We start from the raw sequence: 62,887 nt of genomic DNA, 5'->3' as shown, positions 1-62,887 counted from the left end.
ATGTCTGAATGTGTTGTCTTCATATATAATACATATCTAAGGAAAAATCTCAAGGTATCATGTAAACCTTGAGTGATGGCTGGGGCATTTATTTTTAGCCAAAAACATATGTCTTGTTACACATAAAGTATAAAGGTAAGACACATGATGGTTCATTTGAACCATAATGATATTTTCTAGTAGCACATCAGGTTTCGTGACGCATAAAGCAAGAGAATGGTGACTGACAATGAGGATAATATAAGGTTTCTCTATCATTTGAGATGTTATCCGTTTGCCACACTACCATATTAAGTCCATATCAGTAAAGTTAAGAGCATTTACGACCATGAATGGCTATGTGTCTTTTGATGCGATTCTTGGAATGATTCGGTGCTTAAGACTTTATGGGATCGGATTGACTATTAGGAATTATTTCTAGACCAATATAAAGATGCACATATACAATACAATTTCAATTAATATAACTCAAGTGGGAGAATGTTAGAATATATTTTAATATTTTGTGTGGGCTTTATTAATTGTTATTGTAATATTAATTGGTCTAATAAAGCAACGATACATACAATTTCCTGTTTAGTCTAATATTGGGCTGGATAGTGTGGGCCGAGATAAACATTACGCAGACCATCAAATCTCGATCGTCTCCCGCCAGCATCCACCATTGGTCACCAAAGAATAAACCCAAAAACAGAGAAAGAGAGAGAGGAACACATTCTTCTATTATGAGAACACATGGGCTTATGCTTACTGACGCGAGAATCAATTAATATTACTTTGGATTGAACAATTATGAGATGAATTCATGATGAAATTTTCCAGCTATTTCGTCGGACAGGTGGTGGAGGGTTCATTTTGACTGTAAACTATTTCATTAGTACAAATCCGGGTTCGTGTGAACTTAAACTGACTCTAATCACAATCTCTTTTAAGGAAAACATCAACCCAAACCGTAAACTCGGCATCCCTCACCGGAACAGAGCACAACAAAACATTTAGAACTCTCTCGCAGATTGCAAGTCAGTCTATGCCCAGGAGGTTCCAAATACGTGGCCCGTGCTGATGGGTGTCGGAGAGGGCGCTTCAAGTGGGATTGGCCCACTTAAGAGTCTCGTCGGCTAGAAACAGAGAAGAACAAGAGAGAGAAGGTGCAGCTTTTTGTTTTACCATCCCTCGTCTTTCTCCAAAAATGAAGAATAAAAAAAAAAGACTAAATTTTTACTCTTTGTTTAGGTTTTGCATGATTGCGTCAAGTGGCCCAAAGGTGTGAACTAACTAACTAACTCTAATTCTAAAAACAATGATGCCGCGTATCATTAGTGATGATCTACCTTTTACTGTGACATGATAAATTGGATCACCTTGGCCCTCCACTCAACCACTCTCACTAGTAGAATTGTTTATGCTTCTGCTCTGCTTTGAGAATCTTACATTTGATTCAAAGGCTTTAGTTAAGATTCAAGTTGGTACCTATGATATGGCCAAATTTTTTCCGTTTGCTAATAGCTAACTCCTTTTGGAATGCTATAAGAGTTAACAATTGAGAGTCCCTTGGTGTTAAATTTGTTTGTTTCCACAAAAATTACCAAAAAAATTCCAAACCTATTCCAATTATATAAATTCAGTCCTAGATCTTTTCTTTTGTCAATCTAGTCCTAAATCTTTTGCATTTTTTCCAATTCAGTCCTTCCAGCCACTATAGCTGGAATTTGTTGTCGTTGATGTCGGCTAGCGCTCACATGATCAATTTTTAATGATATATATATATATATATTTTAGTTTTTTTCTTTATCTTTTCTCCTTCCTTTCTCCTTCCTCTAATTGGTCGCCAATCCGACGATTGGCCAGAGGGAAAAATTGGCGAGGGCTAGGTCAGCCTCGCCCAGGCTATTGCTCGCCCAGCCCTGGCAAAGTCACCTCGCGACATTAAGGGGCGAGATCGCCTTGCCGTGTTAAAGGTGAGGTTTGGCCTCACCGTTGTAAGGCGAGGTCAAGCTCGCCCAGTGACAGTGGCAAAGCGTGGCCTAGGCGAGGTTGACCTCTCCCTCGCCGGCTTTGTCCACTTCAAAATATATTATTAAAAATTGATCACGTCAAGATCGGCCAAAATGACCGGAAGAGCTAAATTGGCACAAATGCAAGAGATTTAACTCTGAATTGAAACAAAAAGATATTTAGGATTGAATTTACACAATTATAATAGGTTTAGAACTTCATTATTATCATTATTTTTCCTTTTGTTTCCACCAATGTATAACAACGCAATGGTATATTCCACGGTTTGAAATGGAGAATAGGTTGGCGACCAAGGATTAGATTGATTGAGCGGAACTTGCCTATTTCTACTGTTTGCTGTCTGTGCAACTGAGCCTTGGAGTATGTCCTGTCTCTGCTAAAGTCTGGGCTCGTTTTATCAAACAACCGGGATTATATTCAGTGCCTCCTTCCGTCTGCAACCATTTTTCATCGTTTTCTGCAATCATTTTTCATTGTTTTCATGCGACTACCGTAACTGAATACTAGAAAGATAAAATAGGCATGCAACCCTCATGTACAGGCTGATCTTACTCGTGGAATACTCCCATCCCAAGTAGAGAGCTGGTAGTGCTGAGTTTCAATCATTATAACAAGCACAAGAAAGATACTGATAGATGAACGTTTCTGGTTTCACAAAATTCAAAGACTTGCAAGATATCCAAACGAGGTTAAGAAATTTCGAAGTCTTTAGATTGGGAAGCTGTCTAGTCTACCCTTGATTCACATGTATTCCTTGCTATAGTGGCCGATGCACATTAAAGGAGAGAAGGCAAAAAAAATTGTCTCTCTCCACTTATTTGAAAATTCATTTCCAAAGTTGAATTGTTGTGGTTGGCATAAAACCATAGGTGAACTAAATACTTCAAAATTGTCCATGACCCCAACCTTCCTTTTGGGCCATAATAATGGAAGTAGCCGTTGGAACAGCATTATGCTGCAACCGGCAAAAGGCCGTTATGCTTGAGTAATGCGTCGGGTGAAGGCTCACGTCCTCGAAATTCAATGAAAACCTGGGCAAAGGAAATTTGGTACAGTGAGGACATCAAGTAAAACTATCTAGATTGTGACAATAATGAGTAGATAATGCAAAATCACGACTTCCGAACCTGTAGTGGAGCTTTTCCACCTCCAAGAGCAAGAATCGTCTCTCGGAACCTTTGCCCTGTTTCTTTGACAGCCTGTCGACCGCGCTCAACAGATCATGATAAAAATCAACAATTAATCCAGAAATAAATCCAATATTGAAGAAGGGCCTTCATAACTGAATAGTATTAGACAAGACAAGAAGACCGCCCAGGTGCAACGATTTCAGAAAAATTGTTGATGACATGAAATGACATTGGATGTAAGGTTGTCTAAGAAGAGAGAATAATGCACAAAAGATTATTGAAACGCCAGCCTAGAAGATTTTTTTTGTATGTTATGCCAAGGCCTTACTATGTCCAATGGACCTTCGTAAAAGACCTGGGTTTTACAATGGGAAAAAAAACCTGCCTGAATTTTCAGGTTAGTAATCTTCTATCTAAGAACTGGAAAAAGAACCAAAATGAAGAAAACCTACTGAAACAGTTTAGTTCTTGGCGCTCTTCATCTCGCACTAGATAAAGAAATGAATCAACCAGAACACACACAAATATGAAGCTGCACTTATTCCCCTGGGGCTTTCGCATAACACGAGCAAAAATCACCCTCATAACAGAGAAACTATATTTGAGATATTGCTGATGCAACAGCCATCTCAAACTCAAGACATGTACAAATAAAGCAAGGAATGAGCTTCTTGGCATTCAATCTCATGGAAAACAATCAATTTTGCTAAACTTCAACAGTGACAAGGACATGGTAATGCATATGCCTTGCCATTAGAGCTGAAGAATGGAAATAAGCCACGCATTGACGCTGATAGGACATGAAATGATTTGGGCTTATCCATTCATGGAAAGAACTGTAAGGCATTGTTGTGCTGAAGTACTCCAAAGAGGTCAAGTATGCAGTCTCACAGGTCTGAGGTCTGCCTGACGTGTATAGTCATTAGAGAGCGACAGACATAAGTAATTAAGCATATAGGTATGCAAACCAATCAGGTTCGGCCAGACTTCCATTCTTTGCCAAGACATTCCTGGATTACTCACCACTAGTCCATACGGGGAAAAAACAGCAATGTAGCATGTTTATTACTACCAAGCTATCAAGGTACTCTTTAGCAGCATTGTTTTTATTCAAATATGTCCACAACTTCTCTGACATACCTTGCTGTCATTTAAACCTGCATCCTCAAATGCGGAGAAAGCATCTGCAGATAGCACCTCTGCCCACTGAAACAAATACATTCACGATTAGAACCACACACGTTATGGAATAAATTATTCTCAAGCAAGAATATGGATAAACCAGTACTCAGAGCTGAACATAGAAAAGCAGTGTATTATGTTCGGGTAAAGTGTTTCATCATCTATTAGAAACTAACTATAAAGGAACTGAACAAAATTTGGCATAACCAACAGAAAAGGATATCCTATACCTTGTAACTGTAATAACCAGCTGCATGTCCACCTGAATACAAGTGAAAAGCAATAGATTCCCCACCGTGTAAGATAAAGGTGTATCCCACAAGGTATATATACTCTCAAAGAACCATTTTGACAGGTAGGAAGACGAACCTGCAAATACATGGATGAAACTACAAAGGAATCGATCCTCAGGAAGTGGAGGGATCACCTGGGTTTTTTCACAAACCCTTTGATCCACATCCCATACAGATTCTGGCCCCCCAGGAACATATTTTGTATGAAGCTGCAGATCTACACTTGCGAGTCTTATCTGAGAAGCTCCACAGACAATAAAAGTAAGTAATAACCAAGTCCTACATTGGTATGCTTCCATAAGAGAGCAATTTTTTTAGCATATGCAATTTCCGATTTCCCAAATATCTGATTTTACTTTGGTAATGTTAATTCTATCAATAAGCAATGATCTCCTCTACCAAAATAATTTGATTTGCATCATTTCGAAGTATGTACATCTAAACAGCAAGATTTAAACCATGCTTGCACTAAGGTTAAATGAACTAGTAAACTTTACGCTCCCTCACTGTCATACGAACATGAACTGGTGAAATATGGAGTGCTCTCCTTTTTGTTTTATCATTTCAAACTTGTGTACTTTTGACCACAAGCAGCATAGACAAAGGTGGAACCCCAATAAACAAGAGGTGTAGCATTCAGCTCAAATAAGTGCAGCACAACCAGGACATAGTACACGTGAGACAATCCCTCATGGACAGGGAAATGCCTGCGAGAATACTTCTTCTCTTTGGAAGCTTTTTGAAACTGACCTAGCCTCAAAAGGTGTCACAAAAGTAAGAAGCTGATGAAATGGGGAATCATCTCCGGTTGCTTCTTAACCAAACAAAAGCTGAAGAACTTGGCTTGACTTATTCTACAATTGCTTTGGTCTGGTGTTTGTCATGCCTAAGAAACCGTGGATACCAAACCAAGTAAAATATGTAGAAAGGGAAAAGACAAAGTCAGTTAGATTGGAAAGGGAAGAACCAGATGACATAAACATTTTACAGGTGGTATAATAGGATAGGCAGCAGTTTCTCTATAGGCTCTCATGGACTTATTATTATCTACTTGTCAGCTCATATAGACGTCCTTCTGCACCACCAAGAGGAAATTCAGTTATTATATTAAATGAATAAAGAACTGTCCCAGATAATTACCAGTCAGCCCGAGTAAACAACAGCAAAAACTAGAAATTTTTGGGAGAAATTGCTTCTACAACAAATAATACAACTTTCTTGTGGACAATATAGTCATAGGCGAACTAAAAGAAAACGTTAACAGGGCATGTACATCAAGAACAAAAAAACAAAGCAAAACAAATTTTCTTTAATAAGAAGTAACCTGGCGGAGGCTTAAGGAGCCTGCACGAAAGGTCCTGGCTGCGAGGAGCTTTCTATATACATCTTCAGGGAGACTCTCACCAGTTTCATAGTGCTTTGCGATTCCCATCAAGGTATCCCTGCAAATCAAGGGTAATAAATGTCTCCCTGGGTTACTGACATATATAAACTCAAACAAAGCGTTAGCAAAACAGAGAGAGAGAGAGCACTTTTATTGTGTCAAATACAAATGCGGATGGTAATTAGTTTTCTTTTCAATGTTTTTAATATGCAAAACATCAAGTCAAACATGTTCATTTGGTTAATTTCTTTGTTAAACTCAATGTGTATGGTGTTCACAAAAATAGAAAAATAATAAGAAAGTAAAAGTTTATTTCCTAACATTATGGATAAGAAGATTCCGACACTTATAAAAGGAGGATATACAGCACTAACGCCACTTGTTGATATACGTTGGGACACATGACAGTGAGCATTGAAGAACCTAACTGAGGTAACTTTTAAAGCGCAGCAAAAAAAAGGATAACATCAATGATAAGAGAAAAGAGTTTTAACTTCAACGAAAAAAAAGTGACGATATCTAGTCTTTAAGACCCGTGCAACATTAAATACTGAATAAATGGATGTACTGTTTCTATATTTTAATTATTACATTTTTATGCTTGAAACCTACATAATATGTATAAGATGGTTAGATGAGGCAAAACGAATAGTTTTCAAGGAAAGAATGCTTCACGAAGGACCGTGGCGACTAGAGGGTGATATAAATATGATGTGGAACGAGATGTCTAACTGCATTAAAAGAGTGGCAAGAGGGGTGTTAGGGGAAAATAAAGGGAACGGACATCAAACAAAGGAAACTTGGTGGTGGAATGAAGAAGTGCAGGAGGCAATTAAACAGAAGGAGTGTTTCGGATGTTTGCATAAATGTCCTAATGAAGAAAATTTGCAAAAGTTTAGGTTGGCAAGAAAAAATGCCAAGAAAGCTGTGCGAGAGGCTAGAGGCAAGGTTTTCTACGAGATGTACAAAAAACATGGGACCAAAGAGGGAGAAAAAGGTATCTATAGGCTTGCAAAGATAAGGGATAAGAAAAGCGAGGACTTGACACAGATTAGATGCATCAAGGATGAAAATCAAAAACTTTTGGTAAGAGATGCAAAAGTCAAGGAAAGGTGGATGAGCTATTTTAGCAAGCTTTTTAATGGCAAGAGCAATAGAAGGGAGGTGGTCTTGGAGGACGCTATTGATGAGTTAAACAGAAGGTTTGTGTGTAGAATTAGAGCGCATAAAGTTAAGGAGGCATTAAAGAAAATGAAGACTAGTAAAGCCTTGGGACCCCAATGGTGTCCCTATTGAAGTGTGGAGGTGCTTAGGGGAAGTAGCAATAAGTTGGTTGACTAACCTTTTTAACAAGGTTCTCCATACTAAAAAGATGCCTTATGAATGGAGGAAGAGTATGCTTGTGCCTATCCACAAGAACAAGGGGGATATCCAGAATTGTTCCAACTATAGAGACATTAAGTTTACGAGCCATACAATGAAGTTGTGGGAGAGAGTCCTTGAGCATCGCTTGAGAGTAGAGACCAAGGTCTCTGTAAATCAATTTGGATTTATGCCAGGAAGATCTACCATGAAGGCTATCTTCTTGGTACGAAAGTTGATGGAGAGATATCGAGAAAAGAAGAAGGACCTACATATGGTGTTTATTGATCTTGAGAAGGCATATTATAGGATTCCAAGAAAGGTTTTGTGATGGGTTCTTGAGAAGAAAAAAGTACCTTCAAAGTATGTAGAAGCAATCAAGGATATGTATGATGGTATTACTACATGTGTGAAGGCTTGTAATGGCACATCAAGTTATTTCCCAATCACGGTAGGCTTACACCAAGGCTCTGCTTTGAATCCTTATCTTTTTGCCCTAGTCATGGATAAGTTAACAAAAGATATCCAAGATGAGGTGATGTGGTGTATACTATTTGCAGATGATATTGTGCTTATTGATGAGACCAGGGCTGGGGTTGCTGCTAAATTAGAACTATGGAGAAGCACATTGGAGTCCAAAGGATTTACATTAAGTCGAAGTAAGACCGAATACATGAAGTGTGAGTTTGACACGGCATGAGGAGAAGATCACGAATCCGTGAGTATGCTCGGACAGGAGGTATCCAAGAAAGATGCTTTTAGATATCTAGGATCAATATTGCAAAAGGGGGTAGAGATTGATGATGATGTAAGCCATAGAATCGGAGCAGGTTAGATGAAATGGCGCAGTGCTTCAGGGTTCTTGTGAGATCGCAAAATCCCTCTTAGATTAAAAGGAAAATTTTATAGAACAGCAGTAAGACCTTCAATGCTATATGGAGCTAAATGTTGGCGAGAACATAGGCAACACGAGCATAAAATGGGAGTAGCGGAAATGAGGATGTTAAGGTGGATGTGTGGTCATACAAGAATGGATAAAATAAGAAATTAAGAAATGAATATATTTGAAGAAAAGTTGAAGTAATACCGGTGGCAGATAAGATGAGAGAACATAGATTGAGATGGTTTAGGCATATTCTTCAAAGACCCCTAGATGCTCTGTAAGAACAGAAGTTTGTTACCGAGGGCATGGCATGAAGAAAGGAAGAGGTCGGCCGAAACTTATCTAAGGGAAAGTAGTAAAACAAGATTTAATGGAGTGGGAAATAGATTAGCGTACGGTTTGCCTTAGGACAGAGTGGAGGAAAGCAATTAGAATTGTGGAGGGCAGAATTCCTATATTTCAGACTATCATTTCTAGTCTTTTTTCCCTATATATATATTTATTTATTTTTAGATAATTATTTCTTTCCCTCAATGGATCTTGCTTTCATTTTATTTATTTTTGGGTTCATCGACCGCCGACCTCAACTAGTTTGGGATAAAGGTGGTGTTGATATTGATATTGATGTTGATGTTGAAACCTGCATAATCTGTCCTGATGTGGACTTAATAATATGTACACGTTCGTAATGAGTGTTTCCTTACTACCTATTCTTATAAACTCACGATTAGCTAAGCTTTAAAAAATAGGAACATGAAAAAGGAACAGCAAAAAATCCAGTTGAAAATAACATTGTCAAGGTATATATCAACCCAATATATCTCCCAATAAATTATGTTTCATATTTAAAGATACTTGGCGTAACTATCCATGCCCAAGTTGTGAACATGAATACATAAAACTCAATTTCTCATAGTATTTCTTTTTTGTTATCTGTACTATATAACGTCTAAAACAGGGACCTATCATTTGCCAAATACCAAGAAGCCAATATTCTCACTTCCTCACTATTAGATCCAGAGACAGTACAAAGGCAATACAACACAAACGTCACATAATGCTCCATGATGAAATCATCTATTGTTATCGGCAGTATATGCATTACCATTTTCATTTGTGAAGAGCAACTTTATGCAACTATGTCGGCAGATCAATGTGATCTAAATCTCTATAAGTAGATACTTCATACAAAATTACCTGTGGTAACACCAGTTCTCCATAAATTGAGAGGGCAGTTCCACAGCATCCCTCTCTATTCCTCTATTACCAGCAACAAGGCCTTCGTCCTGTTTGGTTAGCATGTGTTGAAGTACATGACCAAATTCATGAAAAACGATTTCAACCTGCCAATTTCAACAGTAAATATTTTACCACAAATGTTTGACTAGCAGATAACACTAAGAGGATTAAGATATTTCATGAACGCCAAACTGCTATAGCAAGCACAATGTCACAAATCTCATCATTCATCTAAGAGATTCTGATAATATTTTCCAAAGAGTCAAATTCTTGTGGCACAAGAATGGCTCACTCATTCAAAACCTTCATGGTCAATACTGACGATTCTATAAGTATTAGGTGTTAATCAGAATATTTTAGAATGGGAACAGGGAATACTGAAAATTGGATGATAGACCCATCTTGAGATGCAGATATTAGAGGAGAGAAGCGTGCATCTTTAGGCATTACACATAGAAAAATATTAGCATTACCAGGATTCACGAAATCACATCAAAGAATAGGTTGGCATCAGAAATTCTCAAGCACAAAATTGCTTGGCAGTTACTTCATTAATCTTCTCGCAGAGACCAATCTTCTCATACTGACAAGTGTTATTTGACCTACATATTGATTCTTCCATCACTCCCGCTCCTGACAGTGTAATAGATATCTTCACAGAGATGTCTTTATAATAGCATAACTTTAAGCCCTATTTAAACTATGCGCAGGTCACCAAAATCCAATCATTAAATTAAGATTCGTGAAGACCAAACTAAACAACCCTTTCTACAACCCTTGTTTCTGATGGCAATATTTCATTATGACCAGCTTGCATTAGCTTGTGGCTACACTAGCTACCCTCCATCTTTAAAGTACTTCAGACTCAAAAAAAAAAAAAAAGGGGTCATTAAACTGAGGAAAGGAGTTGGAAATTTACCTCTCGGAATGTCATAAGGCTTGGCTTGGTCCCCACAGGTGGTGTTTGATTGCACACCATGTGAGCAATCGGTAATCTTGCACTTACACCATCTCGAGACAGCACACGGCTCCGAGCAACAACCTCATCCACCCATGCACCTCCCCTTTTCTCAGATGGTCGAGAATAGGGATCAAAATAGAAGTATGCAGTTGGATTTCCTGAAGAATCCTTTACACAGTAGAATCTGACATCACTGTTCCAGACCTGGAGGACAATAAGCATTTTATCAGAATACATGTGCTAACAGCACATGAAAGGCAGAAACAAAGCATTTGACTTATTTACCGGTGCTAGTCCATCAGCAGCCTCAATCTCGATTCCAAAAAGTGTCCTTGCAAGGTTGAAAAGGCCCTCCATTACTTTTGGCAATGAGAAATATGGGCGCAGTTCTTCCTAGAAATTGCAAAAAGTTATGAGGCTACATGTTCACATTCACATGCATAAATCAGGGTCAGGAAATGTCAGCAAAGTTGTTTCTTTTTTTCTTTTCAAAAAATCCAAAGAGAGAGCTTTAACCTCATTGATGTCATATTTTGATTCACGCAGTCTCTCACTCCAGAAGTTAATGTCCCAATGGCTCAAATTGTCAGATTCTTTTGCCCCTTGAGTCTTGGCAAAATGTTTTAGGTCCTCCATGTCTGAATAATGAAGGCAATCTGTATCAAGATATGGATGCAAGACATGGATGTTGAGTTGAAAGTAAAAAGAACATCGGTAAAATCATCCTAATATTTTCCGTTGATATCATCAAATTGAATTGAAGTCTTAAACCGCCCCCCAAAACAAACCCACCCCCACCCCCACCCCACCCCAAATTTCTTCCCTCTTTTTCCTTGGCCCCATCCTCTTCCTAGTTCCAATGCCTTTCTCACCAGCCATACATCCCTATGCGGCATGTCCAATGATGACCACATGATCCAGTATCACCTCCAACTTATTAATCCACTCCACAACCCTCATCACCTCATCAACATCATTTGAGCATTCAGATTTGTATGAAATGAGATTGTTACATTTTTTTTTTTGTTCTTGCATATTCTAGATGTGCTCCTAGTTTTCCCCATCACTTTACTAAGGCTAGGTTTCCTTCAGTTGGCTCGATCACTTTGTGCCGGTGAAAAGTGGACCTAGTGAGCAGAAGGCTAGCTAAACCAAACATTGAGTGGCAATTGGATATGTACAACTTGAAAGACAGAAATTGAGGGTGACATCATGAAGAGAGAGAGAGAGAGAGAGACTTAGTAATACACTCTTCTTATGGATATATGCAAGAGAACACATATGATGCAAAGTGTAGTGCTTTGAAGCTCGAAATACAGGTATAACATGCACATTTTAAGTAGCAGAAAGAACTACCGTGAATATTTATCACAAGAGAACACAAAAGTGCAGCATCAGTTATTAAAAGTTTATACCCCGACAAAATTTTTAGAGCATACCTTGAACTGCAGCTTTCCATGAAGCACTCCTAAGTTTCTCTAGGAGCTCTTCCGCTTTATCAACAGTAGCCATTTTCATGGCCATGCTAACCTGATGAGAATCTTGCATCAATAAGGGATGATAAAGCGATATCGAAGAATTGTTGACCCATGCAAATATATTTCCCCCAGGATTATTCAAGCAGAATGGAGAAAAGAATTCAGAAGCATACTTAAGAAATTGTTTCAGAGACATTACATAAACAAGAATACAGTAGTAGTTTGCATTGGATTACGCATCAAAATGGAATTCTGGAAAATTGCACACTTGAACGAACTTTAGAATCAAAGTGAAAATATTTCAATAATTGCTTACAATCTACCAATGACCACTTTTTCTGCTGTAAATTTTCCTCTTTTCTCTTGTAAATAATAAAATAATAACAACAGCCAAAAACAATTGGGGTTGGTTTACAAGTAGTGAATAATTTGAAAGATGTCATCCGAAAGGTGACAAAAAAAAATTGTCTAACTTGTTCAATCATACTTCACACTAGGAATAACTAAACAGATGTAATTTAAACTAGAAAAATCTCATAAATAGCCTTAAAAACGAGTACCTCAGCATAATTATTATAACCTAGAAGCTTAGCTTTTTCCAATCTAAGCTTCAAGGTTTGGTCAATAATTAAAGTGTTGTCTATATCTCCGCTGGAGGCCTGAGTAACATAAGCACGGTAGATTTCCTCGCGTAAAGCTCTATTTCGAGCATGTTTCAAGACAGACATAACACTTGGACCATCAAGAGTGATCACCCACGGCCCATCTTCTGGAGTTGCATTTTCATGCCCCTTGAATATGACAAAGAACGAGAAAAGGATGAAGAATGCTGGAAAAAAAAGAAAGAAAGAGTGACAAAAAAATGGAAGCTATTATGTATTACCTTAGACACCGCTGTTTGTGCAGCCAAACCAACAGCTGTAGCAGGCAATCCTTCAATATCCTTCTTATCAGTAATCAATTTTTCAAATTTCTTTGTGGCATCCAACACATTCTCATCAAACTTTTTGGATAATTTTTCAAGCTCCTGTAATCAACTAATTAATCAAAAGGCAGAGGTTGGGCAATTGAAGTATATAATAAAGAATCTACTTAACTACTTTATTGCACATAAAGAGTAGTCTTAACACAATCAATGCCACTGCTAGACTTATTTGATGAAATCAGCATCAGATGTCAGAAATATAATAAAATAGCCTACATAACTACTTTCTTGCCTACAACATAAAGAGTAATCTTAACACAGTGGTCAATGCCACTACAAGGCTTATGTGATAAAATCAGCATCAGATTTCCAAAATGACAGTTAAAACGCTAGAATGTAGAAAGAGCAAAAATCTGACAAATCATTCCCACAAATATTGTAAAAGCATCTTCATCATCTCACACATTATGTGCTGTTCAATGTCACAAGTCACACCAACTTTTAGTTTCTAAGGAAATAAATTTAAGGCAACTTATCCAAGGACAGCAATGATAGGAAAATATAATGAGAAGTCATTGCACATGTTCATACAGCCAACAAAATCAAGCACGCTGATAGTTGTTCAAGCGTCAATGTTAATACATTGGCAAAGATGGACTTTTCAACTCAAATGAGAGTCCTAGAAGAACTCTTCAAGTTTAATTAGTAAAGCTATTTATTGCTCGACTATGGTTGGTCAAGAATGCTTTGGAATTTGGCTTCGTCCATCAAGGGCATTCAGTGGGTCGGTGTAAAGACTCGGTAAGTTGACCCTAAGAGCTTGGAGGGGTACATGCATTAGAAAAGAAAAGAGAAAGAAGATTCAGTTGATCCTTCTAGCAACTTTTTGGCTGATTTCGAGGGAAAGAAACAGGAGAATGTTTAGAACATAGACAGTCATTTTAGAAAATTAGGGAATCTTTGCTTTTTACTTTGGATTTTTGGTATGCACACAGTTCGAGTCTTGATGTAAATACATTTCCAGACCGACTAGACTCCTCCTGTACTTGATTTTGCAAAGGGTTCTGCATATCTGTGGTGCCTTTTTATGAATTACCTCCCTGTTACAAAAAAATGGTAAAGACTGTTTTGGGATTGCATGATGCTTAAGAAACCCTAGATATAAGACTTAGGAAGCTTTGGGTGTGATGCCTGAAGAATTTACTTGTTTTGAGTAATCATTCATTGGAATTCCTCTTCAAGTACTCAATTAATCGGGCTTGCAACCATGGGACTTTTCGTCCCACCACTTATAGCCTGGAAAATCCCCTACATGAGGCATTTTCGGTGCTCGCATGTTAAATAAAGAACACACAAGTTAGCCACAGGTAGATTATTTCAACCTCACATTGACTGACCATGAACCTCTATCCTGTCTCCTCTCAATAATCTATATGTCCTTGCTTTCTTAACAAAAGCTTCAATGCTATCACTTTTCTCCCTGGTCAGGAAGTTTATACCTCTTCCTCTTCTCTCAGCATCTTTTGACATTAAACTTTTCTCTAAAATAATTTGAATGACTCATCATTCTAAACTCGTCCTTCTAACAGTTGTTTTTGGTACTCGAGTTAATGTTTTCAACCCTTCCCTTGGTACTTCAAGTACTCTCTACTGACTGTAAATATTTTATGCACCACTATAGTATGTCTTCATCAACAAGACGTGGGGTTCACTTTGAAATTTTGTGTATAAATGTGAGATTGGAAGTGCAGGAAACAAGCCAAGTTTTATACACCAACATAGTGTGTCTTCAATGACTAGATGTAGGATAAACTTTGTGAAATCCATCCTCTGTGTGTGTACATCCATGCTCATACGCAAGCAAATAATACATGACATACACTGCACCAAAAGACGCTTTGCCTTATCACTGCCACCAAGTCATAGATTGCAATTTATTTGACGTATTCATAAAACGCATCACACCTGTTCAATTTGGTTAAATTCTTCTCTTTTACCATCTTCCAGGGCAACCCCATTCAGAACTGCTTTCTTTATTTGGTCTGCAACAATATAATTTCAAACCCAAATGTCAGCCAATCTCTAGAAAGTATAAGCGCTACACTATGTACGCATCCTATGTAGTGATTCCCTTGTTTTGCAACTTAAAAAGTGAATACAAATATGAGATAAACGAAAGGACACTAATAAAAATAAAACTTAAGACACTATGTCATCCAACTACCCAAAATAAGCAGAAAAGGTGATCAAAGGGCAAAATGTTTTACTCACTTTCAACTACACGTTTTTGAGCATCGCTCAGCATGTTCCAATCAGCTGACTCTTGAAGAGCTTTAAAAGCATTGTAAACAGGTTTACTTTGCCCAAGTCTAAGCTGAAACTTAACCTTCTCTGCCTGCATTGCAAGACTAAGCCAACGTAAGCATCAACATTCAAGACATGGACAACCACAAAAGCTAAATGGATAAAGACGAATAGACCAACCACAAAAGCTAAATGGATAAAGACGAATAGACCAGGCACATGGCACGCTAGGGTCAAACAGATACTTATCTAAAAGCAACAACAAACATCTCTAACTCCAGAACAGACTTGAGTCTCCTATCTTCACTCCTTTTCATCACTAAATAAATCATTTCAAGAACCATTTCAGAGATCCTCATCCCAAATGAACCAACTCCAACCAAAAGCAATTACCTGGACTTCCTCTATCGCAGCACGCAACTCAGCTGTATCCTTAACGGCCTTGAGATGATTGATCATTCCCCAGGCCACAGTCAATTTATCCACAATCTTCTCCAATGGCTCCACAAGCTTTGGCCATGACGGGTGCACCGTCCTCTCCAATTCCTCCAGATCACTCTCCTATGGCATATCCACAAACACATTACAAACGCCAAGACCTCAAACAACAATATCAACAAACAACGATCAAAAGATGGAGACAAAAAATCCTTCATACCAGCCCGTTCAAGATAGTCAGAATCCCAGAACGGACGTGCTTGGCCTCGATGGCGTTAAAAGGTGGGAACTCGAAGTCCTGCAAGAGGGGATTGCTGTCGTTGGCTACGTTGGCCATAGGTGGAGCTCGGGGGGCGATCGGCCGAGTGGGGATGGAGGAACAGGTGGTGGAGAGGGAGAGAGAGGTGGATCTCCGGGGGCTCTGGAGGCAGAAGGAGAAGGAGGAGGACCAGAGTCGGCAAGGGAACGATTTTTTATATAGAGAATGGTGTCTCGCCTATCGACGAAGATGATGACGATGATGGTGGACAGAGCGAGAGAGAGCGATGCGGGTTGTAGAGGCCATGAGCGTGAGCATGTTGACTATAACAAGGAAAGTGGCGGGCTTTTTTCCAATTTAGTATAAAAATATTTTTTTTACCAAAATAGGTTAAAAATAAAAACATTACCGTTTTTGGACGTTGCTCGGCATTCAAAATGCCGAGCGGCAGTTGATTTTCTTTTTCAATTTTTTTTATTATTTTCCTTTAATCTTTTTTTTTAATTTCTTTCTTTTGTTTTCTTGTAATCATTTTTTTATTATTCAATTTTTTTTCTGGAATGAATAAAACTTTAATGAAATTCATATAGAATACTATGTTTTGTGATATTCACGCGAATTAACAATGAGTGAAACACTTCTATATCGAGAATTTATCTCAGAGATAATGTTCTAAAAACTCAAATAGCAAAAAAATAGAGATCAACACAGGATGAATGCTGTCGACATCGCTCCGCCTCCCACCTCCGAACGAGCGAGGCAAAGGGCTCGTAGAGCGACGAGGCAGCATCGACTATTTAATTCTACGAGACGCCGCCTCGTCTCTCCGCAGCCCAGTTGCCTCGCTCATTCACTTGCTTTCCTCATAGTCGAGGCATGTCATCATATCGTGGTGCACGACTCGAGTTATTTGCTAGTGTCGATGAACGCCGGATGCAGGTGAGACCAAACGAGTCGTTCACCACGATATGATGACGCGCCTCAACTCCGAGGAAAGCGAGTGAATGAGCAAGGCGATGGAGCAGCGGAGCGACGAGGCAACGTCTCGGAGTATTAGATAGTCGACATTGGATGGAGGTGGGAGTGAACGAGTCGTGCAGCACGATACGATGATGTGCCTCGACTCCGAGGAGAGCGAGCGAGCGAGCGAGGTGATGGGGCCGCAGAGTGACAAGATGGCGTCTCGGAGTATTAAATAGTCGATGCCGCCTTATTGCTCTGTGGCCCCGTCGCCTCGCTTGTTCAGAGGTGGGAAGCGGAGCTGAAGTAGTGAGTTGGGAGGCAGAACGATGTCGACAACATTCATCCCGTGCCGATCTCTACTTTTTTGCTATTTGAATTTTTAGAACATCATCTCAGAGATAAATTCTCGATATAGAAGTGTTTCACCCATTGTTAATTTGTGTGAATATTATAGAACATGGTATTATATACGAATTTCATTAAAGTTTTGTCCATTCTAGAAAACTAATTGAATAATAAAAAAATGATTACAAGAAAACAAGAAAAAGAAATTAAAAAATTTATTAAAGGAAAATAATAAAAAATTGAAAAAAAATAAAGTGCCAACCATTGCATTGCTCGGAACACAAAGTGCCAAGCGAGTGTCGCTCGGCATTTACGGTAATAATGTTTTTTCTTAACCTATTTTGGTTTTAAAAAAAATTATACTGAATTGGAAAAAAGCCCGAAAGTGGCTGTCGACACTGGGCCTATGGCTAAGGCCCTCTTTTGGAATCGTCTCATTTTGCCTTTCTTGGTTTACTGAATTCTCCCGGTTGGATATTATCTTGGTTCCTATATTAATTCGGGTTTGATGGATAGCGTTTTATGGGGGCAAAATGTGAGTACAGGCCCGGTCTATGGGCCAAGCCCGAGCCCGACGTGTATTCACATGGGATAGGATGTTTTTATTAATCATCGGATTAATTTAGTTAAATCCATCATATTAGCTAATGATGTATACAGCAAATGCTTCTCGCTTAGTATCCCTATGAAAGATTATGCATGAAAGTAAGATGCTAGTGTCGTGGGCCGATGTTTCAACAACGATCGAGCGGCGACTTGAGCTAAATGGATGGGTGATTCGCTCGAATCAAGCCTTGGCCCCGGATCGATCACTAGCTCACAATCACTCTAACATGGCAAGGTAAAGGAGGAACCGAGAGAGAGGAAATGTACAGAGGGAGTTTTGCTTGAATTTCAAATGTTCAAGGTTTTCAAGTGTGTTCTTACAGGGGGCTCACGCCCATTCATATACAAGAGGGCTCATAGCCTTTTGAGACACCCAGCATAGGTCTAATGATCATTTGGTTGACCCTAGAAGTGATTCCAGAAGGTTTAAGTTCCAAGGAGTGAGCTAGGACAGCGGCTGGCCACATCATCCAAATTTGCTGGGCCAAGAATCATCCACATCACTTGCCTCACTGGCCGCTCGCTCAGCCGATGGCTGAATCGTGCATGATGCTTGCACCGGGGCGGTCGATCACTCGTGTAGCATGGTTCGTGCATCGTGCACGGATCGTTCAAGCATCGTCTAGGGATTGTTCGTGCATTGCCCATGAATCGTTCAGCCCGATTATCTTGTATCATTCTTGCATCGACCGCCCAGCTATCTTGTATCGAGTGTCCGTCAATTCTGCATCGAGCGCCCGTCAACTTTGCATCATCCATAAATCGATCAGCTGGTCGTTCAATATGATTCATGACACGGTATATGAATTGATCATCCGGCTGTTCAGCATTGCTCGTGGTTCGTTCATTCGGATGAGCTAGATTGATCAGGGTTGATCCGTGCGGCTAGCCATGATTTGGTTCATTGTATACATCATCGCATGGTCGGTCGTTCATGGCACAGTCCATCCATAGACGAGGATTTTGCCGGACTGTGATACTAGTATGAAAACTCGGATACTGTCGCAGGACTAGTCATGGTCGAATATCTCTGTGGAGTGTCCTAGTGCGATCTTGATGGTCTGAACAATAAGTGTCAAGCATGGATAAGTAGCGCATCGTTTATGCATTTTAGGCATCAAGGGGTAATGTCCATACAGAAATTGATAGACAGTATCAAGTATGTTGTTGCTTGGATGATTCAGGTACTACTCCACCCAGCATTTATCAGCAAAAAGTCATGTCGTCAGCTTTGGGGTGGTTCTACTCGAAATCATAAGCGGTCGAGAGCCTCTAAACATACACAGGCCGCGCAACGAATGGAGCTTGGCTGAATGGGTATGCTTTATGACCTGCAATCTTAGTTGCTAGAAACTGAAAAACTTCATCTACTTTTTAGCTTGAAATATCTCTTTTACCTCTGCTATCACCCCAAAGCATGCGCAGTAGTTGCACCGAATCTTTTATTTGTGGAACAATGAATCAACTAAAATAGTGGAACTTACCAAAAAAAATAATAATAACTAAAATAGTGGAGCTGACAAAAGTAGAACTAATGCTCAACTTGATTATTCTGTTGGTTAAGGATTAAATGTTGGAAGTTCTAATGGGATCCGACGCGTCTTTTACTATGAATCCAATGGCCACAATATCGTCAAATAATCTTTTTACTTCCAAACACATTTTACATAGTCAGTCTAACTATTAATATCTCCCGACTCTATATCAATGTTGCTTGTACCTCAACAAGAACATGCTAACAAAACCACATCGTCATGCAGGCCAAACCCTACATAAGGGAACAAAAGATTGATGAAATTGTAGATGCAAATATAAAGGTAATGTACCAGACAGAGGCAATGTCGCAAGTGGTGGAAGTGGCATTGGCCTGCATCGAGCCCTTCTCGGCTTATCGGCCGAGCATGGCCGACATCTGCGAGAGCTCGAGGACGCTCTGATCATAGAGAACAATGCCTCTAAATATTTGAAGTCCATTGACGGCTTTGGTGGATCCAACCGGTTCTCAATCATCATTGAGAAAAAGGCTGTTCTGTCCCCCACCCAGAAGCAAGCGGCGGAACTGTCGCCTCTTGGTTCACAACCCTTGGCTCCTCCAGAACCTAGATAGAAATTTCGTAACTGCTTAGAATTTATTCACAACAATTTAGAAGAGAAGCAGATGAAAACCGAAGGGTATGTCTCTCCATGTTCATGTGCAGGGGAAAATATCCAACCAACTCTCTTACAGTCTAAGAAAGTTCACTTCAAGTACTTTGTAATGGATTAACTCCATCCCTTGTCAGTCTAAGTACTTTGTAATGGATCAACTCCATTCCTTGTCAGTTTTTTGGTATAGCAATGAAATTTTTTTCCTGTAATTGTACTTCAGACACAATTACCCATTATCCGCCAATAAGATGACTAAACAAAACTGAAACAACCTATCTTGGATGAATGTATTGTAAGCCTTTGTCTTTAATGATGATAATAGATCCACCATTGCTCAAGCGATTCATGTTCGCTCAAGTTGTCCATCTAGAATTTGCAAATTCTTGCGATTCGATGGGTTCCAACTTAAATTTCAAGTGATTGTTAAGGAAAGAAGACTGATGCTTAGTCTTTTAGACCTATCGGCAAAAATTTTCAGGTGATCAGTTATTACACTCTTCATCGTAACAAGAGAGATAAAGATCTAATGAATCATATTCCTTATATGGATGTCCTACATTAGTCATACTATATCAGGATGTGATTCTGAAACCTTTTCTCCTGCAATCTGCAATAAAATTTGAATGTTTGACAAATTCAACTAGTTGATGCTGCTATTTACAAACCAAAACGACTCATAAATTACCAGCACATTGTCATCAAGTTTCAAGGGTTCTTTCAAATGCCAAATTGAATCTAAGCAGTCAATGAAAATCCAGCCATTTTTAACAGCAAATGGAACTGCATAAGCAACTCTGCAGATTTTGTAAAATTTAGTCTACTAGAGTCGACTATCCTACAATTGAAAACTGTAATTTACGTGGAGAGCAACTTTTCATTCAGTATGTGCTCATCATTGCGTGTCATGTTAACTGTCAAATGAACCTACACCTACCTAGTACATTTTTGTCTCCCCTCACTACAATGAAAAATTGGCCAGGGATTCATGTCACGCCCCACACCCGTCGAGAACGCTAACATCCCTTCTCAATCATTAAGTTGTGACGTCCCAAGACGCGTCACCGACCCATTCGTTTTATCTTTTAATTAAGCGCATGCGGAACGTACTACTTCCCCGGACAATAATAATAATAGTAGGGATAGAACAGTAGGTAACCGACAACAAGCTTAGCAAAAGATCATTTTTATTTATTTATCTCGTTAACTCTGAAAAGTTTATATACATACACAAGCCCTATCTCAAGGCCACTTCCTACAACCATCGAAAACACCGGGTCGGGGCCAGGGTCGGGGTTAACACTACTCCAAAAAGAGACCAACATCCACGTCCATCTCGGAACAAGCTATTCATCGCTAGGGTCCTGAAAACCGGTTAACAACAACGGGTAAGATATAAAATCTCCGTGAGTCAACGCCTAAGTCCAAATAGGGCGCTGATTCACTCGGGGCGGCCTAATTACACAAGGCAACTGTCGATAACGGATCAATAGCGTGCGACTAGCACCATGCTCTAACTATCATAGGATCGGGCACAACCCAACAAATTAACCATCAATCACATGCAAGCTTACCCCGCCTTGGTTCACACATTATACAAGACTTCCTATAGCATTCAATCGTACACAAACCGAGGCATCCAATCGGATCACCGATCACAACTTTCATGCACAATGCAACACAATATACATGAATATGCCAATACATAATCATAGGCAACCTTACTTTTCCTTGGTACACGCCTTGCACAGTACAAATCAGCATACGTAATAAAATGCAATTAAATAAATAATGTAATCAGAACACATGTCAACCTTCTCGTGCACAATGTGCTCAAGCATACTCTCGTTATTACAGCCACTCATGGCACGTCCATCCTCACACGGGGGTCTTCTAGCTCTATCGGATATTTATTCCTTTTGATCAATCACGGCCGATAAAGGGCACGCCCGTCTCTCTACAAGGGTTTTCCGGCTTATCTGGATATTTCTTGAATTATTTCAACTCTTATGCCGAATATGCAGAAAATAAATTGCATGTGATTACAATCACATAATTCAACTACCAAACTCGGCATACTCTCATATCCAACATCCTTGAAGATTGCCTATTAGTTTATTTAGTTATATAAGCCAATTTATATGGCTATTCCCAATATCGGCATCACAATTTAATATTAAATACTACACAAGAATACAATTACAAATATAACACTTACTTGCCAAAAAAATAATTTAATTAATTAAAGAATATTAATTATCAAAATAACTCGATAGCTTATCGCATAAATATCGATAGCTTATCACATAAAAATCGATAGCTTATCATAAAAATATTGATAGCTTATCATAAAATAGCAATAGCTTATCGTCCAAACCTCGATAGCTTATCACCCAAATCTCAATAGCTTATCACCCAAATCTCAATAGCTTATCATCCCAACCTCGATAGCTTATCCCTAAAATCTCGATAGCTCATCGACCAAGGTTAATTATCCTAACCATGGTTAACAAAAAATAACTATAATTAACATAAAGTAACTACAATTAACGAAAAGTAACTACAGTTAACTAAAAGTAACTACGGTTACTTTAACTAACTAAGGTTGACTAACCCAACCGCAGTCAACTAATCTAACAATAGTTAATTAGCTTAACCCAACCATCATTAACTAAATTAATTCACAATTAACATAAACTAATCTATCCCTAAACGTAATTACGTCATAATCAAAGTTTAGGGGTTAACTCACAAATAACGACCGACGACGACGAATGATCGGCGGCGATGACTCGAGCCCGACAACGACGATCCTCGGTAGCTCTCGGCTTCTCGGCTCTATACGGCGGTCGGTAGCTTGAGCTCGAGGGTGGCGCTTTGCTTGGCAACGACAACCTGCGGCGGCGCGGCAACGAATGACAAACAACAGAGCTTGAATCAATGCCGAACAAACCGGGTCTCCACCGACCAGCCTCTATCCAGCTTAGATCCATGAAATTTCATCAACTTTTTGGATAATCAGCCCTCATATCCAAATAACCCTTGATCTTACGATCGCGTAGGAGAAAATGGAGCTCGATTTGCCTTCCGGATGGGCTCAAACGAGCGATTTCTTCTCGGGCGCACGCAAAAATCCGAGAAAACGGACTCTCGGGCATGGGGGAATTTTGGGCGGCAACGACGAACGGCACAGCTTTGGGGCAATCGGCGGAGCACGGAGGGCCGGCACGGTACCGCGGCGGGGCTCAGTGGCCGGCGGCTATGGAGGTTGACCAGCCAAGAAAGTAGAGGTAATGGGGGGAGAGGATGGTGAGGAAAAATGAAGGAGAGGGAGGAAATGGGGGGATGGTTGGTTGTGAGAAATGGGGAGAGAAAGAGAAGAGAGAGTGAAAAAGAGTGAGGGAAATAATAGGGGTGGGGCCCACTGGTCAAATCGTACTATTCACTATTTTGTCTTATATGAATAATATGTAGGGGCAAAACGATAATTTGGCTCACCATGGGTAAAATATTCCACCGGTACTAAAACTAAGAGCATTATTAGAAATCTCACAACTAGGGTTCGATCGGGGCTAGGCTTGAGCGCAAAGGGTCTTAGTACTACGATCCGATGGCTCGACTACCCGGACTTGACTTTCTTTTACCGATGTCTCGGGACAATTCAATCTTAAATCCTCGTAAATCCAATATTATTTACCGGACTAAAATTCATGGCTAAAATCCATCGAATTCATTTATCTTACGTACATCGAATTTTCAGGATCACAATTCACAAACCATAGGCAACAGTACCACAAAATATTGACCATTTCCAAAAAGAAGCCACGACAGCCCATTGACCATGGTTCAAATGATCGGATCTGCATTAGATTGTCCCATTTTCTGGCACTCTACTATAAACTAATGTACCAAATCCAATGGTACATGTTAACCAATCAGTAGAAGATATAGAGAGAACCATTGCAAATCTTGAGTGGAAAACATATCCATTTTGGATAGCACAGATGTACAAGCCAATACAGTTTAAAATGCACTTCGCCATCAAGTCCAACATGGTAATAGCCAGCTTATGGTTGAATCATGAAGGTAGAGCTCCAAATTCTGAAGTAGATACAACAGATAATCTAACATCCAAAAACTGCTTGCAAATTCCTTGATCTGAAGGTTAAGGTAGAAGACAACAGCAAATTCTGGAAAGTAATCAAAAGTTGCAATTACCAGAAAAAAAAAAAAAAGAACTGAAATTCAAGAGTCAATGTAGTCCGTGCGTCTCTTAAGATTTGATCATGGCAATTAATTGACGACCTCGTATGAGTAAGAGACGGTTCAGAGTAATTCCATCACAAAAGGCTATAATTAGCGGCTAGTAAGCACTTTTTGGCAGACAAGTGAGAACTTTACATTAAGTCTGTTTTGTCACCTATTGGTGGAAGCCAAAACTGATCATGCATTATTTGAGAGAAATGATCACTTAGAGAGTAATCAGTTTCGTAGTCTAAATTTCAAGAACCAATCTAATACAGCGACTGATATTCGGATATAATAGAGTTCCTTGACAAAAAAGGGAGAAAAAAAGCAGAGAACACAGTGGATATTGCACGAGACACTATCGGAAACACTCGATTGCCTACAAGTGAATTGCTATGCAGGGAAAAAAATGATGAATACTGTTCAGACAGAGAGAAGCTAGTCTCACAAAGTAACATATCAGGGTTGTTTAATAAACCAGAATATTACAACTGTTTTTCCAGTAGTCCTCCAAGATTGCTTCCTACCAATAAGCTACAATCCCCAGTAAGAACTTTTTACACCCATCAACTCATATATCAACCTAAAAGCACCATGCCGGGTCCACTACTCTTCAGAATGGGACACAAGATCCATGAATTTGCAGATAATAGAGAGCTTACAAGACGCCAACAGATAAGCTTTTCAAGTGTTAAAAAGGGCTGGATTCGCCGATGCAGTACCCACTTGGACTTCGAGCAGCTCAAGACGACGCTCCAAGAGATCGAGCTTCTCATTCAACGACGCCAACTTACTCTTGGTCGTAGCTTCTGTTGGTGGATGTATAACCACATCAGAGGAAAATATACAAATTCCAACGGCTTAATATCTTTAAAAAAAAAAAAAAAACACATCCACATAATCAGCCAACCCCATTCTTTCTTGTTAAATGACAAGGAAAGAAGGCGAACCCAAATCAACGCACCTCTATCATGAGCTCCAATTAACAACAATTTAGACATCACCAAAGCAGAAAAGTTACTGCATTCCTTTGGAGTCAGCTCATAGAATCAATCTCATCAAAGCGCAACCAATCTAAAGCAGTTTAAACATTATCCCGGTCTCTTAATTCACCCCCAGACCATGAAGCCGAGTATCGAGCTAAAATCAATCATCCTCCCAGATCTTTACAAACAGGGCCGAATCAATAACCAACAAGAACCCAGCAAAAAAAAAAACAAAAAACAAAAGGTGCGAAATTTAAGCAAGGAAAGACGTCGCGATTGAGATTGAGAACTCGAATCGCACCGAATTGGACGAGGAAATCAAAGAGGCGACGGACGTTGAGGGAGATGTGGGAGATGAACTCGCGGTTCTCCCAGTCCGCCTGCACTGCGATGCCACGTTCACCGCGTTCGTTATGCCTCCCGCTCTCGCCATTGCTTCAGCAAGCGCAATCGGATGTCGGAGGAGAGACTGGAGATTCGGACGAAAGAGAGATCGACTGAGATTGAGTGAAGTTTCTTCGGTTTCACGACTGAGGATGTTTTTCCCTTCGGTTTTACGACTCGCGAAGGTGATTCGGGCTTTAGCAGCAAAGACAGTTGAAAAAAAGTTTATTTAGTTTTCTATCTTTTTTTCATGATTAGAACAATACCCAAAAAATAGAAAAATTAAAACCAAAAAGTCACATTTGGCAAAATTGTTCATGGAATAAACTCCATTATGGTATTCTAGTGTCACACCCCACTTGTTCACTCATCCGAAATGTTAACGCGCGCTACGGATTTCTATTCTCCAACCCCTTTTCCAATACAGATATTCTCGCTAGATATGTCAAACCGGTATAAGTCGGGTCATAAATTAGGTTTCGGGCGACTTACGATCTCATTTTGCTCTTCCCCTACCTATATTGCTAAAACATTTCTATATTTAGTCTAATCTAGGAAAAATTATTTCTTATAAATTTAAAAAAAATTAGTTTGCTAAAACATTGTGAAATTTAAAAAAAAAATAGAACAAGAAAATAAAAAATCTGATTTTTGTCATTTTCTTTTCCCTTTTTTCTGGGAAATCCAAATAGGGCCGCGAAGCCCTCGCTAGTCGCTGGCGATGGTCGTGGGGGTTGCCTTCGCGGCCCTCGTTGGATTTGGCAGGAAAAAAAAAGGAAAAGAAAGAAAGAAAGAATTCAAATAAGATTAACAAAATGACTTGTTTATGATGACTCACTTAAAATAGTTGAGTAACCAATTTAAGACACATTTAAAACCCATCAAGTTGGTAAGTAGCCCATTTATGGCCAGTTCAAGCTTGTTTTTAAAACCTAATGCAACCAAGTTATGGCCTACATCATCAAATGTAGGTTGATATATGGATTTTAGACTCATTTTGCCACCTATAGTTTTCACGACATGGGGAAAAGTACACTAGAAGTGCCATAACTTGTGTACGTCGTTCACTTGAGTGTTATAACTTTCAAACGTTCACTTAAATGCTATAATTTTCAAAAAGCGTTCACTTGAGTGCTATGTCATAGCAAAATCGTTCACTTGAGTGCTACACTAACTTTTCCGGCGTGCCATGTCATCTTTCCGGCTTGCCACGTCATCTTTCCAACGTCTACACTAACTTTTCCGGCGTGCCATGTCATCTTTCCGGCTTGCCACGTCATCTTTCCAACGTCTACAGTAACTTTTCCGGCGTCTACAGTAACTTTTCCGGCTACCACGTCGGCTTTTCCGGTTGCCACGTCAACATGGCACTCAAGTGAACGATTTTTAAAAGTTATGGCACTTAAGTGAACGTTTTAAAAGTTATGGCACTCAAGTGAACACCGTACACAAGTTATGGCACTTCTAGTGTACTTTTCCCCACGACATGTTTAGGACAAAAAGATAAGCCGAGATAGTGAATAGAAGAAACCCGTGTGGTAAACTTCACATGTTGTAGGCGTCGAGGAACGGAGGGGAAAAGAGTTGGTGATTCCTCTTTTAGGGCTTGAGAAAAAGCTTGGAGTGCGAAGGAATTCAATTGGAATGGCAAGTATCTCCTCCGAAGGAATTAGAAGACAAAACCGGCGATTAATTTGAAATAGTTTTAACGGTGTTTGTAATAATAACGATATGATAATGATAATAACGATAATGATAGTCGTAGTAGTGGTGGTGGCTAGCTTAGAAGTGAATGATGCTAGGCCTTTCTTTTAAGCATGTTATTGGGGGAAAAGTACACTAGAAGTGCCATAACTTTTGTACGGCGTTCACTTAAGTGTCATAACTTTCAAAACGTTCACTTAAGTGCCATAACTTTTAAAAATCGTGCACTTGAGTGCCATGTTGACGTGGCAGCCGGAAAAACCGACGTGGTAATCGGAAAAAGTTACTGTGGACACCAGAAAAGTTACTGTAGCACGCCGGAAAAGTTCTTGTACACGCCGGAAAAATGACGTGGCATGCCGGAAAGCCGACGTGACGCACCGGAAAAGTTCTTGTAGCACTCAAGTGAACGATTTTGCTCCGACGTAGCACTCAAGTGAACGATTTTTAAAGTTATAGCACTTAAGTGAACGTTTTGAAAGTTATGGCACTCAAATGAACGCTGTACACAAGTTATGGCACTTCTAGTGTACTTTTTCCTGTTATTGGAGACGGAAGATGTACAGTCTACCTACCTTGTGGCATGACGCATGGCACCCGCTTTGGCCCTCTGCTCAACCATTTCACAAGTTTAATTGTCTAGGGCAAGCGATTTCATGGTAGGTCCTAGGTTTCGATTGGAACCAGTTCCTCAATTTTTTGAATCTAGAACCTACCTTGTCAATCGATTCCACAGTCTATCCGGTAATTGGCCAATTTCTTTTTCTTTTTTATGTTTTATTTTTTTCTTCCTTTTTTTCTATTCTATTTTTAGTTAAGCAAAATAAAAGTGAATACACAACAACAAAAATCCGCATTTGCCAATAGCAACAATCCATTAAAAAAAAAAGATACTGGCAACTAGACCAGGTCATCATGGAGTCAGAACCCGAACAATTCCTATCGCTGGTTCGGTCTAGTTCGCTGTTATATCCTGGACCCATGCTCACCTGTATAATTGTCCGTGATACTGCTTTGCGTTTATATTATGGGATTTGGTTTTGGCCTCCTGCTAGGTCAGAGGCTTAAGTGCAGATTCAAGTCGGTATTAAACAGCCAAATTCTTATGTTGCTGATAGGGTACTTTGGAAGTAGACTACTTTTGGATGCTTCACGTTTGGGAGTGCATGGTGTGCTTTAAAAGTTACAGGATTGAGAGTGCCTTGGTGTTAACTTGTTTGGTCCAATCCATGTTCACCAAGGCCTTGGTTTCTTACATGGTTTGCAATGCACTATAGATTGGTTAAGTTGAACTTGCATGTTTCTCCTATTTGCTGTCTGGGCAGTTCAGCTTTGGAGGATAGGAATCGCTCGATTTTAGTAAGTTGTGTCTCTGCTCGAGTCCGGGCTATGATATTGCAGCTACAACAGGTATCAAGAGGGATCGGTGACTGGATGTCCGAAGTTGATTGGGTTGTGACTTAGTTTTTCTTTTCTTTTTTTTCCGTCGAAGGTTGTGGCTTAGTTCGACGGTAAAGATCTGCCACGAACTATTGTCCGGACTCTCTTGGAATGCTCGCTTTCATTTGCTTTACTCGGCATGCTGGGAATGGTGATTTGCATTCTCCTACTGCTACTTCTATTAGTGCTGTTTCCATTATTGTCACAAATTAAGAGAACTGTACAAAGTCGACTGGATAAAAGTCCTAAAGTTGCTCAGCAAGTTCCATTAGATAGATATAGGCTTTTTATGCTGTTATTAGGGCCTTTTGGCTTTGTCATTCTTGAGCTGTAACGAGATTGCTCTTCCTGCTTCCCTGTTGCCAGTGGAATCTGACTTGATCAAAAATAATAACTATAACCTACCTACACTCAACTTTACAAACTGATCAAAGTTATATCATCAAAGTCAACATATTCCAACAAACTCAAAGTAGAGCTCCTTTTCGGAACAACTGAGGCGATTTTAGTGCTCTCCGCTGTGTACAATCATTTCATTGCCGTTCTCATGCGGCCGCCTATAATACTAGAAAGATAGCATGAGCATGCAACCCCCGTGTACAAGCTGATCTTATCCGCGCAGTGCTCCTGAGAAACAAGCTGGTCGTGCTTGAGGTTCTATCATTATTTGGTTCGGCCCATGTGTACCAAGGCTTCGGTTTGTTACATGGTTTGCAATGCACAATAGGTTGGTGACTAAAGATAGGTTGATTGTTGACACCTAAATTTTGATTTTTCTAAAATCATTCATTTCAAGCAAAAAATGAGAACTAGTCATAGTTCTCACAAAAAATAAATTTCTCATGCACTGCATATTTACTTTTAGTCAGTCGTGCGTATCATTGTATTCAGGCCGGAGAAAGTAGTTGAGCTTAAATTGACAAGCAAACAAATTAGGCATCACATGGAAAATTCAGCTAAGCATGGAGAGATTGCCGAAAATTCTAAGAGGGCTTGAACCTATTTTCTGATTTAATTCAGTCTATTTATGCTCATTTAAATGTTAAAGGCTCATAGTTAATTATTCATTTAATTAATTAAAGCCTAATTTGAGCCCAAGATTGTACAGTTAAGCCCGCAAGAGTGGGAAATTGAGCTAGCCCATGACAATTCCTCTTGTGGTGGAAATTATTGAGGAGTTTTAATGAGATCGGACTCTTAAAGACCAGAATTTTTAATCCGATGGTCATTAAAGAATCCTACTTCAACTAGGATTATGCAACTCTTTAGTCTATAAATACCTCATTGTACCTTAGGGTTAGGGGGCCGAAAAAAAAAAATGAAGACACGGCCATCGTTCATAGAGGGAGATATCCACGTAGAGAGAGAGAGGGGGGGAAGAAAGTGGTTTTTTCTTGGTGCCTTCTCTGTGCACGTTGCAAGTGGGAATTCTGGGTCAAGCTTATTGACTGTTCTTCGCGTTGGCTGCCCATCCATGATCGCCACTCAGCTCCAGAACTTCTCTATTGATGATTGCAAACTCGAAGGCAAAACCAACAATACGGCCCTCACTGTGAGCAACACTAGCAAAATTTCTACCACACCGACGCGAGATCCAATGAAGCGCTGATCCGTATGCCACTGTCACCGCAAGCACCCATAGTTGCAATTGTTGCGAGCTCGAGACCACCACCTCGCTGACCGACACACCCCCTGCTGTCCAGCGCTGTTTAGCTACGATTCAGCCCTATTCGAGGTTGGTTTAGCCTCATTTTCAATTGATATTTGATGGCTAACTTTTGTGTTACTTGGTGCTAGAATCCTTAGTGATTCGGAGTTCGATTCAACCTCAAATAAGCTCAAAAGGGGACTGTTTTAAGCGAAAATTCCGGCTTGCGCACGTGCAGAATTTTTAGCTTGGAAAAGGTAAAAATTCTCAACTTTTGATTGTTAATCTATGCTTGTTAATTTGGTAACTTGTATTGTTGTTCTTAGATCTCTTTGGACACACTGGTTTTGCAATTAAAACTAAAGAGTTCAAACCTTTTCCTTTAAAAAATGGCTAAACCGAAGATCACAGTTTAGTTGCACAAAATTCTAAATTTTTCTAAGAAATTCAGTTTGTCCATGAATTGGCCGAATCTCACATGCACCCTTGAGAATTGATTTATTTTGATAGGGAAGTATCCTTTCTTAAGTAACAAATCGTTTGGCATTTTTTTTAATCAAGATTGAATTGGAAAAGGAATTGACTTTCGGTACCACTGAATTCGTATAGATGGATGAGCATTGTTTTGATTTTTATCTCAATTGGTTGAGTTGATGTTATCCCGTTGGTTGTTCAATCTTATCTTATGTGAATTGGATAACGATCATGTGAATAAACTTTATCTAATCTCTGGGAGTTTTCGAACCGGATAACATTTAACTTGTGAATAATTTTTTGCTTCGGATAGTTATCTCACATTCATTCCATTGGTTATATTGCCTTATCTTTTATGGATACTCATGTCATGGATAAGTTTTGTGTTTAATTGGATGTTATCTGGTTGTTGTGGATGACCTTCTTGATCTTAATATTTATATCTAACTTTTGAGTTGGCTAGATGGTTTATTGTCCTATCTTATCTCATGCGGACTTTTTTGAAAACATTTGATTAGAGATAATATTTGTGTTCGACTGGATAATTATCCCATTTTTCGAGAATTATCTTAAATTAAATTTTCAAATCTCAAAGATAATTTCTCAAATTAAAAGTGGATCAAGTTATTTTAGATGAGGAAAGGTGGACCCCAATCTCATATTTTCGGCCACCCCTCTTAATTTTCGAAATTTCAAGCTCAATTGATTCATTTTATTTTATTTTTGTCGTGCTTGTTTGTTTTGATTTGTTATAAAGTTTGCACAATTTTAAACAAACATGCCCGTAATATATTCTCTCCTATGTGCTTAGACCCGTCGGAAAAATAAATCACACGCCTTAGCCATGATCTCGTGGAATGGGATGGTGATTTAGTATAGAAATTCGTATTCTGACCTTCGGCAAAAAGGATGTTTTTCTATACACATATCCGAATACTGGTTCGAATCCTCGAGGATGTAGTGGATGAAATCTCGTTCTAGCCCGGATCTTTGGGAATGAGAGGATTTTCGGAAAAATCGAAAATTAAAAGGTATATTATGGTATTTTTGTTTATTTTTGTTCAGATTTTTTATTGCTTTTGAATGTTTTTTTTTATTACCGAAAATAGCAAAAAATCATCCTTTGGGCGCGTAATATATGGTTCTCATGTCACATTTTTCCAATTAATCATCAAATTCACATCGATCAATCAAAAAGGATTTTTCATGAAATTGATATCGAAAGGGCATTAATTTTTCCAATTAATGTAACCAAGTCCCCGAACCCATTTTTCTCAGGTGCGCAGAAATAAAATAGTTCTCCCTCTATTTTATTAAGGTTTCTAATCAACCTTCCGTAAATGATTAGTGGCGGCTCCAATTGAATATTTTTTCATGAATAAACCTAAGTTACGATTCGGTAGGACGTGGGAGGATCCGAATTAGGTTTGTTGATTTAAATTGACCCGATAATCCGTTAGCCTAATTTTAGGTCGCGACGACTTGGCGACTCCGGTGGAGACATTAATTTTAATTTTTCAAAAATTAGAAGGGGTCAACCGAAATTTTAATTAATTTTCAAAAATTAAATTTGATTTTTCGAAATTAAAATTAATTTTCAAATTTTAAGGTTGATTTTCGGAATTTCCACCCAATTCCCCTTAATTTTCGAAAAATTAAAATTTTGTGGACTTAAGCCGTTGATTTTCATGATCTATGCCATGATTGATTGATTGATTGTGAATGTGATTGATTTTTGGACCGGTTGTTTGGAGTTGGATTGCTTTTCATCCGATTATATCTTGATCATGCTCCATTATTCTTGATTTTTTTAATCATTTTCATGCAGATTTGCTTAATTTTTGGCATTTAATTTAATTATTTCATTTTATTATAAAATTCCATGATTGAGTGAATTATACCTGTCGTGCATGATTCATGACATTGCATTGGACCCTAAAATGTTAGTTGAACCTAGGATGGTGTCTGGGTAAGGATCTGCCTGGCCTCGGGGTGGAGGAATGGATGACCTTGCCCTCAACCCCGATCATGTTGAGAATTCCTCGCTCTAGCCTGAATCTACGGGCATGAGAGGACTTCTTGACATTCCCCAAGCTCAAGAGGTGCTGGATACGACTTAGATCGTTAAGTCAGATTCGCCCTCGAAAGTTCTAAAACACCTGGCTAATAAAACATGCATATGCCATTATGCTTGTCTCTGAACTCATGATTGTCATGTTAGCACATGTATTTTCTCCCTTCATTTCCTGAGTCGGTCCATGGCAAATTAGGTTTTTCTTTATGGTCTTGTCGAGTCCCGTCTTTTTACTTGTATCTTTACATTCCTAGGTCTCTTGTTTAGGAATTTTCTTTTTCGGATTTTATGGTGGTCATACTTTGATTACACTTTTAGATTAACAAAACAGTTCTGTTTTCATTCTTACCTTGCTGTCTAGTACGAATTTTTACGCCCCTTTCGTGTTGCATTCAATTTCCTCACTTCAAACGAAAAATGTTCGTAAGATCTTGAACCATTGTGTCGGAAAATTTCGTGGTAATCCAGTATGTTTTCTATTTATTATGGAATTAATGGCCGGGGTCGAGCAGGCTGGGATCTCGCTCGTTCTCAGACTACAGATTCATTTTGCGATTTACTACTAGTAAACGTGCCGTATTGCCAAATTTCCAAACATGAAATTTGTAGATCTATGTTTCAAATAATAGCCTGAAAAATTTCAGAATTAAATTCACAATTTAAGGTGGTCCTTCGTTCTTTTAAATATAGGCAGACAGAATGGTTTTCTGAACATGACTTTTCGGAAATACATATTAAACTGATTTAATCTGCTCATTTCTAGTCTAATCACCCTGCATGAAAGTTGTTCATCAGCCTCTTGGCTAGAAGTTCATAAAGTTTTGTACCATTTTGACAACATTATTATTTTTTACGAATTGTTTACCGAAATCTGACAAAACTGGAATTTCCTGGTCAGGGTCACGAGCCAAGTTTGAGTGGTGTTCACAAGTCTAGATTAGCCATGGATCGACTCGACCTCTCTCACAACGTTGTACTCATCACATGATCGTCCCTTTCAGGTAATTTAACACGGATCCTCCGCATATTACTTGATCGGTCGCAAAGAGGATGGCCGACATCAACGCCGTCGTCAATGCCGCCCTGGATGAGAAACTTGCCTCCCCGACCGAACGCTTTGAAGGGATGATGTCCCAAAAGATGGAGGAAATGATGGCTGCCTTTACCGCCAAGCTTCAACCACCTAGCTCTGGCCTACTACCAGGCCTTTCCATTCCTCCGGGAGATAACACCGGCAAAACCCCGAAAGCTGCTCCTTATCGAACAATGCCACTAGAAGACGTGATCATTACTGGTATGAGCTCGAGTTCACCACCCCCGGTCCCAGCTCCCCAAGCCAATCCCGTAGCTACGGGGATGAAGGATGAGATGGCCAAGCTGTTAGCTCAGATGGAGCAGAGGATCCGAGAAGTAGAAGGTACCAATAACATTCCCCAAGTTCATTTCTCTGCCTTCTCGAAAGTCGGTGTGCCCGAGATGTTTAAAATACTCGATTTCAAGAAGTACGACGGCACTTCCAACCTAGTGCAACATGTCCAGGTGTACCAAGCCAGGATGAGCAAGTATGCGGCTAACGGCCCTCCGATGATTCAGACCTTCCGGGCCGCTCTAAAAATGCAACTATGAGATGGTACACGGATTATGAAATCTATAGCATGGAAAACTGGGAGAAGGCGGCTAATGCTTTTGTTAAGCATTTTAGCTTCAACTTGGATGTTCTCATTTCTAGGGAAGACCTAGAACAGGCAGAGATGAAGAAAGACGGGACGATTAAGCGATGCGCTACCAGGTGGAGGAATGTGGCATCTCAACTGAAGCCGGTACCCCCCGAGCGAGAGCTCATGAAATTGTTTGCCTCCACTCTATCTCGGATGATGCGGTCACGAATCCTTGGATGCATTGCGACGTCGTTCAGTCATCTCATTGCGATGGCTGAGGAAGTTGAGAGTGGCTTGAAGAAAGGGTGGTATGGAGATAGTAGTACTAGTGCCAAACAGTTCACGGCAACAAAAGACAAAGAATCTGCTCCACAAGTGAATGTCACTTATACTCGGAAGCCTCGGGTCCAAACATCCAAGGTTCAAGTCCCTAATCAGCAGCAGGAAAATTTCAGTACTCAAGGATAGAAAGGATACAAGCGCAACCGACAGTATACACCATTGCCCGGTACTCTTTCTCGGGTTTTGGCTGTCCTGCGTCGGAAGGACTTATTGTCAACGGAGCCCAAATGGCTGAATTATGCAACCTTTGCAAGGTTCGACCCGACTAAGAAATGTGACTACCATCGAGGAGAACCCGGACATGATACATACGGCTGTTATGTACTCAAGAATCGCATCCAGGACTTGCTCGACTGCGGGGCATTTTCTTTTCAAAATAACGATCAGTCGAATGTTCAAAATAATAAGTTGCCCAATCATTCGGGCAATGTTTGAGAAATCATTGGTGGGGATGGGTGTTGGCCCTCAAGAGTAATTATTTTTCAGTCTTTCATTTCCCCCTAGAGTAATTATTTTTCAGTCTTTCATTTCCCCCTATGTGGGAGCTTTTACTGTTTTCGAGGATTTCCCTTTTCATTCCATGTTACACTTTAGGATTTCAATTTCAATAAGATGTAATTCGATTGATTTAATATCAATAAAATTATAGATTTTTTCATTATATTTTGAATCTTGTCGAGGTATCTCAAACTAACCCGATGACAATAACCAACGATTGAACGTATTGTCATCCATGGTAAGCACCGAGGGTTAGGCTTCTCAAAATTTCTCGTCCTAAGGTTTTTCATAAAAATTTTCAGAAATGGCATGTGGTTTAACCCCAATTGTCCTACTGATGCTTATACTATGTGTTTCGGAATCAATTTAGGGGCAAGAGGGCAGATTCTTAGCTCTCATTACGCATCAGCCCGATCGATCCTTGGATTGTCCCTACGCATGGATATCAAGCTGGGCATTCTTGGTAGAATTTAATTCATCATCCAATTGAGGCGGGTCCATGCTTCGCTTTTGATCATTCTCCCATACCAATTGATGGAGCGACCGCCGATCATGCATCGGTGTCAGGCCGGACCGATCAAATGCTCAACGATCCTTGCATTAAATCTTGATGTCAATCGCCATCAATCCCTACATCAATCGGCGCTGCCTCGGGCCGTCCATTGATCAACCCAATGATAATCCATGGGACAATCCTCGACGACCTGATCCAATGGACGATCGCCCATGGAGTATATATTCCCTTAGATGATTCAAGACAGTTCAACTAAGCATTTACGGCTATCAAGGATCACACATGGCTAGGGTCCAACTTAATGAAGGGATTGGGGCATGTCCAACTATCTGCATCAGCCGGTCGAAGCTGATCCATGCTTTGCCCTCGATCAATCCTTTGATCATGTCGTATCGATCAAGGAAGGATGGGGCAAGACTAACATCGCCCAATCTTAAAGGGAGTATCTCTTGCCCTCGACCCATCATTTCTAAGACTAACCTTTTATTTTCCTTTTTGCAGGTGCCAAGCTAAGAGACATATCTTTGATTAATACGATCGAAGCAAATTGACAATCAAGAGCTTCTCAAATTTTGCTCATTTCATTTTTTTTAAAGACCCTATTCATGCACATTTTTCCTACGTAGGATCAGGTATAGAAACAACCGGCTTGCTAAAGCTCGAAGTCAAGCTCCCAACACTAGCCATATCGGGGGCAATCTCACATTTTAACAAAGCTATAGCCATCCCGATTGAAAATGGGGCAACATGACTTGGAAAAGGGAGAGTGTTTCTCTGTTTCATATGATTGTCAAGGGTGATACTTTCGTTCTTGCAGAAACATGCAACTTACCATGATGATCATCGCCATTAAGCAGAGGCAATCGAAGCATCTCAAGTCTTTACCCGATTCGATAATGCATGTTTTCCTTGCTCTAGGCCAACTCAGATTCTCTTGTTTCTAAGAGTTTTTTTTTCGTACTTGTATAGTCTGTTTCTTAATCAAATGCAGAAGACTTCCATGAAACATGACATGATGCTTGAAATCGACATGTTCACGTACTTGGAAAATTGCTCCACATCTCATGATTCAAGCATGATTATTTTTCATGTTTAATTTACCAACTCTGTATAGGGAGCGTAAGCTATATATGAAGCGTCGAATGTATAGAATGGGGCATGACAGGATGAAAAAAAGGCAAGCCATTCCACATACGTCCTACATTACAATCCCCAATGAGTTGAGCAGTAGCTAGATTCCGTATTCACAAGGCAAAGGGTTTTCTCGCAAAATGTACGATAGCCGAGGTGACAGAGGCATTCAGTTCTCTATCCCAAATACTACAGGTTACCATAGCAAACCTCATTTGAGTGACGGTTTCATTTCTTCACCTATCAAGAGCCACCCCACATAGGGGCGGAACGAGGTAATTCTAGCAGCAACACAAGGTAAATGGTTAGAAATTCTCTTGCTCGAACTAACATTAATCTTTAAGTGTTCCTTTGCATTATACTCGAACTTTAATTCAAGTGCTTTAGGATGATGAAGAGCATTCATTTCTCTATCCTACACATTATGTCCTTTGCATAACCCACTTGAGCCTACAAATTCCTTTCTTAAACCTCCGTTGGTGATCGGTTGCTCACTCCAAAACGAAGATAACATTTTCCCAAGGAGCGAAACTAGAGATGATCAAGTCAACGGACAATTCCCGTGTGAACTCATCTTGTATTTTAGATTCTTCATAACTTTTGTTTGTAAAGTTTATTCTTATTGTAATTCCTAATTCAAAATCATGGGATTATAAAAAGAAAATGTAGCCTGAAAAAGGGCTCGCTCCCAAAAAAAAAAAAAGAGAAGGAAATCTCTTCAAAAAAGACAAGCACTCTCTCTCAAAAAAAAAAAAAAAAAGAAGAAAAAATGGGAGTCGGGAGTAAGAAAAGCAAAGGATGATCTCATGAAAAATTCCAAGCAAAAAAAAAAGGGGGCGCAAAGTGCCTATCAAAAGCAAGGCCAATGCCCATTGAAATCCTTGTAAAGTTCTTCTCAATTTCAATGTGTATTGTTGTATGTTAACTTGTAAATTCCATGTACATGTTTGCATGATGTTTTTCTTGTAAATCCCCAATTGAGCCTGGTTGTAAAGAAGATTCCCTAGAGAAGTCGGTTCGCAGAGTATAATTCTTAGCAGAAGTTCATACCATCTCTCAAGCAATGATGGTGTTTTTGAATGATATTTCTAGAAGGCCAAGTCTGTAGTGATCACCAACATCAAGCCTTTTTCATACATTTTCCGAGCCAAAACAAGCATTTTGTTCCTCACCAATCCTAGCCTACGTTACAACCCTCCAAAGTCTCTTCTGATTATGGTACTTGAGTTAACGTAGAGTTAAATGATTTTAGGCATCCTCGAAGAAGTTCAACAAGATTATTTCTCTCTCATTTTTGCGGGGTTCTTAACTTGTAAACCTGGAGCAAATGACGAAGAAATTCATTTCAGCAGCCTTGACTCAACTAGAGTCCCCTTTGTAAACATTTGACCTAGCCATCATTACGATCCTAATTAAGACCTCCCGATGGCTCGGTCGTATCAATTGCCAGATTACTTTGATCCTTGTCGAATGCGATGATGGTAAGATTGAGTGATTTCTCTCGAATCCCGCAATCGGGATGAAAAGCTTTTCTCGAGAGTGAGAGAAAGTCCTTTCAAACTGAAGTCCCCCTTTCAGCTTACATTTGAGGTATTCATGATGAGATAACCTCCCTGAACAGAATTGGTGATGCAAACTTGATAGAATAGTTATGCATGAACCGCGTTATAAGTTATTATTTCATTTGCAAACTCAATAGGATAGTTTGGCATGAAACCATTGAACACACTTCAGCGTGTATACTTGCACATGTTACCTTTGACATTGCCTGACGGGTAACCCACTCCTTATGTTCGAGTTACTTTTCGAGTCTCGAAGTTCATCCACGGATTATTCAATGAACAAAATCCTGCCGGCGAGAACCCACGAGGTAATCCTTCAAATCCTTAGGTAAATATATCCTTAACCTAAATCTTTCGGGAGAATGAGTACCGACGATTATCAAGGCATTCAAATTCATTGCGGTGACCATATCGTTTAGCTATCAACCTTCTTCAATGAAGTGTTAGTTTTGTCTATGCACATGTTATTTTAAACCTCATCTCGGGTAAATAGATAGGTATAATGAATTCGGGTAAGTTTTCCGAACCCTTTTCAAATTGACAGCTTTACTAATTTTAGTTGTCATTTTGACTTTTTGTGTTAACTTGGTTTAGGCAACACATTTCTTTATATTGACACCGATTTAGTTCGGGTAATGCACTAATTATACCTTTTGGTTCACGATGGATTTGCTCTCATGTTCTTAATCTCTTTTATTCAGTTCATGATCGATTTGCTCTTGTGATCCGAATATTTACCCAACTCATGATCGACCTGCTCTCATGAGTTAATTTATCAAGCCAGGATGGATTTGCTCTCGTGGTTTTGATAAATCTTTATCAAGTTCATTGATGGATTTGCTCTCGTGTTCCCGATCTCGATAAATTTTTGTTAAAGTCATAATCTCGATTTGCTCTTGTGACTTTAATATTTTTCAGATCAAAATCTTGATTTGCTCTTGTGATCCGAACATTTTTTCAGTCCACAATCTCAATTTGCTCTTGTGGTCCGGATTCAACTCATGATTAGCTTCATGGGATAATTTTATCGATCCAGGATGGATTTGCTCTCGTGGTCTCGATAAATTTTTGTTAAAGTCATAATCTCGATTTGCTCTTGTGATCTGAATATTTTTCCGCGTTCATAATCTCGATTTGCTCTTGTGATCTCGGAAAGCATATTTTCAACACTACATATATCTTGCGTTGCCTCACGTCAGAAGAAAACTTCTGATAATAGATAAGGCACCTCGGTACCTTGAAATCCTCGCATCCGCAAGAAGCTTTGAGATTAAGGGAATCATCAGCATTATGAGGTATTTGGTAAAATAGGTATTTTCATAAGCAATCCATGTGCAAGTTTCTCTAGTCCATTTATGGAAAAGAAAAGCTATGGCGCATGTTGTTTACAATCTTACATATCGTGCATCATGTCTTACTGTATTGGAAAATGGGATTAGAACACCCGCCAAAAAGTTATCATTATAATTCATCACTTGCATTTGCAAAATTTAGGTTTCAATTTTAGTCTTTGAACGAAACCTCTATGAGTCTCCACTCAAAGAGGGGCAGCTGTTAACACCTAAATTTTGATTTTTCTAAAATCATTCATTTCAAGCAAAAAATGAGAACTAGTCATAGTTCTCACAAAAAATAAATTTCTCGTGCATTGCATATTTACTTTTAGTCGGTCGTGCGTATTATTGTATTCAGGCCAGAGAAAGTAGTTGAGCTTAAATTGACAAGCGGATGAATTAGGCATCACATGGAAAATTCGGCTAAGCATGGAGAGATTGCCAAAAATTCTAAGAGGGCTTGAACCTATTTTCTGATTTAATTCAGCCCATTTATGCTCATTTAAATGTTAAAGGCTCATAGTTAATTATTCATTTAATTAATTAAAGCCTAATTTGAGCCCAAGATTGTACAGTTAAGCCCGCAAGAGTGGGAAATTGAGCTAGCCCATGACAATTCCTCTTGTGGCGGAAATTATTGAGAAATTTTAATGAGATCGGACTCTTAAAGATTAGAATTTTTAATCCGATGGTCATTAAAGAATCCTACTTCAACTAGGATTATGCAACCCTTTAGTCTATAAATACCTCATTGTACCTTAGGGCCAGGGGGCCGAAAAAAAAAAATTGAAGACACGGCCATCGTTCATAGAGGGAGATATCCACGTAGAGAGAAAGAGGGGGGGGGAAGAAAGTGGTTTTTTCTTGGTGCCTTCTCTGTGCACGTTGCAAGTGGGAATTCTGGGTCAAGCTTATTGACTATTCTTCGCGTTGGCTGCCCATCCATGATCGCCACTCAGCTCCAGTACTTCTCTATTGATGATTGCAAACTCGAAGGCAAAACCAACAATACGGCCCTCACTGTGAGCAACACTAGCAAAATTTCTACTACACCGACGCGAGATCCAATGAAGCGCTGATCCGTATGCCACTGTCACCGCAAGCACCCATAGTTGCAGTTGTTGCGAGCTCGAGACCACCACCTCGCTGACCGACACACCCCCCTGCTGTCCAGCGCTGTTTAGCTACGATTCAGCCCTATTCGAGGTTGGTTTAGCCTCGTTTTCAATTGATATTTGATGGCTAACTTTTGTGTTACTTGGTGCTAGAATCCTTAGTGATTCGGAGTTCGATTCAACCTCAAATGAGCTCAAAAGGGGACTGTTTTAAGCGAAAATTCCGGCTTGCGTACGTGCAGAATTTTTAGCTTGGAAAAGGTAAAAATTCTCAACTTTTGATTGTTAATCTATGCTTGTTAATTTGGTAACTTGCATTGTTGTCCTTAGATCTCTTTGGACACACTGGTTTTACAATTAAAACTAAAGAGTTCAAACCTTTTCCTATCAAAAATGGCTAAACCGAAGAGCACAGTTTAGTTGCACAAAATTCTGATTTTTTCTAAGAAATTCAGTTTGTCCATGAATTGGCCGAATCTCACATGCACCCTTGAGAATTGATTTATTTTGATAGGGGAGTATCCTTTCTTAAGGTAACAAATCGTTTGGCATTTTTTTTTAATCAAGATTGAATTGGAAAAGGAATTGACTTTCGGTACCACCGAATTCGTATAGATGGATGAGCATTGTTTTGATTTTTATCTCAATTGGTTGAGTTGATGTTGTCCCATTGGTTGTTCAATCTTATCTCATGTGAATTGGATAATGATCATGTGAATAAACTTTATCTAATCTCTAGGAGTTTTCGAACCAGATAACATTTAACTTGTGAATAATTTTTTGCTTCGGATAGTTATCTCACATTCATTCCATTGGTTATATTGCCTTATCTTTTATGGATACTCATGGATAAGTTTTGTGTTTAATTGGATGTTATCTGGTTGTTGTGGATGACCTTCTTGATCTTAATATTTATATCTAACTTTTGAGTTGGCTGGATAGTTTACTATCCTATCTTATCTCATGTGGACTTTTTTGAAAACATTTGATTAGAGATAATATTTGTGTTCGACTGGATAATTATCCCATTTTTCGAGAATTATCTTAAATTAAATTTTCAAATCTCAAAGATAATTTCTCAAATTAAAAGTGGATCAAGTTATTTTAGATGAGGAAAGGTGGACCCCAATCTCATATTTTCGACCACCCCTCTTAATTTTCGAAATTTCAAGCTCAATTGATTCATTTTATTTTATTTTTGTCGTGTTTGTTTGTTTTGATTTGTTATAAAGTTTGCACAATTTTAAACAAACATGCCCATAATATATTCTCTCCTATGTGCCTAGACCCGTCGGAAAAATAAATCACACGCCTTAGCCACGATCTCGTGGAATGGGATGGTGATTTAGTATAGAAATTCGTATTTTACCCTTCGGCAAAAGGGATGTTGTTTTTCTATACACATATCCGCATACTGGTTCGAATCCTCGAGGATGTAGCAGATGAAATCTCGCTCTAGCCCGGATCTTTGGGAATGAGAGGATTTTCGGAAAAATCGAAAATTAAAAGGTATATTATGGGCATTTTTGTTTATTTTTGTTCAGATTTTTGATTGCTTTTGAATGTTTTCTTTTATTACCGAAAATAGCAAAAAATCATCCTTTGGGCGCGTAATATATGGTCCTCATGTCACATTTTTCCAATTAATCATCAAATTCACATCGATCAATCAAAAAGGATTTTTCATGAAATTGGTACCGAAAGGGCATTAATTTTTCCAATTAATGTAACCAAGTCCCCGAACCCATTTTTCTCTCGTGCGCAGAAATAAAATAGTTCTCCATCTATTTTATTAAGGTTTTTAATCAACCTTCCGTAAATGATTAGTGGCGGCTCCAATTGAATATTTTTTCATGAGTAAACCTAAGTTGCGATTCGGTAGGACTTGGGAGGGTCCGAATTAGGTTGGTTGATTTAATTGACCCGATAATCCGTTAGCCTAATTTTAGGTCGCGACATTGATTACGTGGAACTTGCCCGTTTCTCCTGTTTGCTGTCTGTACAACTCAGCTTTGGAGGATGGGAATCACTTGTTTCTAGTATGTCCTGTCTGAGCTGTCTCTGCTCAAGTCTGGGCTACGGTATTGCAGCTTCACTAGGTATCAAGAAGGGGTTGGTGACTGGAAGTTTAAGGTTGATTGGGTTGGTTATTTGGATTCTCCTACCGCTACTTCTATCGGTGCTACTTCCATTGTTGCACAAATTAAGAGAACTGCACGATGAATCGTAGAATATCAATCACTACTATGTATTCAAACTCAGAAGTACAGCTCATTTTATCAACAACCACTACGATGTTAGGTCCTCCTGCTATGTATAACGAGTTGTGCATCGTTTACATGCGACCGCCTTAACTAAAAACTAGAGATAGCATTCGCCTGCGACCCTCATGCACAAGCTGATCTTAATTGTGGAATCTGGAACACTCTCAATGGCCCATTAGGATGGCATCATGCTGTAACTGGCAAAAGGCCACTATGCCTGAGTAATGCATCAGGTGAAGGCTCATGTCCTCGAAATTCAATGAAAACCTGGTATAGCAATATTGGCACGGTAAGGACTAAAGTAACAACTAGTGAGAGTAGTCAAATAGAGGAGAAAGCTAAATGAGAGAATATTTAACATTGAACAATGACAATGAGAGCTACATATTATAAGAGTAGATGATGCAAAATCACAACTTGCGAACCTGTAATGGAGCTTTTCCACCTCCAAGAGCAAGAACAGTCTCTCGGAACCTTTGCCCTGTTTCTTTAACAGCCTGTCGACCACGCTCGTCAGATCATGATAAAAACCAACAACTTATTCCGACACTAAAAGCAATATTGGAGAAGGGCTTCATAGATAGCATTAGACAAGGCAACAAGATTGCCCACACGCAATCCTTTCTGAAAAGTTGTTGGGCGACAGGACAAGATGCTGGACATATCGCGTCAAGTTTCAGGTCTATAACTTTCTACCTAAGAACTGGCAAAAGAACCGAACACGAAGAAAAATACTGAACCAGTTTAGTTCTTGGAGCTTTGCATCTCGCACTAGAGAAAAGAAACGAAACAAGCAAGGCTTCGACAAATATGAAGGGGCACCTATCCCTCATTTTGGGCTTTTAGATAACATGGGGGAAAAATCAGACACTAATAGCAGAGAAACCTGTGTTGGAGATATTGCTGGTGCAACAGGGACCTCAGACTCAAAACCTGCAGAAGTAAAGCATCTAATGAGGTTCCTCGTCAATTGCTCACTTCCTCCCTGTTCAACCTAATGGAGAACAATCGATTTTGCTAAATTTCGGGAGTGACAAGGCCATGCTAATGCATACAAAAGGGAACACATTGGCTTGCCATTGTACTTGAAGAATGGTACAAGCCATGCATTGAGGCTGAAAGGGTATGCAAATAGGATTTGGGGCCTAGCAATTCATGGAAAGAATACCAAGGCATTGTTGTGCTGCAGTATTGGCAAGAGTGCAAGTACCCAATCTCACATGTCTGGGGTCTGCCTGACGTTTCCAGTCATTAGAGAGCAATGGACATACGTTTTTAGGCATACACAGTTTGCAGACCAATCAATTTTGGTCAGGATTCCATTCTTTGCTCAGACATTTACCGGGATTAGTGGCCACTGATCCACAAGGGGAAGAAAAAGAAATCTCGCATGTTTATTACTCTCACTACCATACACACGTACGAACCTAACATTGATGGCAAACACAAGGACCTAGGAGCTTTCAAAGCAGCATTGTTTTTATTTCAAATATGTGCACAACTTCTTGGACATACCTTGATGTCATTTAAACCTGCATCCTCAAATGCAGAGAAAGCATCTGCATATAGCACCTTTGCCCACTGAAAACCAATACATCGACGATTAGAAAAACACATCATGGAAATAAATCAATCTCAAGCACGAACATGGTAAACCAATACTCAAAACTGATAGCCACTATAAGGAAAAGGGGCTTATTATATTCAAAGAAATTGTTTCATCATCTAATAGAAATTAATCATAAAGGACCTGAAAAAAAAAAAAAAAAAAAAAAAACTGGCATAACCAACATAGAAGAACATCATATACCTTGCAACTGTAATAACCTGCAGCATATCTAGCTGAACAAAAGTAAAAAGCAACAGATTCGCAGCCGTGTAAGATTAAGATATATACTCTCAAAGAACCATTTTGATGCATAGGAAAACAAACCTAAAAATATATGCTGGAAACTACAAAGGATTCGATCCTCAAGAAGTGGAGTGATCATCTGGGTTTTTTCGCAAACCCTTCTGTCCACATCATATACCGATTCTGATCCACCAGGAACATATTTTGTATGAAGCTGCAGATCTACACTTGCATATCTTATCTGAGAATTTTCATAGACAAAGACTCTAATAACAAAGTTATTCCTAAATCTACATTAGTATGATTTCTGAAGAGGGAGCAATTTTTTAACCTTATGCAGTTTCAAGATATCCCAATCATTTTATTTTACCTTGCTAATGTCCTTTCTATCAATGATCCAAGATCTCCGGAAAAGTAATTCGATCTGCATCATTCAAAGTATGTACAGTAAAACAGCAACCTAGCCTCACTGTCATACGGACATGAACTGATGAGAAATGGGGTCCTCTCCTTTTCGTTTTGTCATTTGAAACTTGTGTATTGGATGGCCACAAACAGGACAGACATAGGTGGAACCTCAATAAACAAGAGGTGCAGCAATCAGCTCTTAATAAATGTAGCACCATGAGGACAAAGTATAGGTGAGGCAGTTCCACCACGGGCAAGGCAATGCCTCCTAGAATAGCTTTCTTCTCTTTGCAAGCTATTTGAAGCAGTCCTAACTTTAAAAGGTGTCACGAAAGTAAGAAGAACAACCAGTCATTTCGTATTTAGTTAGTGCGAAGTAACCTGGCGAAGGCTTAAGAAGGCCGCACGAAAAGTCTTAGCTGCCAGGAGCTTGCTGTATACATATTCAGGGAGACTCCCACCAGTTTCATAGTGCTTTGCAATTCCCATCAAAGTGTCCCTGCGGTTCAAGGATTGTATAATGACTTTCCCTGGTTGCCTCCATTCATGGCCTCATACACAGCATCTGCAAGCGCACGTGCGCCTGGCGCGGGGGGAGGGGGGGTGGGGGAGGCACTTTCATAGGACCGAATGGAATAAATGAGAAGTTCGCGGATGACATTGCATATTAGGCTAAGGCTCATTAAACACATTCAAAAAATTAAAAGTTGAGAGTCAATATTGCACATTGGGCCAAAGTTCATATATCATTTGTGTTATTCTCTAAAAATTTAAGAATCAAAAGGTCTAAATGATACAACAATAATAATAATAAGAAGGGTATGGATGTTAAAAAAGTAATGATGAAATATAATGAAATGGCTATATATTGAAGAGGAAGAATGATTGAGTATTGTCTACTCTCCCTGTGGTGCAAGCTTGAGAACTCTCCTTTCATACATAGTTAAGGTATACATCACATAAGTCCGGTCCGGTTCCTTTTTCCACCTGTCTACAAATCAAGAGCATAAATATCCATAGTCATCTAATGAGCACAAATCGAGAACTGTGAACCTCCCAGGAAAAAGTGAAGTAATACTAGAAGAATGAATCTCTATGTAATCATCTAACGTTATCCACAATACAAATAAGGCAATGTTCTCAGTTCCTCACTTTAGATGCAGAGACAGTACAAAGGTAATACACTCCAAACATCACATAATGCCCCGTGAAGCAATCATCTGTTGTCATCGACACTGTATACATAACCTCTTTATGTATTTGCGAAGTGCAAAAACATCCGACCGTGATTGCACATCAATTTGTTCTATAGCTCTGTTCAAGACAAAATTACCTGTGCTAACACCAGTTCTCCATTAACTGAGAGGGCAATTCCTTAGCATCCCCCTCTATTCCTTTAGTGCCAGCAACAAGGCTTTCATTTGGCTACGTGCCTTTCGGCCACTCTTAAAATAGTTAAAAGACCCAACTTTTTTACACTTAAAATAGTGCAAAGGCCCAACAGGCAGCCACTTCACCGCAGCCCACTCAACTTGCTACTTTGTATCTCCTTCTTATTAGAAGATTTCCATCACTTTCATTATTTTTCAGCCCATGTGGGACACTTGACAGCCAACTCATGGGGCCTGCTACATTGCGCCTCCTTTTTATTAGAGTTTTCCATCACTTTCTTTATTTTTCGGTCAATGTGGGACACGAAACTTGAGTTCCCTCGTTATGGGTGTCATTGTGACTTCAAAAAATTGATAATTTATCATGTATATATAAAAATATATATTTAATATACAATGTGTCCCAACGTGTCGAAATTCTCTATTTTTTTTTTAGAATTTATGTATCGGCATATCATGTCGTGTCGTGTCGCGTGTCGTGTTCCGTGTCCGCGCAACATAACTATTTGGTTAGCATGTGATGAAGTGCATGACTGAACTCATGAAAAACAGTTTGAACCTACCCATTTCAGCAACTCATAGAAGTGGTCAAATGGCAGATACCACTTAGAGAATGAAGATGTTTCATGGAGGACAAGTAACCGCTACAGTGAGCTTAAGCTCACAAATCTCGTCATTCATCTAAGAGACAGTGATAACTTCCAGTAGAGGTTAGAATTGTTGGTGCACAAGAATGGCTGTGTTACAAAAGTCGCCTCTTCTAAATTTTAGCATGGGAGCAGGTAAAACTTGAATGTCAAACGATAGATCCATCTCTAGATGCAAGCTTGCACCAGTTTTGGAAGTTGAACAGATATCGACAAGCTGATCGACAACCATGAATTGACATCGACAACTTTTCTGAACCGACAACTTGTCCACTAAGATTGACAACATCAATGAATTTGATTTAATTACTAACATATTCCCATCGGCTAATAGCCTCGAAGGTCTCACCTTGTCTCCATATTCTCCTCTGCCAAATACATCCCACACATAGATACACTTGCACATTGTTGAGATATTAACGCGGAAACACTAACGGATCTTGCAAATAAGTCAATACGAAATCACCAGAGAAATTACGAGGAACGATAAAAAACACCATAGATTACGTGGTTCGGTCCGAATATCGGTACCTCCTTTTACGGGGAGAGCCACCAATATAATCTACTATAATCGAAAAATCAGAGTTACAATTGCTCATGCACTCGACTATTTCCCGCATCTAAATTAAGCCTAAAGCAAATCCATAAATATTATCTCACAGGCTCTCACAGAGAAATTATCAGAAAACTCATAGAGAAAAATCCGATAATTATCTTGTTTAATCTACGTGCGGCTAAATCAAGAACGTCACCTTCGTCCTAGAGAGAACTTCACCGTACGCCCTTCAAGTCGCGACCAGAAGATCTCAGCCAAACAACCAACGAAGTCATCATTCTTCTTGTGCGGTTCAAGAACCCACTGTTCTCTCGCGTCCACTGTTCGGGCGGCAGCTTTCTGCTAGAGGAGTCTTAAACCTTTTTGTTCCATGTTCCTGCCCTTTGAGGAGTCAAAGAAAACAACAACTTTGACTGGTTGACTGGGACTCACGAATTGCCTTCTTATTCACAGAATATATGTGTGCCCTTATAACTTGTCTTTATTCAACCATTTTTATAAGAAGAGTCCAACGTGCAGTACTTTGGCAAGGAAAGTCAATCTTAGTTGGGTTTACCTTTATTCGGTCAAACTCCGCACATATCAAGTCCACGTCTTTATTCGGTCAAAGATTTTCTTATCTTTTCCTTTAACAAACCAATAAATATCCGTAAACCATTTAAACTCGAGATATTATCTAACACACATCAAATCCAAAACTAACAAATGATATTAGAGACACGCTTTGGCGAACCCCCCACGGATATAAGAGGATAAAAGTGCAGGTCATTAGGAATCATACATAGGAAAATATTGGAAGTACTAGGATTCCCTGAAATCACATCAAGGAATAGATTGACATCACAAAATTCTCAAGCAAATATAGCTTAGCATTTACATCATTAATGGTCTCCCAGAAACCAATCTTCTCTTTGCTAACAAGTGTTATTGGACCTATTTATTGATTGCTCCAGCAGTCCCGCTCGTAGCAGTGTGGAATAAAGATAGATGTCATCATAATGGTAGAACTTTTAAACTAGTATTGTTGAGACGGTACCAATATATTTAAACTAAAACTCGTGGAGACCAGACTAAAAAGACCCTCTTCTATTAGTTTTGCTTCTGGTGACAATATTTCGTTCCCACCGACTTGCATTAGCTTGTGGCTGCAGGAGCTATCCTCCCTCTGTCTAGTATTTCAGACTTGAATAGCAGAAAAGAAGTCAATAAACTGAGGAAAGGAGTTGGAAATTGACCTCTCGGAACGTCATAAGACTTGGCTTTTTCCCCACAGGTGGTGTTCGATTGCACACCATGTGAGCAATTGGTAACCTTGCACTTGCTCCATCTCGAGACAGCACACGGCTGCGACCAACAACCTCATCCATCCATGCACCTCCCCTTTTTTTCAGATGGTCGAGAATAGGGATCAAAGTAGAAGTATGCAATTGCATTTCCTGAAGAATCTTTTACTCGGTAGAATCTACGTCATGGTTACAGACCTGAAGGATAAATAAGCATTTGTTCAGAATGCATGTGCTAGTAGCACAGAAAAGGCAGAAGCACACCATTGGACTATTTTACCGGTGCTAGTCCATCAGCAGCCTCAATCTCAATTCCAAAAAGTGTACTTGCAAAGTTGAAAAGGCCCTCCATTACTTTTGGCAAAGAAAAATATGGGCGTAGTTCTTCCTGGAAATTGCAAATAGTGACTCCATGTTCATATTCACATGCATAAATCAGGGTCAAATCATAATATTCATAAAATTGGCAAGAAGCCTAACAGCATATACAAGATGCTACTCATTAATGTCATATTTTCGCTCTACTCTATATGAGAGAGAGAGAGAGGTTTAACCTCATTGATGTCATATTTTGATTCACGCAGCCTCTCGCTCCAGAAGTCAATGTCCCAGTGGCTCAAATCATCAGATTCTTTTGCCACTTGATTCTTGGCGAAAAGTCTTACGTCCTCCATGTCTGAATAATCAAGGCAACACATATCAAGATATGGATTTTGACTTGAAAGTAACAGGAAAATCTCTAAAAGCATCCTAATATTTGCCGTCAGCATCATCAAACTGAACTAAATGGTCCAGCTCCCACTTCATATGGATATATGTAAGGGAACATAATGATGCAAAGTGTGGTGCTTTGAAGCTTGAAATACAGGGTATTCCATGCACATTTTAAGCAGCACAGAGAACAATCGAGTATTTATCACAAGAGAACACGAAAGTGCAACATCAGATATTGTGACATTCCTACTAGGCCTCTGAATCATATTCCATTACATAATTCGCCTTCAATTTTATGAAGGACAAATCAACGGCAATTACCGGTTAAAGTTTATGCACTGACAACGCTTTCATGTACTAGGAAAATTCGTGTAGATCATGCCTCGAACTGCAGCATCCCATGAAGCACTCCTAAGTTTTTCTAGGAGCTCTTCCGCTTTATCAATGGTAGCCATTTTCGTCGCCATGCTAACCTGATGAAAACCTTGCCTTAATATGTGAAGATATAGCACTATCTAGTGAGTTATTCATCCATGCAAATAGATTCTTCTCCAGGATGATTCGAGGAGAATGGCGAAAAGAGACTTGCAGAAGCACACTTATGAATTTGTTTTGCCAACATTAAATATAGAAAATAACAAAACTAGTTCATGCTGGGTTTTGCATCAAAATGTAAATCCAGAAGGTTGCACACTCCAAGACACTTCAGAATATGCCAACAAGCGTTTTGTCTACCATAAACTTTCCTCCTTTCCCTTGTAAATCATAAGATCCTCACAACAGCCAAAAACAGTTGGAGCCGGTTCATAATTAGTGATTAATTTGAAAGTTATCCCCCTAAAGATGACTAAAAATTATGTCAAACGAGCTTCACACTTGTCCATTCAAACTTTATAAAAAGATGAAACGTGAACTTGAAGAATTCATAAATAGCCTTAAAAACCATACCTCAGCACAATTGGTATAATCCAGAAGCTTAGCTCCTTCCATTCTAAGATTCAAGATTTGATCAATAATTAAAGTGTTTTTCATATCACCGCTAGCGGCCCGACTAACATAAGCATGGTAGATTTCCTCGCGTAAGCCTCTATTTCGAGCATGTCGCATGACAGAGTTATAGGTTGAAGCATCCAGGGTGATCACCCAGGGTCCACCTTCTGGAGTGGCATTTTCATGCCCTTAAATGTGACAGAAAAAAGATAAAGCAATAAACATCAAATAGGCTCTTGGACAAAAAGTGTTGAAGACAACATAATAAAATAACACAACTAGATAGAATGTATTGCATATTACCTTAGACACCGCAGTTTGTGCAGCCAAACCAAGAGCTGTAGCCGGCAATCCTTCAATATCCTTCTTATCTGTAATCAATTTTTCAAATTTCTTTGTGGCATCCAAGACATTCTCATCGAACTTTTTAGATAATTTTTCAAGTTCCTGTAATCAACTAAGTAGTTAAAAGGCGGTGGCTGTGTAGCTAAATGATAAAATTTATGAATCCAATCTAATATTTCCTTCCACATAAGGAGTAATCTTAACACAGTCAATGCCACTGTAAGGCTTATGGGAAAATCATAACACAGTCAATGCCACTGTAAGGCTTATGTGATGATATTAATAACACATTTTCAAAATTTTAGCTATTTCGATTGTTAAGACACCAGAACTTTGAACAACTAATAATTGGCAGATCATTCCTGCATACTACAGCAAAAGCGCCTTCATCATCTCACACATTAAATTTCAGTTTCTATACAGATGAATTGAAGGCAAATTATTCCAGGAGAGCAGGGATAAGAAGATATACTAGAAGTTTTGCACAATTTATTAATACAGCCAGCAAAATCATGCAAGCTGATTGTTGTTCAAAATATGTATACCTTAAAGAAAAATTATTGACGAATAGACATCGACCAAGATGGACATTTCAACTTGAACTCTTCAAGTTTAATTAAAGTTATTTATCATCCATCTACTGTAAACATGTTTTCGCATCTCTATGGTGCCTTTAAATGAATTAGTAAAGTTATCTATTAGACTTATACAAAGTATGCATTTTTCATTTTAAGGAGAAAAATATGTTTCCTACTTCAATTATGCCTAATCTCTAGAGGTTCCTATTTCAACTGGAAGAACTTTTAGGAAATCTATACATGTTGTAATTCTTTCTTTTCAATAGAGTTGATGATTAATCGAAAATGGAAATTCTTTGCTTTGGGATCTTGTGATGCAATTCTTTGGGAAAATTTTCTAAAATGTCCTAAACCTATTGCACTTTTGCCAATTCAATCCTAAATCTTTTAATTTTTTAAATTGAATCCTAGACCTTTCCCATTTTGCCAATTGAATCCACATGGCCAACTTTGATTAGAAATTTCTGACATGGACTTGGGGCATCCTACGTGGCACGGCTAGCGGTGATATGGATAATTATTAATAATATTTCAATATTTTTTTAAATTTTAATTTTTTTAAAAAAAATATTTATTTTCTCTTCTTTTCTTTTCTTTGTTTTTACCTTTCCTGAAAGTGGCCTAGTGTGCCTTCATTGACTAGATGTGGGATCTAGTTGTGAGACTTCGTGAAATCCATGCTCTGTGTGTGTACGTCCATGCTCATAAGCCAAGCAAATAGGACATTATAGGGAAAATTGTCTAAAACGTCATAAATCTATTGCACTTTTGCCAAATCAGTCCCGAACTTTTTAATTTTGTCAATTGAGTCATAAACCTTTTCACATTTTGCTAATTGAGAGTTCATGCGACCACTTCTGGCCAAAAATTTCTAACGCAGACACCGACTATCCTACGTGGCTTGGTCGATGCTGACGTGGATAATTTTTATAATATTTTATTTTTTTTAAAAAATTGTACTGATTTTTTTCCCTTCTTTTTCTTTTTTTCTCTGTTTTTCTTTTCTCGGTAGCAAGCGAGGGTCGCGATGCCTCGCCGACCGCAGATGAGGCGCTCTTGCCTAGATCCGGGCAAGGCGTTGCGACTCTCGCCGGCCGCTGAGAAAAGAAAATTGGAGAAAGAAAAAGAAAGAAAAAATAATAAATTAATAGAGAATTGAAAAACTTATGAAAATGTGATTAAAAATTATTCACGTCGGCGCCAACCGTGCCATGTCGGACGGCCAGAGTCCACGGCGATTTCCGGCCAATAAGACTCAATTAACAAAGTTAGAAGGTTTATGATTGAATTAGTAAAGATGCAAGATGTTTAATAGGTTTTGGACAATTTTCCCAAATAGTATTTTTAAGACACCAAAAAGACACTTTGCTTTATCACTGCCACCAACTCACAAAATTCAATTTATTTGATGGATTCATAAAACGCTTCACACCTGCTTAATTTTGTTGAGCTCTTCCCTTTTGCCATCTTCCAGGGCAACCCCATTCAAAACAGCTTCCTTTATTTGTTCTGCGAGAATAAATTTTCAAAAGCGAATGTCAACCAATCTGATAAGCACTACGCTATACGCACATTACGTGCAATGATTCGTTTTGCAACTTAAAAAGTGAAAACAATGGTGAGATCGACAAATGGAAAATAATGTCGTTCTAACGTTTAAAACACGTGTTGACACATAACTTTCGCCTAACGCTTCTCTGCATCGCATAAAAGATCGAATCGCCCACAACGACAGAATTTGACCCCTAAACAAAAAAAAAAAATATCAGTGGCCTGTAGTCTTGCATTCTTGTTATTTACTGCGCTCTTCCGCATTTACAAGTTATGGAGATTTTTGTTTAAGAATAAACTCACCAGGAAAGGTCGTGTATTACTTTTGAATCGGCCGGCGAGTGATCCAGCCCTGAATTTAGAAAAGGAAGTTGTACTCATTTTCATTTCCAATACTTAGCCCACCAGGAAGAGCCTGGCCCCTCTCTCTCTTTCTCGTACCTTACCCAAAATGGCATCTATACAAATACATGGAACACTCCAAATTAGGAGGAGGACAAAACAAAATAAGGTAAGAGGCTAGGGAAATGTAGGCTAGCAATGAAAAAGGAAAGAGATGGTTTGACCGAGATTACTTTTTTTTTTTTTTTTTAAGGGAAAGAACAATAAGCAAAGGTTAAGGGGATTCGGCTGAACAGAAAACGTAATAGGATTTTAACCGAAAATTAAAAGGGGAAGAAAGGGAGAAATTTAGAAAAGATCCTTTCCATCTTTTTTGGGTGCAACTTCCGCAATATTAGGGATGATCGATTTTCAGGTGGGTCGGTTTCCACCGTGCAATCGGACCGGATAGGGTCGGTTCCAGTGGTCCAATTCCAGGGTCAATCATGGAATTGGTGATTTCTTCTTCTTTTTTATTTCTTTTATTCCCTACAAGTAAGACTTTCCGAACATTAAATGAAAAAAAATAATTTACTGACTAGGGTTTGATTAAAAAAAACAAATTAAGAAATCTTGGTTGGTTCGTTGGTCCGGTTATGGTGATGTTTTAAAAAAAATTTAAATAATTGTTGACATGGCATTTTTTATTATTTTCCACGAATATTTTTTTCGTTATAATCCTAATTTTTTAAACCAAAATCTTAGCAAAATCAGATTAAAAGAATAAAAGGGCCAATTTTTAAAACTAAACAAAAAATAAATACAAAAACCACAGGGGTTCATGTTTTAGCAAGGTCAACACTCTGTAGGATAAAGAAAGCAACCCCAGTATTTTTCATTAGCCAAGATGGATGAAGTCTTGATTGCACCAAATTAACAAGTTTTAGGCTTGAAGTGTTTTTATTTTCTCAAATAAGGATCTGAAAAGCTCTCCTTATTTCAAAGAAGGGCCTAACTGAAGGCTATTTTCATCATTTTAATTTTGAATTTTGTTTCTTTTTTTTCTTTTTCTTTTTTTTATTTTCTTTTTTATTTCCCTTTTCTTTTCTTTTTTTGTTTACTTTTTTCTCCCCTCCCCTGACCATTGTCGGCCTCAACGCCCTGGCCGTCGTTGGGCTGCCCTCGCCTAGCCTTGCCCACACCTGGCCTTCCTAGCATCGGCCAACCTCTGTTGGTAGCCCTCGCCTGATAAAAATGCTGCCTTGAAAATCTGATCAGGCAAAATCTCAACAGATGAGACTATTTACAAACGGATCGACTCAAGAATCAGAGAAGCAAGAAAATGAGAGAGAGAAGGAGAGAGATAGATCCAAGAAACAATATCCGGATGGAAGAAACACAGCAATGAAGAATTGGAAGTAGAGGGAAGCGAGAGATGGGTGGTGCACTTGGGGGTGAGAAAGAAGAGAGATGGAAGTGGTGGAACAAAAAAGAAGAGGGGAGCCACAAATCTCAGATTCTGCTAGAGCGACCCGCGTTAGGCAGCCGTTGTCTGAGTCCGGTGACTATTGCCCGGTGGCCCGGTCATGGTCTGGGGAGGGAAGAGGGGAAAAAGAAAAATAAAATGAGAAAAATAAAAAAAAAAAGAAGAAAAGGAAAAAAAATAAAAAATAAAAAAGCTCTCCCCTGGCAAGGTCTCCACTTGTATTGCCGGTGGCTAGACCACAAGGATATCCAAACACTAGTGTGCACATACTCACAAGCCCCTTAATGGGCAGATAGTGATATTGAGCATCAACACAAACTCATAGTAGTATCCTTCACAATTTACAAAGCCAATCCAGAATAATAGTCATAAATCCGTTCCATAAACCAAACATATACTCTTTTCGCAACACAACTCCTTCTCAAAGTATTTCCGAACTCATTTCACAAACTAGCTCGCCAAGAAACACATCCTTTCACAATACATTTCCTAAAACCAGTTTCAAATACTAAAAATTAGAAAATGCTCGATTCTACTTTATGTAATAAAAATGCTCTTCTTACTTCAATACATATATATTGAAATACTATTACTTCAAGACATGGATTTCACAAAACCAAAGAAGAGATAGCACTGCTCACCTAGAATGCCCAAAACCAAATAATGCATAGCTAAACATACCGATGATCTCGTATTTCTATCAAACAAGTGAGAAAAAGTGTCAAAATCGAGTAAAATGATACTTCAACTAGGACTCAGCAAAACTAAGCTTAATCGGTAACAAAACATCTTGCTAACAAAACTCTCTACCGAAGTGCATATTCAAAGTTATCCGCAACGCGGAGTTTGATTGCGAAACTTAGTTGCGCCAAAACTCTCTCCAACGGACTCCATTTCAAGCAAACTTATAGTCTACAAAAAGCCTTTTCAATATACTACAAAACCCATAACTTAGACGACCCAAAATCGGTCCAAAAATCAACCATAAATGGCATGGAAGTTACTAATCTCACATTGTTCATCGTGCACGGCCAACTTCAAAATTTCGTGTTGGACGAACTCTAAGTCCAAATCGAGTTCCATTGAATGCCATACTTATAAATGTGAACAGCTTGATAGCTCCTCAATTAAACGCGGCAACAAAAAATCTACCAAACCTCAAATCTGTGCCCTAATTTTGGAACTTTCTTTGAATAGACGAACCAAGACTTCAATTTTTCACCCGGAGATGTGAAACGGAATTGAATTGACTTCCTAAGGCCTTTAGTACATGGAGTTCCTTTCTTTCTTTCTTCTTCTTCTCTCTCTTTTCTCCTCTCTTCTCGAGCGTGTTTCTCCATCTCTACGTGGTGTTACAGCAGGAAGTCATCACTCAGACCATCAAATCCCAATCGTCTCCTGCTGGCATCCACCGTCGGTCACCATAGAATCATGAAACCCAAAAACATAAAGAGAGAGAGAGAGAGAGAGGAACACATTCATCTGTTATGAGAACACTTATGCTGCGTTTGGTCGTCCGTATAAAACTCGGGATAGGATATGTTTTATCCTATCTCGTGTTTGGTAGGTGTCTCGGATAGTATAATGTCGGATATAGGGGGATATAACCCGGATAAAAAAATCCTAGGGAAGGGAGTAGGATAAGGTCGGATAGGATTTCTCTTATCCGTCATATAAAAGCTAACTTTCTTGTCTCATTTGTTTCTATTTTCATTTTATTTATCTTTTCTGCAAAGAGGTTTGAAAATCTAATAAAATGTGTACATTTTCAAGTTTTTTATTTTTTTTTGTATGAGAACATTATTTTTATAGTAATAAGATCAGAATATTTCATAGCATCACATAGGGCATATATGTCATTTATATTGATATACAGTTTCTACCAAATGCGGGATAGGATAGGATATGAGAATATCCGACTTTAAATCCGTAGTTCACCAAATGATGGATAGGATATGGTCAAATCCCTAGATTTCTTATTCTATCCTATCGAATCTTATCCCGACCAGAAATCCCGACGACCAAACGCAGCCTTAGGCTTATGTTTACTGACACAAGAATCAATTAATATCGCTAAATCTGTACCAATATGCTTTCGGATTTGTTGGAAAATAATAAAATTGATTTTTTGAAGAAAAGTCCAATTTGGCTATGGACTTGTTATGGATAATCCCTATCCACATTAATAGATAAGGAAAGACAACTTGCAGCCATAATCTTTGACTCTTAACCATTAAGGATCTTGCATTGGATGACTTTGCTGACTTCACAAGGCGATGAATGTGTGCAGAATAAGTTTTTGGTCAACGTGGGACATCTTAGCTGCAAGTGGATGGATTTTGGCTTAAAAATAAATGGCAGCAGCTTTCACACTTGAAGTCGACAACGGTGGAGTCCTTAGGCGGTGGAACTTGTATTATAAATATGGATGGCATGATAGTTACTTTTTTTTTAGAGAGTACGCCATAGAAGCCTTATGCATAGGAGTGAGAGAGTTAGAGAGTTGTGATTTTGTACTAAAAAGCTTATAGTTAAGTTTGTGTTTACTTTGTGTAAAGCCTTAGCAAAGGCATTTTGAATACTACTCTCATATTTGTTTACTTGAGTTTTCTCCCACTTCAAATCCTCCAAATTTCCGCATCCTTTTGGTTCCTACAATTGGTATAAGAGGTAGGTTATTGTATCCATCAGTTCCATTCAATTGCAACTTTTACAGTTGAACGGGAGGAATTTTAACAATTGGTCCGTCCAAATGAAGGTTCTGTTCAAATCACAGGATTTGTGGGAGCTGGTAGAGAGTGGCTATACCGAAGTAGCCAATGCCGAAGAATTCAATGCTTTGAAAAAGGAGGAGAAGGATTCGTTGGTCGAGTTCCGAAAGAAAGATTAGAAAGCATTATATGTGATCTTTCAAGCTGTGGAGGAGATGATATTTGAAAAAATATCGAGTGCGAAAACCGCCAAAGCGGCGTGGGATATTTTGTAAAAATCCTACAAGGGTAGTGATCGCGTGAAGCAAGTTCGATTTCAAACACTTCAAGGTGATTTTGAGTTTTTATGCATGAATGACTCTGAATCTATCTCGTCATACTTTGATTGTGTGCAAACCATCGTTAACCAATTGAGGGTTAATGGTGAAGTCCTCCAAGATGAACGAGTCGTAGAAAAAATCTTGAGGTCTTTAACTAAAAGATTTGACTACGTTGTTGCGGCAATCAAAGAGGGTCGGGATATATCAACCATGACATTGGAGCAGTTGATGGGTTCATTATGCTCGCATGAGCAAAGAATGAATCAGAAGTTTGTCGGTGCATATCATAAGCAACCTTTGCAAAGCCGGGTCGCTCATTCAACTCGAGGAAGGCATCATGGAGTCCGAGGCCGTGGAGGTGGACGAGGCAGAGGTGGAAATTCCAATTCCACTGGAAAATATAAAACACGTGACAAATCAAAGGTCCAGTGTTTTAAGTGTAACAAATTCGGACATTACAAATCCGAATGTCGAGCAAACATGGGGCGCGAGCAGCCAGAATATGTATATGCCGTAGATGCTGATGAAAACGCCATGTTAGCATGCAAAGTGGATGACTCAAGTACTGGTGATGCCAATAGATGGTATCTCGATACCGGGTGTAGCAATTACATGTGCGGCTGAAAGGAGCTATTCTCGCACCTAGACGAGATAGTTCGTGGTGAAGTCAACTTCGAGAATAAATCAAAGGTTCTTGTGATGGGAAAAGGAAATATTAATATCAAATCAAATGATGATACTAATGTTACTGTTGCAGACGTTTTCTTTGTGCCAGGACTTTTCTGGAATTTGCTAAGTATTGGGCAACTTTCAAAAAAAGGATACAAAGTTAACATTGAAAATGGAGTTTGCATTGTTAGAGGTGTAAACGATAAGTTGATCACGGCAAGGCATATGACAAAGAACCGGATGTTCCCTATATCTCTCCGGATGAAGTCTCTGTTGAGTTTTCAAGCCATGGCAAAAGATAGCAAGTGGTTGTGGCATCTTCTTTTCGGCCATCTAAATTTTCGTGGACCAAAACTATTGGTCCGGAAAAAGATGGTGACTAGAATGCCTTTGATTAATAGTCCAGATAGTCTATGTGAAGGATGTCTCGTCGGAAAACAACATCGAGAATCATTTCCACTTGGAAAAGCTAAAAGACCCAAGCAGCCTCCGGAGCTGGTACATACAGACCGGTTGAGGTGGAATCAATTGGACAAAAAAGGTACGCATTAATTTTTGTCGATGATTTTACTAGAAAAATATGGGTATATTTCTTGAGAGAAAAATCTGAAGCTTTTGGCAAATTCAAAGAATTTAAAGTCTATACTGAGAAACATAGTGGATTCAATCTAAAAACATTGAGATAAGATAGAAGTGGAGAATTTATGTCCAATGAATTTGACAAATATTGTAAAATTCATGGCATAAAGTGTCAATTGACTGCTAGCTATACTTCTCAAGAAAATGGTATAGCAGAAAGAAAGAATAGAATGATTTTTGAAATGGCAAGAAGTATGCTCAAGGCTAAAGGTTTACCAAAGAAGTTTTGGCGTGTGCTGTTGCTTGTGTTGTATTTGTCCTAAACAGGTGTCCAACAAGGAGTGTTCTTGGAAGAGCCCCAAAAGAGGCTTGGACCGACAACAAGCCAGATGTTTCATTCCTACAAGTATTTTAGTGTGTTGCATATCCCCATATACCAAACAAACGCAGGAAAAAGTTGGACTACACAAGCCAAAAGTGCATCTTCATTGGTTATAGTGAGGTGACTAAGGGTTATAGGCTGTATAATTCAATCACGGAGAAGGTAATTATCAACAAGGATGTTTATTTTTTTTAGCATGAAGCCTGGGACTGGAACCAATAGGGTGATCCTAAAAACATCACATTGAATATGAACCAACATAGGAAGAGTTAGAAAAACCTCCAACTGAAGATCCATCATTTTTACCTAGCAGTTCATCTTCTTCACCAACAACGGTTTTAGAACCGTCAATTTGGCATTCGCAATGACAGAGGCAGAATCTAGTAAAATTTAACAATTATGTGGTCACAAGAGATGATGATATTGACATCGACAAGATCGTTGATGAAACAATAGCAAATTTTTGTTTATTTGCTTAATGTGACCCATATCCTATGATGATGTAGCTGTAGATGTGAAGTGAATCCAAGCAATTGATGAAGAAATCCGCTGCATCGAAAAGAATGATACATGGGTGCTGACTTCTTTACCACATGGTAAGAAGCCCATTGGTGTCAAGTGAGTGTACAAGATAAAGTACAAATCCGACAACCAGGTGGATAATTACAAAGCCGGACTAGTCGTGAAAGGCTATAAGGAAAAGCTAGGTATTTATTATTTTGAAATATTTGCATCAGTGGCTCGAATGGATACCATTCGGATGATCTTAGCACTGGCAACTCAAAACCATTGGAAGATCCATCAAATGGATGTGAAGTCAACATTTCTCAATGGTTTCCTTGATGGGGAAGCCTACATGGAGCAACCACAAGGTTATGAGAAGAAAGAGCTTGAAAATCAAGTTTACAAGCTAAAGAAAGCATTATATGGGCTAAAACAGGCACCTCGAGCTTGGTGCACGTGGATCGATGCATACTTGATGAAGCATGATTTTCAAAGCACCCATATGAGCATATACTGTATATCAAGTTAAATACTAACGGTGATCTCATAAGTATATGCCTTTATGTAGATGACTTGATATCTACAGGAAACTGTGAAAAAATGTTTGCAGAATTTAGTGAGGCCATGACAAGTCATTTCGAGATGACAGACTTGGGATTGAAGTCATATTTTCTAAGCCTTAAAGTAAAGCAGACACATGATGGCATATTTATTTCGCAACAAAAATATGCTAATGATACTTTGAAACGATTCAATATGGAATCGCTCAAATCAATTCGGACTTCCGTAGTAGAACGGTTGGAACCGAAGAAAGAAGCAACCGGAGAGCTAGTAAATCCCACTTATTTCAAAAGTATTGTTAGTAGCTTAAGATATTTGACCTCTACGAGGCCGGATATTATGTTTGGTGTGGGAATTATTAGTCAATTCATGGATAAACCATACCAATCACATTTGCAAGCAGCAAAAAGAATTCTATGGTATGTCGGTGGAACTCGTGATTATGAAATTTTATATACGAACGGTGATTGGGCAGGTGCAATTGAAACACGGAAGAGTACTTCCGGATATGCATTTTTTCTAGGATCGGGAGTAATTTCTTGGTCCTCGAAAAAGAAACAAGTTGTTGCACTCTTGACAGCTGAAGCAGAATACATAGCAGTAGCTTCGGCAGCATGTCAAGAGATATAGCTTCGTAGGATGCTTAGTGAACTGCTGCATGAAGAGAAAGGTCCTACCAAATTGATGTGTGATAACAAGTCGGCAATTGCATTAGCCAAAAATCATGTTTTCCATGGCAGGAGCAAACATATTGACATCAAGTATCACTATATCGGTGAGCTAGTCAAAGATGGTGAGATTGAACTTGATTTCCGTAAGTTCAAAGACCAGATTGTAAATATCCCGACAAAACCATTGAAGGTGGATTGTTCGAGAAATTGAAGGCGATGCTTGGTGTTATAGACTTCCAAAATTAATTTTAAGGGAGGCTATTAGAAAATAATAAAATTAATTTTTTGAAGAAGAAAAGTCTAATTTGGCTTTGGACTTGTTATGGATAATCCTTATCCACATTAATAGATAAGGAAAGACAACTTGCAGCCCCAATCTTTGACTCTTAACAATTACGGATCTTGCATTGGATGACTTTGCTGACTTCACTGGGCGGTGAATGTGTGCAGAATAAGTTTTTGGCCAACGTGGGACATCTTAGCTGCAAGTGGATGGATTTTGGCTTAAACAAAATGGCAGGAGCTTTCACACTTGAAGTCGGCAACGGTGGAGTCCTTAGGCGGTGGAACTTGTATGATAAATATGGATGGCATGATAGTTACTTTTTCTTTTTTAGAGAGCAAGCCATAGAAGCCTTATGCATAAGAGTGAGAGAGTTGTGAGTTTGTACTAAAAAGTTTATAGTTAAGCTTGTGTTTACTTTGTGTAAAGCCGTAGCAAATGCATTTTGAATACTACTCTCATATTTTCTTACTCAAGTTTGCTCCCACATCAAATCCTCCAAATTTCCGCATCCCTTTTGGTTCTCATAGGATTGAACAATTATGACATGAATTCATGATGAAATTTTCCAGATATTTCGTCGGACAGGTGGTGGAGGGTTTATTTTGACTGGAAACTGTTTCATCAGTACAAATCCGGTTCGCGTCAACTTAAACTGACTATAATCACAATCTCTTTAAAGGAAAACATCAACCCAAACCGCAGATTCGGCATCCCTCACCGGAATAGAGAATAACAAAACATTTAGAACTCTCTTTGCAGATTGCAGGTCAGTCTAAACCCGGGAGGTTCCAAA

At 39.0% G+C, this 62,887-nt stretch overlaps 3 pseudogenes; all 3 read right to left on the bottom strand.

The window, feature by feature from the left end:
• Positions 1-2,663: 2,663 nt before the first annotated feature.
• Positions 2,664-16,186, bottom strand: LOC115739338 (annotated as a pseudogene).
• Positions 16,187-24,217: 8,031 nt separating this feature from the next.
• Positions 24,218-25,728, bottom strand: LOC115739342 (annotated as a pseudogene).
• A 17,747-nt stretch (positions 25,729-43,475) lies between these two features.
• On the bottom strand, positions 43,476-53,572 carry LOC115739339 (annotated as a pseudogene).
• Positions 53,573-62,887: the final 9,315 nt, after the last annotated feature.

This window comes from Rhodamnia argentea, chromosome 11 (assembly GCF_020921035.1).
Source record: "Rhodamnia argentea isolate NSW1041297 chromosome 11, ASM2092103v1, whole genome shotgun sequence".
Taxonomy (NCBI): domain Eukaryota; kingdom Viridiplantae; phylum Streptophyta; class Magnoliopsida; order Myrtales; family Myrtaceae; genus Rhodamnia; species Rhodamnia argentea.
Note: the sequence above shows the minus strand (reverse complement) of the source record. Positions and strands in the feature narration are given on the sequence as shown.